Below are 57,891 nucleotides of genomic sequence, written 5' to 3' on the forward strand. Positions count from 1 at the left end.
CAGACGTCAGCGCTGCGTGCGCGCTCACCGCCGCGTTCCCCCTCTGACGTCACCGCCCCCTGATCGTCCGAAATCCCTGATAACGCGACGCGCGCTCCCGCTCCGCTCTTGAATGGGGGGTTCAGTCCAGCTGGTGACAGCGAGTCGAGTCCAGTAGTAGAACCGCTCGTCTTAGTCCAGTCCGGTCCGGTCCGGTCCGCTGCTTTCACACACACACACACAGGCACGGATAGACAGAAACACACACACACACACCGGTAGTTAACGGCTCCGCTCCTCCTCCGGTGCTCCACGTTCATTCAGGTAGTCTGACAGCGGCAGCGGCGCTCTGACAGTCAGTATAGTTCGGTTAGTGTACTGACTCTTCTCTTCTTAGCCCGGCAAGTTAGTGTCCTTCTGACGGGCGGAGCTGTCTCTGTCTGTCCAGGAATGAGAAATGATGGCCGGCTCTGCAGCAGAGGAGAAAACCTTCCGACGGTTCCTGGAGCTCTTTCTTCGGGAGATGAGAATGCCTCTGCAGGAGAGCGACCCGGTGCCGATGCGCCCGCTGTCGGACCTGGTGACTGAGGACGAGGTGGAGGGGGAATGTCTCGACCTGTGTCTCCAGCACCTCTACAAATAGTTAAGTGTCCACTTTCTGCTGGTTTATGTCTCTCAGTTTTAACGTGAAATGATGCATTTAATTTAATTTAGGGTGTGTTTTTGGTGGGGGGTCTTTGTGTGTGTGTGTGTGTGTGTGTGTGGAGGTTGCGACCCCGGCTGGGTCCACATCTGATAACTACCTGCTTCATGGGTGTGTCCAACATCAAGTTTAGACAAGTGTCCTCACTGAAGCGTTATAAGCGGGAATTAAAGCAGAAGTTATGAGCGGACACTTGCCTGCAAGGGCACGCGCTCGTGTCGTGTTTGTACCGCATCGCATTTCTGTTATTGCGCCTCAAATGTGCGCCAGCGGTGACAGAGCTGGAGGTCTACAAAAGGTGAACCCCTGGATTTGCGTAACAGCACGACGTCATCGTGGTGTAGGAGGGGGAGGAAGCCATCGCCATCACTGCTGAGCGCATCTTCGCGCGGGCTAAAAATAACCTCACCGGTTACGTTATTAGCCTCAATCGTTAGACTGGTCGTTACACTTTAAAATCCCAGACACACACTTAAAAGCTGCTTTCTGGGTCATAATTGCGGTTCATGGAAACACGCAAACCTGCTCAACATGATATTTTGCACATCAGTGATGTTTTTCTTCCTAAATCTCAGTGTTTTCTGCTGCCAAGGAATGAGGACATTTGACTCCAGATGCATGTGAACAAGAAAAAGAGATGATTCTCTGCTTTAGATCAGTGAAACTGGAGGAGCCAGTGACGATATAAAGGAATAAAACAATTCAAATGATGATATATCAACTGATATTCTTTATTTTTTCTTGCAGAATACAAAACATACACATAAACGCTTTTTGTTGCAGTGATTCCTCAGATGAGGTTAACACACACGTGACAAAAAAATGTAATAACCATAAATTCTTGTGATATTTGGCACATAAGTGATGTTTTTCTCCTAAATCTCAGTGTGTTTTGCTGCAAGGTAAAGAGGACATTTAACTCTAATTTAATTTTTGGGGCAAATGCTGATATAAGAGAATTTTAAAAATTCCAACAGTGATATATAAGACAATATTCTTCATACAGACAACAAAATATACACATGAACACACTTTGTTTTGTTGCAGTGATCCATCAAATGTTAACAAACGTCTGACAAAAATAAGACAAACAATGTCACGATGACATTTGGCACATAAGTGATGTTTTTTTCTGATAAATCTCTGTTTTCTGCTGCCAAGGAAAAAGGACGTTTCTCTCCAGATGCATGTTAACAACAAAAAGAAATGATACTCTGCTTTAGAACCCAACTGATGCTGGATTTTTCGGGCTGACGCTGATATATAAAGGAATAAAAAATTTACAATATTGATATATCAACTGATATTCTAGTCTTTTTTGTTGCAAAAATCCCTCAAATATGTTTGTTAAACACTTGAGGCAAAGACAGACTGATGGAGATAAGATATTTTACAGTTCAATAATTAACTTTATTGTGTAAAGTGACACCAGGACACTGAACTGTCAGCCACATTTTAATAATTATAAATAAGTATAAACCTAGCTATAAAACTAAACACACAAATAGAACAATGTTTGATTTTTAAGGGTCAATTTAAATGTTTTCTTTTAGCACTGATGCCATCATTAGTATTATGTTTTGATTTGTAAAGATGAACACATCAGTGGTTTTATTCCATTACAACTTAGAATTTCACATTTTCAAATTCTTCTTTAAAAGGAGTGTCGTCCCTGAAGTGTCTTTTTTTGTTCGGACACGTGCCGCAAGTAGGTGAAAGACTAAGAAATACCAGAAAAACTTCAGATTCTGCCTTTATATCGTTGATGTATGTAGATTATTTTTGTTTTTTAGCTTTATAGGCAGCATTTATGTATATTTGATCACTTTTTAATTCAAGTTTAATATACTGTACTGTGTGTTTTTTGTTTTTTTTTTTGTTTTTTTAATAAAAGATTATTAAGAATATCAGTGAAGTTTATTGTGTCAACGCCCTGATGTCATTTTGGATAATAAAGTTTATTGTAAAACTGTAAAATGTGTGTTTGATAACCACATTTTAGGGATCACTGCAAAAAATGTTGCATGTATGTATATATTCTATATTATTTCTTAAAAAAATAAATCAATCAATCAGCAAATATCAGACTTTTTTACTCCTGCATGTTATTGGCATTGGTTCCAGAAATCTACTATTGATCGAAAACTTTATTGTCCAAAATGACATCAGGGCGCCGAAACAGTGAACTTCTCTTCTTTCATATCAGCACATGTTGGACAACAGATATTCAATACATTTTTAGACAGTTATTAATTGATTAATCGTCACAAATCTTAAAGGGATAGTCCACCCAAAAATGAAGATTCAATCATTATCTACTCACGCTCGCGCTGATTGAAGGTCAGGTTTAGGAGACGTGGATTAGACCAGACGAGCAGTATGAAGGCATTTTATGTTTTATTTCTGTTGTTTTTTTTTACGTTTGAAAACTGGTCACCATTCACTTCCACTGTTTGGGAAATCCTGTGAAACTCCAGCAGTGAGGGTGAGTAAATAATGATTGAATTTTCATTTTTGGGTGAACTAACCCTTTAATAATGATACAGACCAGTACAGATGTGACTGGCTGATAATATCTGTCGGGCTCCACTCTGTTTTGCAGTCTAAACACTTTTAATTTGACAGTCGCTGAATTAGACTCTTCAGAATCGAGTGTTTGTGAGACGTGGACAGACTCGATGATGAAAAATGAGGGAGCTCTGCCCTGAGCTCCGCTGCCTGGCCTGGTTTTGAATCCAAAATAGGTGCAGAAACTGTGCTGGGTGGAAGGACTCATCTAGGGCACTGAGTGGCAAGGGGACTGCTGCTGCTGCTGCTCGCATGTATGTCTCGAAAAAAAAAAAAAAGACTTTTACCAGCGGCCAGTTTGCACACAGACCCTATAGACTCATTATGCTCGTGTCTCAGAAGGTGAGGTGCACGCCAGCGGCGATGGCGAGCATATGTTGGTGGCAGGATGGATCACATGCAGCCAGCAGTGCTGTCAGGTGTTTTCACTTAGCAGCACACATTCAGACCTGTTGGAGCAGGTCAGTAAGCTGGAAGTAACTAATTACAAATACTCCAATTACTGTAATTAAGTAGTTTTTTTGGGGGTAATTTTATGAGTAGATTTTCAAGTATTTATTACACCACGTAATCTACTTGGTTACTTTCACATCATAATTGAGTACTGTGTCCAAACCTTTCATTTGCATGGTTGTTGTCGAGTTTTCATGTATGAATTTACTCCAAAGTTTCAGAAATTAACTACAAATTTAATATGTTAAATGGATAATACCACCCACTACATGAAAAGTTTGCTAATTATCAAATAATTCGCCATGAAATTTGGGGGTAATCTGGGAGTATTTTCTAAGAAATTTCAAATATATTACTTGGTAAATACCTCATATGTACCATGAAGTTGTGGGGCCAAAGTAACTAATACTCTGCAAATATTTTTCTATCAGCAGTAATTTTACTTGTAATTGAGTAATATTTAAGTAATGTAACAGTAGATTTTCAGTACTCTTTCCACCACTGACCACACGTTCATACTGTCCGTGTCGTGATGTTCAGGCTTTGGTTGTTGAGCTTCCAACACTCAACATCTTGCACAGTTTTCTCCCCCCCCCCCCCCCCCCCCCAGCTCACATCCACTTGACAGCATACACACACAAAACATGCCTTCTTCCTGTTGACTGATGTTCTGATACCTCATTTTCCTTCCTGATACTGAATCCGATACCCGAACTTTGCTTATCAGCCGATACAGAGCACCAATCTGACACCAGTGCATTAAAAAATATATTATTTATTTACAGCTGTATGCAGCTAACCCTGTGTGGACGTGACACGACTGCCGTCATTGTTGAATTACGGCTGAATAATGAATCAAAATTTTAGCATGGTTGCAATATGGTCCACTGCAATTTTCAAATCACAGGAGGTGAAAAATTCGATAAAACCCAGCTGACCCTTCACTAAGCCCCGCCTCCAAACAGCAACTGTCCAATCATAGGTTAGCAGCCATAACCAGAGCTGTGCAAGCTTTGCATTTCCATGTTCCTGTTCTCCACGTTGTCTCGTCTGGCTCGTCAGTCAGACTGCAGTTGTGGAAAATAGGCGGGATAAGAGCTAAGCTAACCCGGCTCAGACCTGAGACAGCGAACCAGAGAGAGATGCATCATCGTCAGCCCACTTTGAGCCTTCATCAGCCCTCATCCTCCTCCTCAAACCCCCACAGAACAAACACAGATGCAGTGGGATCTAACAAGTTTATCTGGAGGTAAAGTTAAAGCTAGCATTAGTTAGCCAGACATGCTAACGTTTGCAGCTTCTGTTAGAGCAGACGAAGACAGAGTTTAATCCATTCACCACACGTGTGCTCTTGTGTTTCACGTCTCTGAGAGACGTACCGTCCAGACTCATGAAACTCTGAGTATCTCTGCATTTAGGGCTGCACATTTTGTGCATTTTCCTTAAAGGATCTATCAGTTAATCCTTCATATTATAAGATACAAACACGTTTTCTGATTTATATTTGTTCCCATTTTTTTCTTATTTTACGTCAACCATTCAACAAATGGTTCTACAAGACAAAACAGCGTCTGACTTTCAATTAATTATCATTTACTACATTTGTAATCAGCAATTAATCAAGTACTGATGAATCACTAACATCCCTCATTGTTTTTTATAACTCCAAATCAAATCAGGAAACGCTGTCATGTGCCATAAATATCCTGTTTTATGGGGTAGAAATCAGGCTATGAATGATAAATGAACAAACCCTCAGTAAAAAAACTTCAGAATATAAATAATAAAACTGGAAAGTTTAGTGTTTGTACTGAATATGAAATAATAATAATAATAATAATGATAATAATAATGATTCCATACTTACTGTAAGACTCTACAGGTGAGTAGGATTAAAACAAACAAATAAAAAAAATAATAATGACCATGAAACTTCCCCAGATGATTACTTATATTAAGACAATTATTTTTTGTAGTACAAGTTTTCTGAAATTTTATGTTAAAATATGCAAATGAGGCACAATCTAACGCTAACTTTTGGTGAATTTATGATAAATCTACAGACGTATAAAGATGAAAATTTAAAAATAAATAATGTTTTCTCTCCACTAGTCAGAAAGGAGACATGTTATGGAAAAGAATTAAATCAAAATATTAAAACTGACCACAAATAAAAAATGTAAAAACGTCATTCAGTGGAGTTATGTCTCGAAGAACGCTACTTCATAAATCAGCTCAGAGCTTCTGTGCAGAGTCTCCAGCTGGAGTGCGGGTTGCCAGATACAGTGGGACATGTCTCTGTGCTGTCACGCTGGTACCAAACCTGGCAACCTCACTGTAACCACAACACCCCAGAAAGCTGTCACACAGTCTCTGCACCCGGCTGACAGATCGGTTCTGCTTCCCCTTAAAGACCCTCGACGTCCAGCCTCCACCTGAACTCCAGCTCCATGTTTAAAGCACAGACTGGATCCCGTCTTCCTCCCACTCTGAGTGAACTAAGTGCGACTTCGCTCTGACTTAGAAATTTGTGTAAGCTGTCAGCTGGCGAGTGCCCCCCCCCCCCACCCCCCGCCTGCTGTCTGTTGCTGTGGATCAATCCAGGCAAGCAGAAAGTCGAGCAGGACTTTGAATCCTGAGCCTCATGGTGACACACAGTAGAGTTTCTTTATCATTTGTTTTTTTTTTAAGTTCAGTCAGGCAGGTTTCATCTGTAATATTTTCTTTCTATTTCCAGAAAATGTCAATGTGATATAAAATTTCTCGCCATCATAGAAAATCATACTACTTCTACTGCATAGAAGTCACAGAAGCTCTAGAGCTGGACATTATAAATCAGGAATACAGTGGTGTAAAGTCATTTGTTGTCTAAAATATAATTAAAAATAGAATGCAATGATTTGCAAAAACCTTTGGACCAAATGCAGTGAATGAATCTGTTGATTATGAATTATGATGTGTACAAATGTAGGAATATTAATTAGATTTTTTTTTCTTTCTTTTTGTTTTGTTTGCTTTTTGGATGTTTTTTAAAATTTAATTTCATATATTGGAGTCATTTGATGTGATGACCAAAATGTTTCTAGTTCAATAAATTACTAACACCAAAAAAACTGAATACAGTACAAAGACAAGATATTTAATGTTCAAACTAATAAACTTTGTTTTTTTGCAAATGTGCACTAATTATGAATTTGATGCCTGCAACATGTTCCTAAAGATGTTGTGACAAATCAAGTTTACCTCTGCTTTTCTTTTAACACAGTGTTGGTTTTCAGTCTTACTCCTTTACGTACTGAGATTTCTCTGGATTCTCTGAATATTTTAATGATATTATAGATTGCAGGTTTTGAAGTCCTTAAATGCCTGAAGTTTTGTGTTTAGAAACGTTGTTGAACGTCACCTTGTCCATGCTTGTGAACGTTCGAGGACACACCTTTAATATCCAGTCATGATACTGTCACCTGTTACCATTGAACCTGTTTACCTGTTGAGTGTCCCAAACAGGTGCTTTTTTTAGCGTTAGGTGTCTTTTTCAGTTTTTTGTTGCCCCTGTCCTGAACTTTTTTTGGAATGTGTTGCGGGCATCAGAATGAGTGTATATTTTTAAAAAAAACAATAAAGTTTATCAGTTTTAACAGTGCATATCTTGTTTTTTTACTGTATTCAATTGAATTTAGGTCAAAAAGTATTATTTCTGTTTTTATTTACATTTTACCCAACATACCACCTCTTTTGGAATGGCGTTTGCACTTGTAATCGAGTATATATTACACTGTGGCATCTCTAGTTTTACTTAATTAAAGGAGCTGGGTTCTTGTTTCACCACTAGGAAAAAAATAAATTCAGAAATAGTTTTTTTTAACAACTCTCTGGGCTGCCTGACAACTACAAGCCTTTTGATGTCGAACAAAGCAGAAAACAAAGCAGAAGCATGTGATTACATGATGATTGGGGGTTGTAATTTTTTTTAGTGGACAGCTCTCCAAAGCACACGAGTTAGATCGGTGTGTGATTCCTAATGTCAGTGTTTGGCTGAAAGCTGCAGTTTGCACACTCACGTAAATGGAGTCCGTCCAATCTGGCTTTGTGAGACGGTTATTAGCCAAAATAACTGCAGCTCACCGCCTAACTGACTCTGTTAAATATCCCTCTGTCTCTGCAGCATCTTATACAGTATATTTGGCATGTTGGAGTGTATGAATCACCCTCTGGCCGCGCTCCATCGAGCAGTTTATCTTAAGAGACCATATAGGAGCTCAGCTCTTCCAGCTGCTCACAAGGTCAAGAGAGGCACTTGTTTTTTAACTGTTTTATGTACACAGCTGACAGAGTTTTTGAGCTGAGAGGGACTGATGCCACAGAACTGATCACCAGAATCATGAGGAATCATCTTCTGAGGAACACGAATATCCCACACTGTCCCAGAAACCCAGAAAAAGCATCCGTCATTTCAGCAAGTGGCCAGAATCGACATAGCCGTAGTAATTATGACTCTTGTCCGTCGGGAGCAAAGGAGGAAGTCATGACATTATTATAAAGTCTGCAGAGGGATGGATGTGTGGAGAGGTCGGGGTGGAGGTGGGTCAATAAAATGTCTGACTTTTAACACGAGGGCTGTGAATCTGGTGATACGATACGTATCATGATACCGGGCTCACAAGTTAATGTATACATACTGTAAGCAAGGAGACATAATGCTTATTTTTAAATCTAATTTTAAGAAAGCTGTCATGTATGAAGATCACACCACCATATGCATCATCTCACATAGCCAGACGTCTCTCCACAGCGCTCAGGACTGGAGGAAGGTCCGGCTCTACACGTGCAAATTCTGCCATAGAGGAAAACGCGCCCCGCCTTTTTTGCATTTCTTTAAACCAATCACGAACGTCTTGGGCGGAGCTAAGCCCAGGATGTAGCGACGGTGCTGCTGCAAAATTCAGTAGTGTTAAGGGAGAACTTGTTTTGGTGGAACATTTGCATGTCAGGAGGCGGGCTCTGGCATTAAAATGGTCGCCATTTCCAACACTGTTTTCCTGTGAAACTCCAGCAGTGTTTTGTGAACTAAAAAACTAAACCTGACCTTCAGTCAGCACGAGGGTGAGCAGATAATGACTGAATTTTCATTTTTGGGTGAATGGACCCTTTAACATAGAAGAATCTGTAGGACTTGGGGCGCCCCTATGGCTCAGCTGGTAGGGCGAGCACACCAGGTGTTGAGACTATCAGTCCTCTGCAGCGGCTGCTGGTTCGATTCCCGCCTGCAGCACATTTGCTGTGTGTCATCCCCTCTCTCTCCCCCTTTCCTGTCATATCTTCAGCTGTCCTATTTGAATAAAGGCAAAAATCTCAAAAAATAATCTTTACAAGAATCTCTAGGATTTGTTTCCGTCACTGTAGCGCCTGACCTGACAGGTTTCACTTCTGTCTGGTTTAAAGTGCTTTAATGAGTAAAATGAGCTGCTTCAGTGTTTGATCGGAGTCAAACCTGCAGACTCCTTCCCTGGTTCAGGAGTTACAGGAACACAGATCATGTATCAGCTCTCATTCAGAGCTGACACTCGATCTAATGTATCACTTATGCTCCCATTAACATCGGCCGCTGCCAGTTAAAGCTGTGTGCATTTGTGCTCGCAGTCTACAGAGAAAATGTAAGGTCTGATCTGACATTTCTTTGCATCATATACATCAGTTGTCATAGTAACTACACCCAGGCGTCCTTGCACAGAGTAATAATGGTGTTTTGTAGTCGGTGTGAATGCAGTGAGCAGCAGGCTAGCAGTGTTTCAGTCAGACTGGCAGTTTGATAACAGTGCTTTAGAGAACACCAGAGCCAATGCAAGCAGGACAACAGGTTCTTTAGATTTTCTTTGTTATTTCGCTGCTTAGGCTACTTCTGCTCAACAGAGTTAGGAAACATGGCAATAAATGCTGTGAGATTATTTAAATTTGTTGACCATCCTGTTTATACTGTTGTAACTATAGATTTAATGTCTCTAGTTGTCTTATCAAAGGAAAAATATGTGTGTGCACATCCAAAAATGATGGTATATTAAATAGGTAGGAAATCCTGTTTCATATACAATCTTACCTTCTCAAAGGAGGCAAGATTTAATTGATGTTTAACACTGTTCAAAAAATACTGCATGTATTAAGAGCCGTCTGAAAATGTTAATCTCATTCTACAATCACCAAATCGTATTTTAAATGTGTGACACTTTGCGCCGTGCAATACAAACACTGCACATTAACCTACAAAACATGACAACGACTCACTAAATGCTTCACCTTTTCAGACCAAAGAGGATCAGAGTGTCCGCAGGTAAACAACATCGTTGACCCGGAGCTGACGTTAGCTAACGTTAGCAGTGCTAACAGCAGCAGCTGCTCTGTTTGTAGGTTAACGTCCGTGTCTGTGCTGAATGTGGTCACACGTTGCTCCAGTCGAGTGTTTATATATCAGTTTATCCTGACAGTCTACATTCAACGTTTCCATTTTCTAGATTAAAATACTTCCAAACTGTGCTGGTTTTATGAGCTGCCATCTGACTGACTTTGCAGATAAAAACATTTGGGGTTGTGCAGGCCATCGGTGCGTACGCGCTGGGCAAGAGAGGCTGGCGTCTGACGAGGCCACAGCCCCAACTAGTGGCGGACGGCTGCATAACACCTGAGAGGCAACGGTTAACTGGCATCGTGCATGAATAGAATATTTTCACTGACTAGTATTTCTGGTGCTGACTAGCAATGGTAGCGACGTTTAATCATGTAGTTCATTGCGTACATCCTTAGTTGTGTGTAAAATAAGACACTTGAGGACGCTTTGGGAAACCATGATTGACATTTTTCACCCTTTTCTGACATTTTAAAACAAAAAACTATTAATCAATTAATTGAGAAAATAATCAACCAATCAATCGACTAAAGAAATAATCATAAATTGCAGCTGTAGTATCAAGTGCGATATAAAGGCTGGTAAGCCACACTGTATTGTCTTTTACGTGTTGTTTTTTTCATCAGACACAGGTCGGATGCGGTAAGCAGGTGGAGGTGGAGAGAAATAAAAACTACTGGAGAGCCACTGATGCTAACTTACAGCTCGATTATTGAAAATGAAAGCTCATTTTTTGATTTAATAATGGAACTGTTATACCCAAAATAAACCAGGTAAGTGTCAGGTAGTTGCATTCCTGTTTGAAATGTGGGTGATGAGAGCGGTGAGACAGAACCAAAACAGTGGAGTCAGTAAAATCAAAACAATCAGCGCTGGTGAAGTACTGTGTGTTTATTACTGTCAGTGATTTCTTTCACCATTTGATTTTAAATGTAATGATCTGTGCAGCTTTAACAAAGGTTAAATAAAACACGGCACTGATGTTTGTAGAGTTGGTGAGTTCTGGACGTCAGATAAAGGGGCTGTCAGCTGAATCAGGTGTTGGAATGAAAACCTGCAGACACGTGGGCCTCGCCGCTTCATGGATGGGAACTTTCGCTGCGGTTCTCGAAGCAGACTGATGGTATGATGAGTGTGTGTGTGTGTGTGTGTGTGTGTGTGTGTCTGTTTGCGTGGTGGCCGCCCGGCATCCTACATGGCTGTCTACTGTAGCTGTGCCGTGAGTGTAATGATAGTTGGAGGCAACAGCTCTGGTGATTCATCCCAACGTGTCATTAGTTTGTCTCTGGGTTGAACAGCTAATAATAGACTTCTGCAAGAAGAGAGATCCCCTCTGTGTGAGTGTGTGTGCGTTAATAAAGGGTGGGTGAAGCACTTGGTGTGCTAAGAACGAGTTTGGGGGGTGTGGAAAGAGCTTGTGTGTGTGTGTGTGTGTGTGTGTGTGTGTGTGTGTGTGTGTGTGTGTGTGTGTGTTAAAATGACGCTGGTTAGGTTTTAATCCATTTTGCTCCAGGCAGCTGGGAGTCACATTTGAAAAGAGGAGGACTCCCTCAGAACGCTGTGATCTGGAGTGTGTGTGTGTGTGTGTGTGTGTGTGTGTGTGTGTGTGTGTGTGTGTGCGTGCGTGTGTGTGTGTGTGTGTGTGTGCACATCCAAGTGCGACTGAAATCAAACTGCTGTGTTAATAAAACAAGTATAGACGTTTGAACGAGTCCAGGCTGTGTCAAGCTGCCGTTACTGCGGTGGCATCTCAGCGGAAACAAATCCTGTCAAACCGGTTACATGATGAAAATGCAGACATCAGATGGCATTAAAATAACAGCAGGGTGCAACTAACAGTTATTTTCATTATTGATTAATTGATGATCGATCCTGTGGGCTAAGATGTCAAAAAAGTTGTGAAAAATTCTCATCACAACTTCCAAAGTGTCCAAAACATTTACTGTATTAAATGACAGAGAAAACCAGCAAAGCCTCATATTTAAGAAGCTGAAACCAATTCATGTCTGACTCTTTTTTTTTTTTTTTTGATCGACTAATCGAACTTCTAAATTATGTTTAGTCCAGTTTTAAAAAGATGGCGAGTGCTCGTGCCAGTCGTCTGTTGGGCTTTGCTGTTATCAACTGTTCAAAAAATGTTGACCGAGTCCAAGATGACGTCCTCAAACGTCTCATTTCATCCACAACTCAAAGATATTCAGTTAACTGTCAGAGACGAGTAAAGAAACCAGAAAATATTCAGAAGCTGAAATCAGAAGAATTTAGACTTTTTTTTTTTGCTCAACTGTTGTTGGAGCTCAGAGTGAAAATGGACAGGACTTTGTTTGACTCAATTCCTGTTGGGATAGTGGACATTAGACAGAGACAGTCTGTTAACCTCCATGTTCACACCTTCAGACCGTCATTATTAACCCAAACATCTCTGCTTCTGCTCCAGAATCAATGTGTTCAGCTGAGTGAAACTGGCTTTGCTTTCAACTCATTTTAGATTTTCTTAACGCCTCTAAAAGGCCCAGAGGACAATTAGAAGTAATTGTTCTTTTTTAGCTGGCAAACCCATTGTGTGCAAAAGGCCTTGTGGGTTTTTATTGTTTAAGGCTGAATTTCTTCCTGCCATGAGCTTTTAGCTGTGATAAATTAACACAACAATGGTTTAGGCTCTGTTGGATGTTACTACGGAAAGAATAACTTTTTTTAAAGATATTTTTTGGGTCTTTTATGTCTTGATTTAGACAGGACAGCTGAAGGTACAGAGAGGACTGCTAACCTCTGTACACGTGCTTCATCCTCTACCAACTGAGCCCAGTGCCCCGAACTTGGGTTACTTTTAACTCTTTCCCTGCCAGCGTTTTTTTTTTTTTTTTTTAAGTTACCAGCCGGCGCCAACATTTTTGACAAAATTCACTGATTTGTCAACACTCACAGAATATTCAGTTCTATGAACATGTTAACACGGAATAAATTGAAAGAAATAACAGATTCTCTAGTTTCAGGCACAAAGAAATGTTTTGTTGTCATTCATTCATTCATTTTTTTTTTATAAGCACTTGAATGTCCAACTGCAGCTGCAGCGTGAACAGCCTCTCTGTGTCCCGGCTGCTGTGGGGGTCTGGGGTCTACAGCAGCCCCGCTCTCTGCCAGAGTCACAGCGCTCCCTGACCCACGGATCTGCTGCCGAGCACCGATGTTTTCACGGTTCTCTTCTTCTTAGAGAGACAGCTTTTTGTCAGAGGATGATTCACCTGGCAGTGAAACCAGCGATTGACAGGATATCTCGTAAATAAAAGAATTGAAAGATAATTTGCATGGTTATTTCCATCAGTGCACCTTAGCTTCAGTTACCAGAAATACTGCATTACTCTGACCTCTGACCAGTTACACTACAGTTTAGCTCTGCTTTTCCGTCACCTATCTAACTGACAAAACTCAGTTTCTGAGAGTTTACAGCCTGCCTTGCTGTTGTTCTGTGTTGCTTTGTGTACAATAGATGGTTTCCTGTTTTCCTGGGTGCAAAACATCTTTTGTAACAGTTATCAACGTATGTTTTGCATGGTTTTGTAAAATCTTGTTGACTCAATAATAAAAATGCCATTTCAGAGTTTAATCTGTTTGTTTGTTTTTCATATCATATTTATATGATATGTAAAACATTAACACTAACATCAGTTGACTTTCAGTACAGACATCAGGTCTCTGAATGAAATCGAAGCACTAAGTTTGCTATTCAAATAAAAGTTTAGCTAAAAGGAGCCCAATCATAAAAACGTTATGGGTCGCGGACACGTCCTGTTTTAGCTGTTTATTAACCCTGTCAGAAGCATGGTCGTAGCATTAAGCTAATTAACTCAAAGGAAGAAGTCTTTACAGTAAAGTTAGTTAACATCTCGCCACATTTGACAGCTACTGAAAACAAAAACATGAGGCACGCGTGACCACTAACAAGGTGTGTGTTTTTTTGTTTAGAAACAGTGAATGTCAAAATAAATTTAGTTTACACTCTACCTTTAAGTTTAATTAACAATCCTGATGGTTTAGAGGATTAAGATCGTGTAACTGCAACGTCCGTGTTTTGAGTCCAGGGACTCTTTGTTGTGCGCCATCACCTCATTATCTGTCAACTCTGACGTCAAAAGACGAATTTCCATCCAGAACTTTCAAACAAACTGCTTTGCATCTGCAGATTTTTTTTTTTTTTTTTTTTTTTTTACAAATGATGGCTGGAATAAGAAATAAGAGAAGGAATTATAAAGAAAACTGCAAGCACCACCCCCAAAAAGTGCCCACTAACAAGTCAAAATAAAAATAAAAATGAAATAATATCATTAGATAAGAATAATGAATAAAGAATAATGATTCGTTTGTTCCGTGGAAATGGCTCATTTCTTCATAGAGTCATGTTCTCAGGAAGATTTCCCTCTCATTTTTTAAAGAGTAAATGCATTGTTCCATTTTTTGTTCAAGACATTAAATGTTGGGGCTCTTTGTTGGTTCCAGTTGAGCAAAACGCGCTGCATCTTACTTTAGACCCTGGTCCCTGCAGTGGAAACGACTGGAGTTCCTCCAAAGGTTCCTTTTCCCTGAGGAAAATTCCTGCCATGGAAACGCAGCTTAATAACGGAAAAAAAATCAATTTGTTTTAGGTGCCCTATGACTTTACATTTGTGGTCAATATCAGCCACTAAGAGACCGATTGCATCGTTCTTTGTTCTATCAAATTAAAATTTGAATTTACAGTAAATCTGGTGCAAAGTGTTGCTCCAACTTCGCATTAGTCTGACATGACTGTTTGTACTGACTGCTGATGAAGTGATGATGACTTGAAGAGGAGTGAGAGGGGGAGTTAAATGACCCTCCACACACACACACACACACACACACACACACACACACACTGAGAGCTGATAGATAGTAATTGAAGGGAGAGCCTTTCTAGACCTCATTAAACAGAAACGTCTCCCACAGCTGTAAAGAACTGGGTGGGGGTGGGGGGGGTAGATCCGGCTTCCTCCAGTACACATGACACACTCAAGTATGCACACACACACACACACATAATTAGAAGAGTAGGTGGTGTTAGACGAGCTGCTGGTGATGGATTTATTAAAGGATAAACCACAGTCTGTAATGACCGTGTTGTTGTTGATGGAGCTGCTGTTGACATGTTCAGTTTGACATCATGACAAACGTCTCAGCAGTAAAAAAAAAAACAACACTTGTTACAGGTAGTTCTGTTTGTTTTCCTCATCGATAACTGTTGATATTGTTGATATCAACATGAAAAAACAGCTTCTCCTGATTTGATGCTGTAAATTAAATGGAGGATAACGTCAAAGCCGCAGCAGAACCCACATGTGATTAAGATGACTTTTAATGATGACTGTAGAGCTGAAACATTTAGTTGTTTTTTTCAGTTATTTAGACAGAAGCCAAACTCGTTTCTCGGCTGCTGGTTACTGGACCAACTTCAAAACGAGTTGTCCCCATCACACACACACACACACACACACACCAAAGTTCTCCTTTAATCTGCGATTATTTTGATAAGTAATTAATTATCAGAACCGGCGATGGATTCAGCCCATCGTCAATATGCAACATATTCACGGTGGTAGGGGGAGGGTGTAGGGGTTGATTGAGATCGGGCCTCAGAGACTAAATTATTCTTCCCGAGGAGGACAGAGGACTGATAGTGAGTCTGTGTGTGAAGATGACCTTTGACCTTTTGGATATAAAATGTCACCTCATTATTTTATCCTATTAGATATTTGTGGGTAATTTTGTCATAATTAGTGTAGAAATTCTTGAGTCATGGCCAGAAATAATGAATACATCCTCGAGTCCAAGTGGTCGTTTGTGCCAAGTTTGATGAAAAACCCTCACAGAGTTCTTAAAGGGATAGTTCACCCAAAAATTTAAATTTAGTCATTATCTACTCACCCTCATACCAATTGAGGGTCGGGTTTATTTTGTTATCTCCCAAACAATGGAAGTGAATGGTTTTCAAACGCAAAAACACAACAGAATAAAACCATAAAATGCCTCCATACTGCTTGTCTGGTGTAATCCAAGTCTCCTAAAGTCCCAGCATGCCAAGCTGACTAAAATATGTTTTTATCCTGAATCTTCACTGTAGATCTTTAGCTTGGAACCACGTTCACGTGCACACTGTCTGAACTGGGTGTGTGTTGTGTGACGGTGTACAAACAGCATGTCGAGGCTGTAGGAGAGTTGGATTACAGCAGATGAGAAGTAATTTTTTGGTCTAAAATGGCTCTTTTGAAAGTAAAGGTTGCTGTATTGAGTTTTGAGAGGGAGTTGGTGTTGTGTTTTTAATGGATCGCTATAGAACTTCTTTGCATCCTGCATTTTGTGCTTTTGCACCATTTGCATTGAGAGACAAACTGGTGAGCCTGTTTCCACACTTCCTGCATGCAGAATTCGAGGTTCTCGGAGGTGTTAAGTGGTAAAAAATGAGTCTGTTGTGCTGCACTGGTTGGAAACAGCAGGTCCACTCATTCTACTGTCACTACATTACTGTATACAGGTGGAGCCCAGGTGTGAAGTGTAGCTCTGCAGCAACAACTTGACACAGATGTTTGACTTCAAAAAAAAAAAAAAAAAGATGATGTGATTTCTAGTCGGACTTTGAGCACCAGTATGGCCGTGTAGCTGGTCAGTTGCACTGTATTTTATTAAGACGTTCGACCACATGAACGTTCAGCGAACCATTATTAGTCATGTCCTCTAGTTCAAGGTCGAGCTCGCTTTTGTTTGGAACAAGCAAACCCCTCAAGGGCTTTATTAATGAGGACTTCCCTCAGGCCATCCAGCAGAAGTAGGATGCTGCACAGGAGAGAGGAAATACTGCCAATGCAGGAGCGTGTAGCAGCGCTAATGTCCACCTGCCCACACACTCTTATCACTCCTACACTCCAGAGGCTGTATTCACACAGAGCTGGTGCTTTTAAAAATTAGTGACCATTTCATCTGTAGTACCACAGAGCAATCTGCACAGAATAAAGAGCGTTTAATTAATGAGTGATAAATACATTTGGAGCACTAAAATAGCATTAAATCTGGTGACAAACAAAAACATTCTGCACAAGACTGATACTGATTAATGATGAAACACATAATAATGACTGGAAATGAATAAAATAGGGATAAGAGATTTTTTTTTTCCCTATGGAAGATACGGTGGTTTTAATATTATGTTTGCTATCTAGTGATTTTAATCCTCCACTTGTCCTTCTGCCCCAAATACTTGCTGTTTTTTTTAGCATGTTTGTTGTAGTTGTTTGCAATAATTAAGGTTACGTCTAGACAGGCAGCTTGTGTAATGAAAGAATACACATACAGGCCTACATTTGGTTTCACGAGTAGCAGGCTGGGGACTGCGCTGTCTCTTATGAACCATCTCTTGTCATTTGGAGCTGGCTAACGTGCTTTAGTTACAGAGGAACAGGTTTCATCACTCACATCCCCTCCGGATTATTAATCCTGTCAGATGTCTCTCTTGTGCACCAGTTTGTCATTATTTATGATTCTGTTGTGAGTCGATAAATGGTCCTGTATGTGGGAGAACGCTGATGTAAAGTTATTCACAAATCATCTTGTCCCTCACGGCAGTTTTGAAAAGGAAGACTGCTCAGGGTGGGAGGTAGGTGACTTTTAGACAGAGAAAATGGCTGCATTGAAGAAAATTTAATCAAATTCTGAATAAATGCTAAATTGCACTTTTTGTAGCCATAGCTGTGAGGTTCTTCAAGGGTAAATGTGACATAAATTCTATCTGTGGAAAACCTACCTGTACCCCAAGTGTATAAATACATTTTTAAGAAAGAGAGGCTTGCTCTGAATAGACGAAATGAAAAGTGCACTACAGGGGAAAACAATTTATTGCTCTCCATTGTAACTATATTGTGTGAAGGTGCCTCCCTGTCATATCAGTCTGCTAGCAAACAACATAAAAATGCGTGACAGTGGCTGTGTGACAGGGCCAAGAACCCAGAACTAAGTTTTTCAAAGCTGTCGAATCGAAAAAACTGAGCCTTCAAGAAGACAAAATTCAACGCAGGCCAGATGCATCAGCAGGAAGAACAGGAAAACTGGATCCTGGCTGCCTAAACAACCATTTTTTACAAAAAAAAGAAATATGAACATGCACTAGCATCTGGCTTTTGTCTGCAGTGGGAAAGGGTACAACTACAATTTGCTCCTGGGTCAAATGAAGTCCCCCACTATTTTGTTATCTAAAAGCAAGCAAGCAGCAAAATCAGGAAATGTTGGGTTTTCCTCTGCAGCACTGAACCACAAAGAAATCACAGACCTGCGGACCAACCAGACGTGAGGTCAGTTGTTTTTTTTAAACTTTTGGGATTAAAAAGCAAATTTATTTTTACTCCCGTTTGTCAGCCTCTGTACCAGCGGAGGACACGAATCAAAACAGCTCGTGTTTGCAGCGCCCATTGACAAGCTGTTGTGGTTCGCAATGCTTCCACTGCCAAACTGTGCGTGCAGCTCGCTCATTGAACTCAGCGACGGCACAGGTACCCGCACAGCGAATCTCTCAAATGTGACCGTCAAAGCTCGACCAGGCTGCCTGTCTGTCCGGTAGAGACTCGGTGAGTCTGATAGCAGCTCTGCACGGCTACTTATGGCTTGGACCATGTCCCCAACAGTCTGTGAGGGCCAATCAGCAGAATTTGAGGATGCAGTTATGCTGTAAGGATTAAAAAACTGCAGATTAGATTGTGCATGGATGATAGTTGATCTTGTTGAGCTTTATATAACCATTCTTACTCAAATGAAAAATGTCAACAATTGGCGATCTCTTCTTTTTCTTCTGCACAGAGAGGGGTGGGAATCTGAGGGAGGGATGGTGTGAAAGTTAAAGTATTTAAGGTGTGAAAGTTTTTTTTGTTTTCGGGACTTTTTTGCCTTTTTTTTTTTACAGGAGAGTCGACAGCAGGAACAGGACAGAACGAGGAGAGAACGAGGTGCATGAATGAGGTGTTGTGGTTAATCGCAGGTCGCCCTGAGCTTTTCATTTATTAAACGAGGTCCATTAGCCTTCAAGCAGCAGAGTGAAGCTGTATTCATGGAACAGACTCTGGAGCATATCTGACAATATGTTCTCCTCTCTGCTTTAATTAGAACATCAAAGGTCACGACTAGACTAGACCCAGCAGATGCTTCAATGGCGTCAAGTCCTGCAGCACCAGAAGAATGTAATGTGTCTGCTACACAAAGAAATAAAAGAGCCAACAAGAACCATTAAGTGTTCCTCAGCTTGGTTCCTTTTTAGTTCCTGGTAGAACACAACATAAAGGGTTATACCCAGTCATATCTGTGGAAGGTTTCACCCAGAACCTCCTATGAGAGGTTCTACAAAGAACCCTTCCATGGTGTTATGGTTTCACCCAGAACCCTCCCTGAGGGTTCCATCCAGAACTGTTCCACCTTCGAAGGGCAAGAAGGAACCACCCAGGAGGTCCTACCAAGAATCTTTTTTTGGGGTATCAAGGGTTTTATCTAGAACACACAGTGGGTTTTTTTTTTTTTTTTTTTTTTATTTACCAGAGACCTGTTTATTCATTGAAACCACTGAGGGGGTTCTACTTGGAGCTTTTTATGTTCCAAGTGTTTTATCTAGAACCCACCATGATGGTTCTACCAAGAACATTTTTTTAGAGTCCAAGGGTTTTATGTTGAACATGGTGAGAGGGTTCTACCAGGTACTGTTTTTATATTCCAAGCATCTTCTCTAGAACCCACCAAGAGGGTTTTATATACCAAGAACCCTTTTTATATTCCAAGTGTTTTCTCTAGAACCCACCAGGGGGATCTAATGGGAACCTTTTTAGATTCCAAGAGTTTTATCTGGAACACACTCAGGGGGGTTCTACCAAGACCTACCTTTTTATTGTACAAAGAACCGTTGACAAAAGAGTCCTTCAAGGATTGCAAGAATCCTTGAACTCTTTAAGGGTTCTCTGAATGAAAATGGTTCTTAATGGAACAAAGAACCTTTGACAAACCCTTTCATCAAAAAAAATGGTTCTGGATAGAACCTCAGCCCTTCAGGAAGAACCCTTGCGTCTCACAGTGAATGACAGCAGTGAGCAGTCCAGAGCTCAGGATGGATTTTATCTGCACCGAGCGAACGCTGGACGATTTTTGTCACTTCACAGCAGACGAATCAGACCATCGACTGAAGTCCCACATGTCCTGTCTCAGAATGAAGTGACCTCCTTTTTGAGCTGAACTAGTTTCAGAGACAATGGATACGGTTCTCGTCACATTCAGCGTGTATAAAACAACATCAGACACGACCGCCACTCTTGCGGTAGCCGCCTCTCCTGGTGAAAAAGTCTTACTGTGAGATTTAAATGGAAGTCAACGTACGCCGCGGCACAGAAAGCGTGTTTGCATGGAATTTTTGAAAGTCCTACTTTTTCACGCTACCATCTGTCTGTCCACTGGCTTTTCACTGTTTAATCAGAGCAATATGAAGCCAGGAGATTTGGTCTCCCTGGAGATGTACATCCTCTGAGGCTTCTGGGAAGTGACTGTACAGCTTTCTAGAGCACCTCTGAAAATTGAGGCCTCCGTTTCTCCATTAAAGGGGTTTTTCTGTGACTTTGAGGCATCCTGTCTTAGAAAAACATCCGTCTCATCATGCATATTAAACAAAATAAGTGTTTGAAGCGCTGTGAGAGTGACCAGCGCTCATATTCAACATGTTTTGGGTGCTTTAACTTCATCCGTCCTCCATCTGTCTGGTTGTGGCAGTCCTTTTTTTCCCTCAGTGCAGTCAGCTTCCTCCCCTCTTTTGCCTCCTGGCTCTGGTCTGGGCTATCCCAGCCTTTGAAATTAGTTGCAGCAGTAATCCCTTAATCAGAGCGTCTCGCTGGGATTACCACAGAGGGCAGCCTCAGTTACTGCCCTCCACCACCACTGGCAATTGTTGAGCCTGCAGTATTTGATCTACACGCCATCCTGCAGCCAGAACAACCGTGGTAAACAACAAAATGTACTGATGTGACCATGTCCGCTGCAATGAAGGCATTGTTTACTGCCATGAAGCCGTCAGAAAACTAGTTTTTATTTATAAAAAATGCTTCTTAATGTGAAGATTGTGATGATTTTATTCATTAAAGACACAACATGTAAGTTCTACCACTAGAGGTCTCTTGGAAGATGTGAGTAGAGCTGCAACAATTAATCGATTATTAAATTAATCACCAACTATTTTGACAGTCCATTAACTGGAATTACAAATTACAAAAAATAAATAAATTACAAAACACAGGGGATTGACACAAAAGAGCAAACTTGAACTGACAAAGAAACAGAGAAGCACAGGAACTAAACAGGTGAGGAACTAATCAGACACAGGAGAGACAAATGCTAATGGAAAAGGACAAAGACAGGAAGTAAAGATAAGACACACAAGGGGGACCAGAATGAAAAAGAGTCCAATTTCAGCCTCTTAAATGTGAATATTTTTTAGTTTCTTTATTCCTCTATGACAGTAAACTCAATACTATTATATATATATACTATCATACTTTAGGGTGTGGATAAAACAAGACGTTTGAGGACATAATCTTAGACATTTTTCACCTTTTTTGACATTTTAAAACAACTATTAATTGATTAATCAAGAAACTACTCGACCGATTAATCGACTATGAAAACAATCAGTAGTAGTTGTAAGGCAGCGTGGGATCATGGGAGTTGTTGTCTCCATTATTATTCAACATCTGACATGCCTCACTGACATTCCTCACTCTCTGACGTATCCGTTGTTTACCATGTTTTCCCAGAAGTTATGGCAACTAGCAGCTAGTATGAAAGACAGTTAATCCTTTTATCTTCCATTTCTTACTAGACTCTTATCTTGTTAATTAACATATTAATATAAGAGTTAATAAGTTTGCTCACACCACTTTAATATTAGTCATGTAGCTCTAAAAGAATCACAGAGTTGTACTGTATGGATGTAAAGTAAGGTGTAGTCATACCCTCCTTTAAATGGAGAGTTAATGCTTTCCCAGCATGCACTGGGGAGAGTGCAGGGAAACACTCCATCAGTCCATCACAGGGTTGAGAGACACTCTTCCCAGTCATGAACATTTTATTTAGAGTCTCCTGTTCACCGCAGCTGTGGGAGGAAGGCAGAGCACCCAGAAGCAAACCATGCAAATATGAAGAGAACATGCAAACTCCCTCACAGGACAGACACGACCAGGACCTACAGCCGGAGCGCTCTTATTCTCCTGCTTCGAAGTTTCATCTCACAAATCTTATTGCCTGAAAGGATTTTACATCAAGTGCTGGCTGTTGAAACATTTGTATAATGTGTTCTGTGGCTCTGAATAAGCTCCGTCGAGTCTGAGAGAACAAATGTCATCAGGGTTGTCTCAGCTCGGGCTTCAAGCCTGGAGATTTTTAACAGAAAATCTGCATCTCTGTTCTGCTGGCTTCTGTAGCGCAGTCTCAGTCTTTCTTTAAAAAAAAAAAAAAAAAAATCAAGCGGGTTTTCTCTCTGTAGTTTTCAGCGTGTCGAGCGTGTTGTTGGTTCACGGTTTGCAGCTGTGACACCTGACCGTACAGAATGGAGAATCACCAGTCTTTCCAGCAGTAGCTCACAGTGATGTCTCTAAAACAGGCGCCTTAATTAATGTCAGCTCTGGAGAGGCCCCATTTTTGGAAGTGCAATGACCTTCAAAAGTGTGCAGTGTCCTCCTTTCCCTCCTACGGCATTACAGATAGACACTTTAGCTGAAGCTTTTCCTGCCTGCTGCTGCTGCTCTGAAGTGCCGGGGCTTCGTTTTTCACTCAGGGTGCCCATAATTCAAATGATGAGTCATATGTTTGTGGCAGATGAACTGAATGCAAAGCAGTTCAGCTCACATTATAGTCCACAATCCTACCCCACCTGTCTGACCTTGAAAAATGTATCTGAAAGCTGCTGAGCGGGGGAGAGAGGGGCAAGTTGAGCCTGCGGGTCGCATGACCCCCTAAAGCAGCTGCACACAGAATAATTAATTTATCTGAATCTAAATGAGCACCTGGAGAAAAGGACAACACACCAAGGTCAAAAAGAGCGATTACTGTGGGATTTCATCACGGTTAAATCTTTGTGATTATCTAACCGGAATTAAGCTTTACTGTATATTAATGTAAATGTCATAAATGTCTCTGAATCATCATGTCAGCCCACCACTTTATCAAAATAATGGCTGTGCACCTTTTAGAGTGAGTTATGCAAATACCAACATCACATTTTTTATTTTATTTTATAAGCATTTTAGGTAACAAATTGACAACATAAAAGCTGCAACAAAACATTATTATTGATTAACCTGGCAAAAATGTTTGTGATTAATCTTTTAGTGATCATTTAATCTGATAAAATGTCACAATCGTGGTCCTGCATCACCCTGTCAGGGTTTATTTTGCAATAATGTCCCGCTCACTGCACATTATCCCTGTTTCTGCACGGTTATTTAACAAAGGAAATCAATAATTTAATGCAAAATATTCATTTTGAAATGATTGCATTGATTCTTCAGAGTCTGTGACCAGAGCTGCGTCCATAGCAACGGTCTGTTCATCATAGCAACAGTCTGTTCATCATAGCAACAGTCTGCTATACAGAAATAAGACTTTCAAATGCTGTAAATGACCAATCAGAATAGGGTATTTAAAAGGCCCATCACAAGTCCTTAAAGCCAAATTTGCTTCTTTTGTCAGTTCAAACAAAAAGATGTTCAATGTATAATCATATGAAACTGTAAAACGGTAAATATTGACATTTTAGATTATTAAAAAATGAGAAGATGGCCTAATAAATTACTTAAATGATTTTCAAAAATCTGTCAACTAGCTGATAAATTGTTTCAGCATCTCTTGTGATATGAATGTGACATTAAAATTCCATTACAAGCATTAGAATACAGCTAACGAACATATCACCAAATACATGAGGACTGAGAACAACTACAGCTAATTTTATGGATTATGGTGTTCAACACTGACTTAAATCTACAATAACTTCTGCAATAACTCACCGTTCAATATATACAAAACTGTTAGCTTGATGCACATTTTTGTACCTAGTTTTTACATCCATTATTATATTTCTGTTCATCTTATATTTGCTACATATTGCAGGTTAATATCTTTATATTGCTGTTACTGTTGTAGATAAGGCACATGCACCTTTACACACTTCTTATCGTAGATATTTGTCATATTATCTCTTTTATATATTGTAGCAGAACGTAGATATTTTTACCGACTTGTTTTCTGTTCTAATTCTTTATGCTTATATACACCGCCTGGCCAAAAAAACAGTCACACACTCTAATATTTCATTGGACCGCCTTAAGCTTTGATTACAGCACACATTCTCCGTGGAATCATGTCGATAAGGTTATGCAACGTCATGACATTTATATCCAGAGTCGTATTAATTTTCCACCAAGATCTTGTATTGATGATGGGAGAGTCGGACCGCTGTGTAAAGTCTTCTGCAGCTCATCCTAAAGATTCTCAGTGGGGTTCAGGTCTGGACTCTGTGGTGGACGATCCATGTGTGAAAATGATGTCTCATGCTTCCTGAACCTCTTTTACTATCTGAGCCCAATGAATCCTGACACTGTCATCTTGGAATATGTCCGTGTCATCAGGGGAAAAAAAATCCACTGGTATAAAAACCTGATCGTTCAGTTTATTCAGGTAGTGAACTGAACTCAGGTTGCTGAACCTCGATCTGAGCAACTGAAGCAACCACAGATCATAACACTGCCCCCCCCCTTGTACTGTAGACACGAGGCATGATGGGAGCATCACTTCACCCGTCTCTCTTCTTACCCTGATGCCCCCATCACTCTGGAACAGGGTAAATCTGGACTCATCAGACCACATGACCTTTTTCCATTGATCCAGAGTTCAATCTTTATGCTCTCTAGCAAACTGAAGCCTTTTTTTCTGATCAGTCTCACTGATAAGTGGTTTTCTTAAGGCTTCACAGCTGTTTAGTCCCGATCCCTTCAGTTCTCTTCACATTGTGTCTGGAAATGTTCTTACTTTCACTATTAAACACAGCAGTGAGTTCTACTGTTGATTTTTTTATTATTTGATTTCACCAAACATTGAAGTGATCTCTGATCACCATCATTCAGGATGTTTTTTTCGACCACACTTCTTGGTTCATCACTCTCCTTCCAGGTTTTAATAACGTGTTGGACAGTTCTTAACACAGTTTTAGTTTTTTCATCAATCTCCTTAGTTGTTTTCTTTGCTTGATGCAGGTCAATAATTTGACTCTTCTGAAACAGAGGAACATCTTTTCCTCGACCACAGGATTTGTCTTCTGACATGTTTGTTTAAGAAATGAGAAGCTGCTCGCTGCGTCAGTTAGAGTTCAATAACTTGGAAGGATCTGACCTGTTTGATCAGTTAAATTCAGGCGGTGACTTGTTTTTTTGGACAGGCAGTGTATGTTTTCTATAATTGAACGGGAGCACCTGTAGTGTCAACAGTATCCCTGCAGGGATCAATAAAGTATTTCTGATTCTGAGAAAGAAAGCATAGATGAGATAAAAAAAAAAATCACTAACTTCACTAACTGGACTTAAACTAAAGATAATCAAATAACCTAAATTACCAAAACTAAATCCAGACTATTGTGAATCTGGTTCAGTTATGAGCATAAAAGCCTTAAACGTCTCTAAAACGTTTCTCTAAATTAGAGATTAATTAGAAGACGTTTCACAACAGCTGTTTCCTGAGCCGAGAGCGTCGTCACGCCTGTACGAAGGGAGCGGTTCACAATCAACATTTCATCCTCAAAGCAGTTTCAATGCTCTGTTTAAACAGATGGCGAGGACGGGATCAAGACAGCGTGTTGAGGCTTGAAGTGACATTTCTCCTCGTGATAAACATTTCCCTTTTGACAGCCCTGAAGGACGTTATTGTCACTGGTATCAAGGTATGATAAATGATAAATGAGTCTACGACAGAGAAAATGAAGCACTATTTTTTCTCAACATGGCTGCAGGGTGGACATGGACAGAGGGTAATCTTTAAATACGATAACCCTGGGAATATTCTATATTTATATATGTTTTATTACTGTCAATAAATCCCAAGAAAAGACCAGAACCAACAATGAATTCATCCTACTGACACGTATGTCATGTTTGCTAAAAACTACAGTGATCAGCTCTTTTAGGGAAACTAATGCATCTTTCTTTGAAAATTAAATAATATATTTATGGACTGTTTTTTAAAGCAGCTGTAATTCTAATTTTGACAACATCTAACATCAGATAAACATCTTTCAGCTCATAGATTTGCAAAGTGACTTTAGATGTGTTGCCTGACGAGGGCTGCAGCTAACAATTATTTTCATCATCGATTAATCTGTCAATTATTTTCTTGATTAATCAATTGTTAATCAGATGGATTGAGCCCTGCTGGTTACTCCCAGGCTTGTCCCCCTCACAACAGAACTCTCTCCATTAGAGCTGCCATGATTAATCGATTAAATAAATAAATTAACTGGATATCTTTGAGTTGTGAGTAAAACAGGACAGTTGGGACGTCATTTGGGACTTTCGGAAACAATGATCAACATTTTCCACCATTTTCTGACATTTTAAAACGAACAACTAATCAAGAAAGTAATTAATACCGATTAATAAACTCTGACAATAGATAGATACACAGATAGATATATTTTATTTTGAACAAACCAATTAATTAATGCTCAGTAATTTTACTCATACTGAAGTATGCATTACACTATGTAATCTACTTAGTTATTTTTAAAATCATTATTGAGTACTGAGTACAATTTGAATCTATTCAGACCTTTCATTTGCAGTTTTGTTGCCAATACGTCTCAACAGGCCGATGAACCCTGACGAAAGGAAGAATACTTTGTATTTTTTGTAATACCAGTACTTTTACTTGTAATTGATTACTTGTAATATTTCAGTAATGAAACAGTACTCGTACTTGAGTACAAATTTTGAGAACTCTTTCCACCACAAGTTATTAGAACTTGTAAACAAATTGTGAGTTTTGACAACTCATTATAATGAATTAATTTGAGGATTTGCTTTCAAGTGAAAATAAACAATGAAATCATCAAAAGGATGGTAAGAATAACAGAAACAACAGAAAACCTGTACAAGTTTGCTGAAGAAATTCTCAAAAAACAAAGAAACAAAGAAACAAACAAAAAAAACAAGAAAGAAAAGAAAGAAAGTAAATCAGTTGCGGCGCTGTTCACCATACCAAGTCTTTATCTTCTTTTAAATCGCTTTCTAAAAAACTTTTTTGTGAAACCTTTTGAAAATATTTGATGTGTGTCCTTTTTTATTATTAATTGAACATCCCTCCTCAGCTTTTATTTCTATTTCTATTATCCTGTTTGTCTTATTCTCTTTTGTGAAGCACTTTGTTACATTGTTACATTGTATTATTTTTACACTCTCAACAAATATGTTTCTAAAAAAATGTTGAACTATTCCTTTAAATTGCAGACACTAGGTATTGCAGATGGATTGGAGACTGAGTGAGAAGAAGATGTTTGTAAAGAACAGGGTTTTTAGAGTTGAGTATTTGTAGATAAACAGTTAATTTGACTGTATTTTGTGTTAAAGGGATAGTTCACCCAAAAATGAAAATTTAATCATTACCTACTCACCCTCATGCCGATTGAAGGTCAGGTTTATTTTGTTGGTTTTAGTCTGAGAAACCCTGCAGGAGTTTCACAGGAAAACAGTGTTGCAGAATCCAGCAGTGTTTTGTGGACTAAAAAACTAAACCTGACCTTCAGTCAGCATGAGGGTGAGGAGATAATGACAGAATTTTCATTTTTGGGTGAACTGTCCCTTTAGTTTTAGTGCGAATCAGTAAATCAGTGCAGACGTTTAAACTGCTGCAGATGTAACACGGCTCAGACAGACAACACTATTGTTTATGTGAAATTGGCTCAATTAAAGGAGCCTCCAGAGACGGTTCAGGTCAGGACATGATGTGGCTCCCCTACAGGCTCTCACCAATCCACCAATGATCCAGCTGGTGGATTACATAATGCCGCCTTAAGGCTTTGTGAGCAGAGCGGCACTGGGCCTGCTCAAAAACCTCACAGGGAATTACATGCAAGTTCCTCCGTCTATCTGTGGAGCCTGAGCTCAGGCTGGAGGCTTATCTGGAAACTGACTGGCTACAAACAGATACACACTTCAAATACTCGACACATGCGGAGCTTTACGCCTCATTCTCTCCGCCGCGTGTCACCTCTCCACTTACTGTCATGTCTGGTTGAAGTAGTGCACTCGCTGCCTACACGACGGTCCCAGATGCACTGTAGGTTGTTGTTATCGGTTGCTTCGCAGGCCGTGGAGGGTTTTTTTTTTTCTAATTTTATGACACGTTAGACACGCTTCTCTGCAGCCGACATTGTGCACTTCATCGTAAGTGGAACGCGGCGTTGCAAATGCACAGAGCGGCACTCTGTGACGTCTGCAGTCACAGTCGCTCCATCATTTCCACCCTGTTTGAAATGCACAGTGTTACATCAGCAGAGCGCCGAAAACATCCAGAGGTGGACTTTAGGTTAGGAGGTAGAACCGCTGAGAGGGCAGAACACAGAACTCGCTTTCTGTTGACTTCTGCTGTTGTCTTCAGCTGTCGCCTCCCCACACTGCACGCTGAGAAATAAAGGTGATAACTAGAACCAAAAACAGTTCTTAGGCCTGCCCCCGTGGGAGAACCCTTTTTGGTTCTAGATACAACCTTTTAGAAAGGTTCCACTCAGAAAACTTTAGTTTTTAGTTTTAGTTATATGTAGAACCAAGATAAAGGGTTACACCTAGAATAATCTGTGAGAGGTTTCACCCAGAACCCTTTTTTAGAGGTCCTATCCAGAACCTTTCCCTTCTCTAAGGGTGTTAACAAGAACCCACACAGGGGGTTCTACCAAGAACCATTTTAGGTTCCAAGGGCGTTATCTAGAACATACTCAGGGGGCTCTATCCAGAACCTTTCCCTCCCTTAAGGGTGCTATCTAGAACCCATACAAGAGGTTGTACCTTTTTATGTTCCAATTTGTTTATCTAGAACCCACACAGGGGGTTCTACCGGAAACCTCTTAAGATTCCAAAGATTTTCTCTTGAACATACTCAGGGGGCTCTATCCAGAACCTTTCCCTCTTCTAAGGGTGCTAACAAGAACCCACACAGAGGGTTCTACTGTAAACCTTTTTATATTCCAAGGGTTTTATCTAGAACCGACACAGGGGGTTCTACCAAGAATCCTTTTGTATGCTAAGGGTTCTATCTAGTACACACTCAGGGGGTTACACTGGGAACCTTTTTGTATTCCAAGGGTTTTGGCTGGAACCCACCCAGAAGGTTCTATTTATTGTACAAAGAACAACATTCCTTAAAGAACTCTTTTTTTCCAAGAAGGTTCTCTGGATGAAAAGGGTTCTTAAGTGAATTAAGAGGCCTTACAAAGTACCTTTGACAAACCCTTTGCTTAAAAAGGGGTTCTTCAGAAGCAAATGGTTCTGGGTCGAACCTCAGTCCTTCAGACAGAACCCTTGCTTCTCAGAGTGCGTGCAGATTTTTCCTGTTTACTGTGGATGAACTCGTCTTACAATATGGTCGGTGAGAAAACACATCTGTGCAGAACCGTATTTGTTCCACGATCATGCAATAAAAGTCAAGCCTTATTCATATCGAAGAACAGTGTTTTTGTGTTGATAGAATATTAACAGCAGCTCTACTGAGTCTACAGTAGAATCTGTATGAAAACATCTCTGGAGGTGTTGTTATTAAAGAAGTCGTCTCATGATATTTTTCTTATTGACGACAAATCCAGTGAAAAGAATAAAACCAACAATGAGTTGATGCAACTAACAAGAATCATCTGTGCAGCCAAAGCCTGGTTCCTCTGAGCCTCCATTGTTGTCCAAAAAGCACATCAGTGAGCCACGCTGTTGCACTGGGTGACTTGTTCCTTCATTACCATGAACACACACACTGTAGTTTATTGTGAGTCAGTCCCACATACACCGTCCTGCTGCTGCCAGATGCACAAAACTCTGTGAACGCACAAACACAGAAAAATGGACGGACTCGAGCTTGAGATGGGTCACCCAGTGATCACGGAAGAGAGCTGGGATAAGAGCTAAGCTAACTCAGCTTAGACCTGAGACAGCGAGCCAGAGAGAGATGCACCGTCATCGACCCACTTTGATTCTTCATCAGCCCTCATCCTCCTCCTCAAACCCCCACAGAACAAATGCAGATGCGGTGGGATCTAACAAGTTTGTCTGGAGGTAAAGTTAAAGCTAGCATTAGTTAGCCATACATGCTAACATTCACAGTTTATATTAAAGCAGATGAAGACAGAGTTTAATCCATTCATCACACGTGTGCTCTTGAGTTGTGAAACAACAACAGCAACCTCACAGTGTATCCAAGGATCAATTATTGCCCTCACCTCTTCTCTCTGGCAGCGACCCTGCCTCCCTAGGCCTGAAAACCTCCTCCTCCTCCCGGTGGGGACCAACGCTCCCACATCACTCTGAGCTCAAAGTCAGAGCAACGCGGCTAAGCTAACAAACCAATAGCCGCTACATTTAGCAGCTGTTTACTTCACTTATTATCAGCAAACTGTAAATTGGAGAGAGTTGACATCAGAGGGAAAAACCAGAGAGCATTTTCTCCATCAAGTATGATCCAGTTTCACTTAAGCCACTGACAGAGTTGGTGTTGTGTGACTTAAAGTGTTACACACTTGTCACAACGCGGCCGCCAGCGTTACATAGTGAGAGAAAAAGCATGCAGCGTGCAAAGTGGGAAAGACAGAGGCACTATTCACCCTATTAGAAGTCAGTGTAGCCTCAAAATAAAGAAGCTGCTATTTTAAGGTACTATAGTTGTAACCTTTACCAAATCTTTATTATTGTAACCACAATGGCAAAGCTCCCCTCCCCTAATATGTCACATTTTCCTAAAAGAAAAAAATCAATGCATAGACTCATATAATGATCCCTTTCAGTCATCACTTATGACCCACTAGAAGTGTGTGGTGGTGGGTTTAACAGCAGAGACCCTGCCCTCAAACAAAAGTATCTGACAACCTGGGAATGAGACACAAAAACAAACCATCTTTCTGGTGCGTTTACGAACAGCTTGGACAAATCTTACTCATTGTACCTTTAACAAAGTAATAATTTCAATCCAAATTGCGATATTTCCATGACTTTAACCGAGTTCTTTTGTGTCAAAACCTGACCAGACGACTTCCTGATCTTTACCCCGACCATTACCATCCTCTCAGATTATTTTAATCAGCCACAAGATAAATACACTGTATGTCTCTACCACAGTCAGTTGTATATCTCCATCAGACCTTTTAGTATCGAACATCTCAGATTAATTCCTTTTAGCCGCTCTATATGAACACATTTGAACTTACCTTGCCTCTCTTTTGGAATATGTTGAGCTTGTTCCCTCTGGCCGCCTCAAACGAGTCGTTGTCCTGCAAATAAAACACAAATTTTGATTAGTATTATTCCAAACTTAAATTTTTTTTCAAACTGCACCCCTCCTCCCTCTTCTAGCAGGTTTCATTAATATCTTTTTAAGTGAAGCCGTGACATTTTTAAATGAAAAATGACTTGTGGCCCGGAGCTAGTCTCCTTACCTGAGAGTGTTGTGAGTTCATGAAGATGATTTATTTCTCTACTGTGATTTGTAGCTTGTGGTTTTTGTGAAAGACACTGACAAATGATGTTGTTCTGCTAATCCTGGTGTCAGAATTATTTAGACTCGCATCACCCTCAGATTGCTCTATAAAAACATAAATATTGGTCTGAAGTATGCATGAGGTGCACACAGAGTCATTACACTTAAATAAATACCAATTTATTTGGGGGAAATTATGTATATGTTGTTGTGCAGCTGTAAATACTCACTAGATCATTAAATGTTACTTAAAGGGATAACTGTGATTATTTGAAATGGGGCTGTATGAAGTACTTGCAACCAGCAACCAGACTCCATTAACAAAAACAATGATTTTACCTCACAGAATACAGGAGTCGCTAGCCTACTGCTGCCTCGATCGATTAGTTTGTTTGTGTTATTGTGCGACTCAGGTGAATCTGAAGTAAACTTTGAAAACACCAAAGTCACATAATGACACAAACAAACTAACCAATCAAGGCAGCAGTAGATCAACGACTCCCATGTTCTGCGAGGTAAAATGATTGGTTTCACCAATGGAGTCTGGTTGGTTTACAGAGAGAGAAAATGTCAGGCTTATAAAACTGCCGTTTCCTATTCGAAAAGGCTGTGTGACAGCAAGGTAAGGCAGTGAAAATATTCTAAATAGTTTGTACACTTAAACTGGAAAACCGCTGTTGTATAAACCAAATTTTGCTCGCACTCACTTAACCAGACTCCTTTGGCAAAAACAGTCATTTTACCTTGCACAACATGGGATTTGTTCTTCTACCGCTGCCTCAATCTGTTATTTTGCTTATGTTGTTGTGTGACATTGGAAAATTGAATATAAATAACACAAACAAAAGGACATATTGAGGCAGCAGTAGACCAACGACTGTGTGTTCTGGGAGGTAAAATTACCGTTTTTGCCAAAGGAGTCTGGTTGGTGTAGAGAGAGTGATATTTGGCTTATATAACAGCTATTTTGCATCAGAAAAGTCCATCTAACAGCAAGGTAAAGTGGTACCTCATACAAAACTAGCCCCTAAACTGTGCAACATTGTTTAACTTGTTTTAGCCCTGTTGTTTCAGGAAATTATAGGATCTTGTAACAATTAAAAAAAAATATTCAGTAGGAACCAAAGGGGTTTGGGTATGGAAGTCAGAGGGCCGCGGGCCCCTATTTGAGAACCACTGATAGCTGTTTCATATAGAAGTTTGAAAATCCTACTGAGGGACAATAGTTGAATAATTCACTACATTTTTATCACAGTTATTTTTTTATTCTATTGCATGAAAAATTCTGAATGGAAAAGGAAGAACAAATGTTTTTTTTTTCCCTAAAGATGCAATAAAGACTCATTTTTTGATCTCCAGCCGTTCAGACGCAGCATCAGTGGATTCCTGCCACTCACCATTAGATGCCAGAGAGCCGAGCAACAGACTAAAGCGCCACATGGTGTGTGTGGACTGAGGAGACAAATTAATTCATCAAAGTCACTTGAAAGCCATCTTAAGGGAGAAGCGGCAGTAAAACGCTATGATTTAAGGGTTACTGCCTGGCTGGCGCTCTTTGTGTTATGTAATCCTGCTATGCCCTCTTGAGAATACTGTGTTCAGTAACAGTAGTTGTCAGAAACTCGCTGAATTCAGATGTTCTCATGACCACATTTTTGGAAAACTGGATTAAATAAACAACATGTGAGGCTGAAAATAGCCGGAGGATTTTCTCCTGCGCGTTCCTAGAAGAGGCTGCGCCGTCTTCCTGGTTTTAGTACGAGGAATGCCCGCCTGGTGCTGCAGAAGGGACCGGTGCCCAAAACGTATCAATAGAGCGGCGTGCGTTCCAGTGGAGCTTCACTCTCACCTCCACTTGGCACAGAAAAGGTTCAATATTTAGAATAATGAAGTGCGAGCTCATTCTGTGGGTTTGGCAACAGGACGACTGACACCATTGACTGTCAGTCACTTGCTTCTGTGTTGCTATGGAGACAACCTTGTTGCTCCACTCCGGGGCTAATTCTGTAGAAAAGAGAGAGCTTGTAGAAAGCAATGGTAAAAAAAAAAAACAAAAAAAAAAAAAAACAACAAACAAAAAAAAAAAAAACATGGCTGCATGTATGAGTCATCTGCTAACACATACACTCAGAGCTCTCCAGTTTTATCACAGCGAGCAGCCTGTCAGAGCTCCCTGCACGACTGTAGCTAAACACAGCCGCAGCAGAGACCACACGAGAGAACAAAAGCAACACCAGACTGTGGTAAAGACCACGGGAGAAGACAGTAATCACCTCTGACTCAAGCATACCGCTATATCCAACTCCCAGCAATGCTGTATCGACAGTCAGAGCTGTGGCCAAGGAAAATATAAACCAGGCAGGAGGGGAAAATGTTACAGGTAGTCCATTTATAAAGAGAAATAATCAGCAGCTGTTCTGATAATCGACTTAAGTTAAATAAACCAACTACGCTCTGGTGTCATGTGTGATGTTTGGCTGTTTTCTATTTTAATTCAGTGTAAATTTAAAAAGGTAGTCAAATAGGGCTGAACAATTTTTAAAAAAATATCTCATTGTGATCATTATTATTACATTATTAGTTTATTTGTACTTTTTGAAGATTTAACATACATAGAGAATTAAAGAGAGTAAAGAAGGAAAGAAAATAAAAAAGAATTTATAAATAAAACAAAAATAAACCCAAAAACCAGGGGTGGAAGTAACTAATTACAAATACTCAAATTACTGTAATTAAGTAGTTCTCTGGGTACTTATACTTTTATGAGTGGATTTCCAAGTCTCCTACTTTTGCTTGTACTCATTATAAGATGTAATCTACTTAGTTACTTTTAAAATCGAGTACTGAGTACAATTTGAACAACCTTTCATCTGCATTTTAGGAGCCAATCAGGTGATCTGATCACGAACGGACCAATGAAAACCAGGACACACAAACAAAAAACAAAACCAAATGCTGCATAAGCACAAGTTTAGAGTAAGGATGTTAGTGATTAATTATTAATTGATTAACTGCCATTAAGAATTTAACCAATTAAAAATGTATCCATGGATATTTAATCAATGGCAGCAACTGCAGCTCATTTGACTTTATTTTGTCTGAAAATTAAACTTTGACTTGAAAAAAAAGACCAAAAAAAAAAAAATTGAAAATGATCTTAATTATTATTGATTAATCGATTGTTAGCGGTTTCAACTATTGTTTCCAGAAAATGCACAAAATTTGTAACCTTAGTTTGAAGAGGTGACTGTAGCATCAATGGTTAAGAAGAAACTAATACTCTGAGTAGTTTTTGCAACAAACACTTTGTACTTTTACTGAAGTATATTTCTAACACTAATACTTTTACTTGTAATGGAGTAAGATTTTACTAATGCTACAGTACCTGTACTTGGGTACAGATTGTCAGTACTCTGTCACCGCTGTTGAAAATGACAGCAACATCAGGAAATAAGTGATAATATAATAAGAATCATGTGAATAATGAAGAAGAACAGAACAACACTTCTGTACCGTCAGTCTCATGACTTCAGCCGTCATCTGGTTGAAGGCGGAATTAAAAACATCGTAAATCTCAACCATTTTTCTCGTCTTCCTTCAAAAACACACACTTTATTTCTAACTCTCATGGTGATTTTTTTCAGTTTCATATATCTCAATACAACCAAAAGTTAGCAGTTATTTTAATTTGGGTAAACAAGCCTCTCCATATTGACTAAGCTCAGTTTAATTTCAGTTCACATCACTAAACTTGAATTTACTAAAGAGAGATTAGTTTTAAATTGTCAAACAGAGTTTTGCTTAATTTAAAATCTGGGTTTAGTCATTTTAAATCTAGTTTTTCTAAACTCTGATGAGAACTGATTTTCAGGTTAAATTAATCTTGGTTGGTGCAACCCGGTCTTAAAGGTTTGTTGTGTACGATTTATTTTAAGATCTGTTGGCAGCATATGGCAGAAACTGAATAAAATATTCATCAGAATGTTTAGTGTTTAGTATATAATGACCTGAAAATAAGAACTGATGTGTTTTTCTAACCTCACAGTGAGCCGTTTATGTCTAAAGAGTGTGTAGATCTCTTCAGAGGCCGCCATGTTTCTACAGTAGCCCAGAACGGACAAACTAAACACTGCGTGGGGCTCCTTTCTGGCCTTAATACAGTAAATGTCTGACTAAATTTGTACTGCCACCTGGTACAATGAACTGGTAGTTTCAGATGTAACTGGTATTATTTTGTATTATTTTGTGTTTTTTTTCTGTAATGGAGTGCTATTCTGTCCATGTGTACGTCTCATGTTGGGACTATATTATTGTGTGCAGCCTGGGAGAGAAATATCTGTGTTTATGGCTTTAGGTCTGGTACACTCCCTTTACTTTGATATAATATTGTTTGTTTCAGTTTTCTTCTTCTTTCTTAAAACAAACAAAAAATGTAATTTCGTGTATCATAACATCTGGTTTGTCTGATTGTCCTGTTAAAATATCAATAAAAAAATAAATAAATTGGCTCTACAGGTAACCTTTGAAGGGGAGTGTGGGACGAGGTGTTTGCAATCTGAAAGCTCACTTGGTCCTTTAATGACTGCAGGTGATGTAACTGTCCAAAGTGCAAAGATGTTACCTCTTTAGCATGTAGATGTTCCTATAATATACATAAATAAATATAGAATATAAACCAGTTTGTCCTTTACAAAATGTCAAGGTCACCAGTCGTGAGCAGCGTACAGGTGATGGACAAAATAACAGGAACATCTGTACCATCAGCAGAACATTTATTGCTCAGATTTTGTTGAGACTGTCAGAGACGAGTCTCTTCTTGTAGTTTTGGGTGATTTGAGCTGTGTGTGGGTGTGCATGTGCACATATTCACAGTGAAACATGGCTCACATCTCATTACAACGAAGAGATAAACAGGGAAAAACCTCAGAACACAAAACAGGACTATGGACGTATGATTTTGATGACCAGTTGAACCAGATAAACCAGTGGCAGTGTCTTTTATATCCAGTCAGTTGTGTTGTTGCAGTGTGATGGTGTGAACTGAGATTAAGCTCCCCTTTAATCCTCCTCCGCTCCACATGACCTCACTGTGATGCACGAGCCACGGGGAGCTGTCATTGGTGCGCCGTGTGTTCTCCTGTGTGACCTGCAGCCAATCAGAGCTCCCCGGCTCAGCATCCACCCCCACAGGGCAGCCAGTGGTGGAGGGAGAGAGAGAGGAAAATGTTTCTATGAATGGAAACATGGAGGAGAGGACACTCGTGATGAACAAACCCAAATACTGACAGTTAGACCCTCCCCACCCCGCATCTCCTCGTCTCTATCTGCTTTCCTCGCTGTCTTTACTTCCTCTTTTATCTATTGCACACTCACTTTTTAGATATCTCTGTTCATTTCTGACAGTATAATGTAACAAACTGAGACGACTGGCCTTTCCTGTGTGTCTATGATTAAAAAAATCCTTACATACAGATACCTTAAAGGAAAAGTAAATAAATTAATCAAAACTATTTAAGGTGCATGCTATATTATAGCGTTCTCTCCAAACCAACCAGGAGTCTCTGGTCTACTGCTGCCAGAATTGGTTCCTTTCTGTTGTTCTGTTCGATTTCTGTGTTTTAAAGGGTTAGTTTGGATTCACCGAAGTCACACACTAACACAAACAAGCCAATCGATCAATGCAGCAGTAGACCAGCAACTCCCTTCTCTGCGAGGTAAAATTATCGATTTCACCAATGGAGTTTGGTTGGTTTGGAGAGAGCAATATTTGGCTGAAATAACAGTGGTTTCCCACTACTACAACTATAAAAACTACACCACAGTTGCGTGACTCACTGTTGTTTCACTGCCATGGTTAATCCAAATCCCACACTTCCTTTTCTAATGACTATGTGTGTATTTCTGTCAGATGTGGTGCGTGTTTCAGCAATGAAGCAGAGAAAATAACAAATTAGAGGGGAAAAGCAGAAAAGTTTGCCATGGTCATAGCAAATTATCCTTTGTAGTTTTGAATGTCATAAATCAACAAGCGTACAACTAGTCTTTTGTGACAGTTTTATTGTGAAACTGGAGTTTTCAGTGTCCAACACTGGATCAAAATAATTATATTAAGTTTGGGTAAATAACCCACAATAAAATATATATGTATATTATCCTATTTTGATGCAAACTGGGTATATTTTTAACTCTGTGGTCTCCCTTTCAAGGAGTCTTTTGACCTGATGGTGAGACCAGACTAAGAGTCTTGTCACACCTGAAAGTCCAAACCAAGATTGAGGTTTTTCTCACATTGTAAATATTTGATCTGGTTGCTTTTGGGTTCGCATTGCAATTACGCAAATGCATTAAAGAACTACACATGGCATACATCCTGTCATCATCACTCGTGAGCTGCATCTCTCTATGCTTATAATTAGCTGTTTTGTAGACGGGCGTATGTCTGACGTCACTGTTATTCTCTCTCATCCACTTGTGAAAAAATTAAAAAGTGTCAGAATCTTTGATTTTTTTCCCCAGCTAATTCTTTATAAACTCATCCGACCAAATGTCAATCAAACATTTGGTCTCCTCCTCTTCCCATCTACAGCTGCAGCTCATTTTGTTGCGTTGTACCTTTGTCCTGTAGGACATCCTGCCAGAACTTCCTGCAATAAGTCCAATTAGTTTAAACCATCCCAAAAAAAATGGTCTTACACTTGCAACAAACTGAACAGTGATTCAGCTTGATTGGAAATAAGAACTAACCTGAAACACCAGATGGTTTGTAACACAGAACCATCTGTGAAGCCGTCCATAGAAACTGTTTAGAAAAGGGTAGGCACTTTCAAGAAATCCCCTGGCAGATGATTGGATGAACCATTTGTCACGTCTAACACAGGCTAACTTCTGCCAATCAGATCAATTCACCGAACTGAAACCAAAGCCTTCATTTTTTTTTCCATTGATAAATTGTCGTTCTTTGCTCTTCTCTCCAGTTCTGATATAACTGATGCCATCACAGTATCTACGCTAACCTCTTCAGGAGCCGCAATTGTTTGTTTGAGATGAGTCGTTTCCTTGGATGCTTCTTGCTGTCGGGAGCATCTAAAACCACACCTGTAGCTGCCAGTCGTCCCTCTGAGGGCAATTGCGCCATCTGTGGTACAGACACAAACGCACAGCTTGGAGCCTGGCAAGATGGCTTCTTGCGTGATCCAGCTGCCTCCCAAGATAAACTAAGAACAGAGCTTTTGGTCAGACCAGGGTTTGGCTGTTTGGGTTTCACACCTGTAATTTTGGTTCCAATCAAACTGAGAAGTCCAAAACTCCAGGGCTCTAAAGATATTTAGATATTAGATTTACCCAGAATTCATTGTGCTGCAGTCCCACTAAAGACAGTCAAGAACTAAACTGTTTTCTGCAGCGAATGAATTTAGACATCTACCTGGAGTCTGACTATCTGTAAGCCAAAATCAAAGTCTATCTTTGTGAGACCGTCTCCTCCAAACGAGGTAGGTGTGAAAGATGTCTGTCAGAGATTCAGATATGTTACATAATTTGTCTTGGCGGAGTTGTTCCGCTCTTTGAGAACCGGCACAACATATTTCACTCATACAGCTGCCACACTTTCAAGGAGAAGTTTACCCAGGAGGTTACCGTGGTTACTGCTTTACAGGGGCACGCTTTAACTACCGTGTTCCCGATGTTTCCAGCCCTTGACCCAGTTTGAGAACAAAATCAAAGACCTGACGAGAACGAAGTTTCTAAAAGGAGGAGAGGAATTACCAGACTGGATATATACACATTCACCTCCGGTCCAGATAACCTTCTTCCTGATGCCGTCAGTCACTGCAGCTTTAACAAGAATAACCTCAGTCTGTTGCTACAAGCCATCTGCATCCATCCCTCTTTTTCTAACCAGAGATTTTTCACCTTTAAAGTCACCCGACAGCCGCCGTGCAGCAAACTCCAGCAGCCACACGGCGCAGAATGAGTCAGAGAAAAGTGAGCAGCTCCACCACCTATGGTCAGATCTGAACATCAGACTGGAGAGCATCTTTCTGCAACACTTGTATTTGAATGTACCTTTCCATAAGACTTTATTGACACACCTGATGAGAGCCATTGGCTGGAGCACCTGTGGTGAGATCAATCTCTGTTGGTGTTGAAGGTGAAGTGGTGCCAGATCCTCACCTTTGTGGAGGCTCTCAGTGGTACCACACATCTTTTTATCCTCCTGCTCACACATGCAGACGACACGACTGCAGGAGTGACAGGATGCCAGTTGTTGTGAATTGAAGCGGCACGCAAGCGCTGCCAACCGAGACCGTGTCAGTCTGTCAGCTGACCGTCACCTTGCACGTCAGTGAGATGTTCCTGCATCACTACCCTTAACCTTCTGTGTTTTCTGACACGTCTGCCAGCTTTGCATATTGAGATAAGATCAGAATTTTGGCCGAATCAAGGCGACAGGAGGGCTAATAAAGACCAGGTGTGGATGATATTAAACCTGTGATTAAATGTCGTCATTGATTAACCTAATTGTCAGAATCAATATTATACGATTCTGAAAAAAACAAAACAAATTATGAACGAAAAAGGTCTGGTGACAACTACAGGATGTTGAATAATACTGAGATGCTGGAAATCATCCAGCCCATGATCTGTTAAGGGGATAGTTCACCCAAAAATGAAAATTCAGTCATTATCTACTCACCCTCATGCCGATTGAAGGTCGGGTTTATTTTGTTCGTCCGCAAAACGCTGCTGGAGTTTCACAGGAAAACAGAGTTGCAGAATCTCCCAAACAATGGAAGTGAACGGTGACCAGTTTTCAGTTCAGTGTCAGTTCAGTTTTCGTGGTTCCAAGCTAAGGATCTGCAGTGAAGATTCAGGCTAAAAACATGGTGTTAATAACACCTGAAACACCATTTTCCTGTGAAACTCCAGCAGCGTTTTGTGGACTTCAATCAGCATAAGGGTGAGTAGATAATAACTACATTTATATTTTTGTTTTTATCGTACCTTGATCTTTCGGTATCATTACATCTCTACATATGTATGCAAAATGTTGGTATAACAAACTCTACTGGCAAAATCAGTAATTTTACCTTGCAGAACACAGAAGCTGCAGGTCTACCGTTGTCTTGATCTGTTCTTTGATTAATCTCTAATTAACTTTTAAAATACTGAAGTTACTCAATAACACAAACAAATGACCAGACTGAGGCAGCAGTAGATCAGCAACTCCTGTGTTCTGTGAGGTAAAGTTACTGTGATTGGTTTGGAGTGAGCTATATTTGTCTCATATAAATGCAGTCGTCTGTTGGAAAAGGCTGCCTGACAGCAAGCTAAAGTGGTGAAAATATTATAAATATATGGTACACATACAATGATACTGATTTTCGCTGTGGACCTTTAATTAGGAGGCTAAAACACGTTTTGCTGCCTGTCCACAGCAGTACAGTCCTTAACTTCCCTTGTGGTAAACCTGTCGCTTCTCTGAACTCTGTGACCGCCATTTACTGTAGGTAATAAACTAACAATGGATAAGTACCTCATACAGCCACACTTCTAAAAATCCAAACTATTCCTTTAAAACTTTAGATCAAAGTCTCTGAGTATATAGACGGGTCCTTCTGTTGCCTGGACATTATTTTAGACTTAAGTATTGTTACAAATCCCCTGGAGAGGACAGAGCTTGTCTATAAGAGCGTGGATTAGAAGCTCATCAGCATTTTAAAAATCCTAATTTTCTACAATGATGTGAAGAAAATGCGTCACAAAGTGTCTGGATATATTCAGTGACAACGTCAGGATGTAAATGAGTAATTGTCTTTGTAATACTTTTACCTATTTCTGTAACATGATCATCAGTGAAGTTATTTGTAGTTTCGGTGGTTGCCATGGAGAGAGGAATATTCCCTGTTGTGTTGGTGTTTCTACTTTTTTCTCTTTCTAACTTTTTCTAACACCACAAGCATATTGAGAGAGAGCAGAGAAAAAAAGAAAGGAGAGGCAAATTATGACTACAGATATGAAAAGTGAACTACAGGTTGTTGATGAGAGTAAATGCAAAGTAAGACTATTTATGTGGCACGTTTCATTCTCAGGGAAATACAGCACGCTTTATAGAAAAGCAAAGATCATATGCAGTACGTACACGTGCTGACATGGTGTACTAATGAAAATATTAACACATCAAATGCAATAAAAGGCAACACAAAAGAGGAAATCATATGGGCAGGAAAATTATGTTTTAACTCTGCTTTTGAACTGTTAAGTAGTTTGGTGCATGTTAATTTAAATCATAAAAATCATAAGTAGATTCAGCTGGTATTTGTATTTTGAAGGGTGCAGATTAAAACTTAATTTTCCTACACTTTTTAAAGTGTTGCTCATGGGGGGTACACATGTTTCCATGTAGAATTTAAACCTCTTTCTAACAAGAGGAATGTTCTGATTCGACGGGACGTTTAGTTATTTGACAAACTTTACAGAGTGGGCTGCAACAACAAAGTAAATTCAAGCCAAAATATTACATGGTTTTCTAGCTAGCTAGCTGAAAGGTTAACAAGGCTAGCTAGATTTGTTTTCTAGCTTGCTAAAAAGTTAATTAACTTTATATTATTTGCTACATTGCTGAAACGTTAATAAAACATTACAGCATTTGCTCACTTGCTAAAAAGTAAAAGTGTTATATTGTTTTCTAGCTAGCTCAGCTAGTTTGCTAGCTAGCAGAAAAGATAGCAAAACATTACATCGCTTGCTAGTTAGCTAAAAAGTTAACAAAATTGCATTGTTTTCTAGCTACCTAAAAGGTTAACAAAACTTAAGGTTGTTTGTTAACTAGTTGAAAATCTAAAAGGTCACATGGTTTTCTAGCTAGCTAAAAGGTTACCAAAATGTTATATTGTTTGCTAGCTAGCTGAAAAGATAACAAAACCTTACACGGTTTTCTAGCTCACCACAACGAACAAAACCTTGTATTATTTGCTAAGTGAGCAAAAAAATTTACAAAACATTATTATTTTCTAGCTAGCTTTTTTAAAGCTAGTTCACAAAACATTACAAATTGTTAATGCTAGCCTAATTAGCCTGCTCCTGCGGAATTAATGGCGCTACATGGCTACAAAAAACAAAACATCTTCCAAAACATCACCAAAATATCTTTTATTTTTAAAAGGAACTTGATACTGAATCAATTAAATTTAAATTTAAATGTAGTCTTTGTTGATTTGATTTTAACCTACTTTTGAAGTTTGGTGTAACATAATTTAAAGTGAAACCATGATTTAAAAGAGGTAAAACAGGTAGAAAAATGAATCCATGTTGGTGCAACCCAGCCTGTGTGTAGTTTTACTTCCTCTTTTTACTCTGGACTTCTGTGGGAAAGCACAGAGAGCATTCATGCAACAAGGAGAAGTCTATGAAGGCTTTGTTTCTCTACCCACCACATGTGGACCATAAGTTTTTCATGTTTAATCCTTCTAACAGATGACCTGAGACCTGACAGTGACATACAGTCTATGAACTGTCAGAGAGGCGCTTTCAAACAAAGCGGAGGAATCCAAAATCAAATTAACCAGAAGATGGTGCAGAGACGTGATGTGATGTGACCACATGTTTGCTAAAATACTCATATTTGTGAAAAGCCTACACATCCGTCCACATCTCAGAGATTAACGAGAAAACGACCTGTTGTAGATAACAGGAGTAGAACTGAATTCATTAAAGCTGCTGCTGGCTCTGGGTTTCATTGATTAAACCCAGGCCAGTGCACATAAGAGCCACAGAGGCCCTTTCACACTTTAATTCACAGCACTTAACTGTAGAGAATATGTCCCTGTGTTGCACTCAGCCAAACCCAGTTCATCTATTTGTGGCAAATTAAATGCAGTGCAGTGACTACTCCCAGTGCAGTTGAGATAAGTATATCTTTGAGGATCAGCAGCCACTCTGCTACATTTTAAATTAATATAAATCAACATGAGTTACTTAATATTAGATTTAAAAAAGTCAAAAAAGTCAGTGTCGTGCTCAGTGGGCAAATGGACTCAACAACAACAAAAGTATTGAAATCTTTGAAAGTGTAAAAGCAGAATTTGGACCATGCAGTGCCAAAACATTTTAAAGGGATAGTTCACCCCAAAAAATGAAAATTCAGTCATTACCTACCAGTTAATCTGCAAAACACTTCTGGAGTTTCACAGGAAAACAGTGTTGCAGAATCTCCCAAACAATGGAAGTGAATGGTGACCAGTTTTTAGTCAACTTGGCATGTCGGGACTTTAGGAGACATTTTCAACTAATGGTTCAGGAAAACGCATAACATTTGCAACTCTACTTTGGAGAAGTGACATGACATCAACAGTTTGTGACAAATACTTTGTACTTTTATTTGTAATTAAGTAATATTTTAGACATTTACTTTCCACCACTGGATGTTAAACTTTAGCTCAAAGCTTCGCAGAGCAGCTAGCATGGCTGTAAACTTGAGTTAATAACCATGTTTACCTTTATTTTCCATGTTTTTGTTTTTAGAAAATGACTCCCAACTGTCGTCCTAATCAACCAATCAAGACACACCTGCAAATTAATTCGTAAAAAAGTCAAACTCAGGTCCTGGACCTCGATTCTGACCTGCTCAGTTTTCTGATTGTTCTGATGTCAGACCAGGTTTACTTTCAAATTAAATTTGGTTGTGAGGGACAGCATCCAGAAGTTGGGTTACCATGGTTACCCGCATCTGGAGGTGACCTAGTTATCATGGTGACTCATGTTCAGCAAGCTTTCAGTCCTTCAAACGACCCCCCTCTTCATCCTCCTCCTCCTCCTCCTCATCCTCCCCATATCTCGTTAACCTTAAGCAGAGACTCCTCCTCCTCCTCCTCCTCCTCCTCCTCCTCCCACACAGAGCTCTGGCCAGATGTGGTGATGTGCCGCTGCTCTCAGACTGAGCTGTTATATCATTTTAACAATTTTTCAAGACAAATTACTGGCACCGGCTCGCTCCAGCTGACAGCATATCTGTCAGTGCCAAGATTAATGCAGTTAAATCAGTGAAAATGTGATATTTATTCAGTGATTAAAGGGCTTATTTTGATTGTTCCATCATTCAGTGAAAATGTACCGTATTTGTTACCCAGGGATCAGGGTGCATATTATACAGAATCAATCCTGAATGTTACTTGCAGTTAAATAATCAAAATGTCAACTTTTCATGCCTGTTTTTAGCTTTCTGACAATTAATTTTTCAGATAATTTAATGGATTTTTAATTTGGGGTTTTATTTTTCAGTGGCCAGTCTTATGCTTCAGGTATTGTGTAATAAATCTGCAGATATTCCAGTGAAGCCACCACTTTGATCCAGACTGAAAGAGATTTGTGAAATTGTGTCCAGATGTTCCTGGTCCTCACCAGAGCCTTCAGATAACTGCTGTTGATATTTGGCACCACAGCTGCAACGATTAGGCGATTAATCGATTAGTATTTATGTTCAGTTTAATATGACAATAAAAGGAAAACAGTGGGAACTCTCCTGAAAACAATATTCTGCCATTTTGCATGAATATTACTTTAATGATTAATCAATATTCAAAACAGTTTAATAGTTTAATCAGTTTATCAGATGTATATGCCAATATCTATCTATCAGTGGTGAGCTGGAATCGACTGATAATATCTGTCATGTCAGTGTCTCAGTCTGCTCTGTACTGGAAAGGAAAAACTTCATCCGTTACAACTCTAAGAATAGAAAAACCATCAGTGTGCTGTTTCCTCCATGCAGCCTGATGATATGTGGACCTGCATACACACATTTTGCATTAAACCTGCTGTCAGGCTGAAAAGACAGAGGACATTGTTTATCTCTACAGAGGATTATTGTGATGTGATGTTTTTTTTTTTATCCTCGACTCGTTCATATAACCATGTTGTGCCCCCCCCCCCACCCCCACAGTAACTGCCCGTGCTCCCTGGCTGCGGCCCTGGCCAGAGCCACCGCAGACAGCCTCCTGCAGACTGACCTCTCCATCCACCACCTCAACAAGACTGTAGAAGATGGAGCTGACCCATTACCACGTGAGTCCCCCTGGGGAGCCCACGAGACTGCGCTCTCTCTCTCTCTCTCTCTCTCTCTCTCTCTCTCTCTCTCTCACTCCCCCCATCCCTCTCTCTCTCTCCCTCCCTCTCTCCCTCTCTCCCTCTCTCTTACACACACACACACAGACAAATTAGGTCTCTCTCTCACTTCATCCCACACACACAGGCATGTTAACCACCAGGGCTTTGTCCCAGTTCTCCCCCGCAAAGTTGCATTAAGTGGTATTTGACCACTAGAGGGCAGGAAGTCGACTCCAAAACACACAAACAAGTGACCATTTTACACGGACCAAAAGATTCTCACCAAAATGATCATTTAGTCTCATGGAGGTAGACTTAAAGGGACAGTCCACCTCATAAATACACATTTTAATGCGTACAGGTTGTAATGAGTGAGATACAGTTCATCACACTGAATCCTTTCAAAATAAAGGTCTGATAACGGTTTAATGGTAAGCAAAATGCTACTGACTGTCTTTGATAGATTTTTGGTATTTCCATGACGGCCTTGCAGGGCCACATGAAACCTTTCAGTGGGCCCCATCTGGCCCCCGGGCCACATTTTGCCTAGGTCTGATCTAAGACAGACAAAAATAAAGATACAATGACAACAGAGATCCATACAAGAGGGGGCACAGCATGTGTCTCCTGCCATAACAGCTTCTGATCTGTCTCCCCATAACCACAGTCTCAGAGACACTGGAAAAGTCTTACTAAGCCAGTAATAATAATAATCTTTATTTATAGAGCACGTTTCAAAATTCACATGACAACGTGCTTCACAAAAGGAAGCAAATAAAACAGACAGGTTGGAAAGTCATCAGGTTTTAAAAGAAAACAGATAAAATGAGTCATTGTTGTGTGTAATGGGACTCACTCGGCTTGTGAGGCTACAAAAAAAAATACATTTCAAGCAGAAAGAAAGTAGCTCTACTGCAGAAAAATGGCTCTAAGAAACAGGGTCACGATTTTCTAGAAAGAGACGTTTCTGTTGAGTTTTCTTTTTTTTGGCCCTTTGAGCTCCTGAGTGCCACCTACTTTCATTATATCTGAGAGAAGGCAGACATGGCAAGTATCTCCAAAACTCAGCAACTTAAACCAAAACTATCTAGATCCAAGAACAGCAACTACAGGTAAGAAGAAAAACACGTATTTTTGGTTTTAGGGTGAACTGTCCCTTTAAAGCTGCACTATTCAGCATTTTTATACCAACAATTGATCAAATAATTATGTATATTCTGTAAGAGATCACTGATATTGATGATTTTATTATGAGTCAGTCACACACACACACACACACACACACACACACACACACACACACACACACACACACACTCACACTCTCTCACACACACACACACACAAACATTCTGCTGCTGGAAATACACACAGGAAATGTGTATTTTAACTTTGAGTGATCATTAACTTTATTAAGCCGACTATGTTGAACAGTGACGCACGGTGGGAACCGTCTGCTGCGCTCAGCAGCCTCTGAACGCAAACAGAATGTGGAATCTGTTTCAGCTCAATATCATGACTTTAAAAACACCTAATGACTTGTTTAACAAATTTCACTGGTTTAAAATATGAAGAATTGTAAAATCTAACCTCCATGAGGCTGTTCAGTCAGACAGCGACAGATCACAGGCTGAACTTGGGATTTAATCCTCACATGCGTGTTATATTATTTATTATAATGTTGATTAATGTTGAAATGACGTTCTTCTGCCTCAATAATAATTGCCTACAGATAAAACACACGAGTCATCAGGTTTGAAACCCACATATATCGGGATAGTGAGTCTCTGTTCCCAGGATAGAAAATGTGGCATTTTCAAGAAAATATTAATCCCTACTCCTCATCACACCTTAACATCATATAGGCCGACATTTTTAGTTTCAGTGTTGAGCTTAAGTCAGCGCCTATGCAAATAGACTTTTCTGTCTTTAAAATTACACTTGCTGTGGTGGAAAATCTTCACTATACCTCAAATCAGAGAAAACAGAATTGTCAGTCATCGCCTTCCAGATCAGAGTAAAGCTTGTTACTCACATCTAACAATATTTTAATATGTACTGCTGCTATTATGCTTTATTCAAACATTTTTCTTGCCTTGATCAGGGTGCTGACAGACAAAAACACACGATGAATAAAGCTCAAACTGTTTGTGTGTGTGTGTGTGTCTGCTCTCTCAAACTAAGAGCTTCTTGTGTTGTATAACAGCCGATCACATCCTGTTTGATGTTGCTTCGCTGCACTCTACTGTGCTTTTCTTTTTTTTCTTCAGCTATTTGCAAGGTGTTATGGGTAGCTCTTTGATGCCAGACACAGTGCTGAGGCATCTTCATTTGGAGCAAGAGAGAGAGAGAGGTGGGGGGGGGGGGGGGGGGGGGGGGGTTGAACAGTCAGTCCACAAAGTGAAGTTTAGTATTGGGGCACCGTTTGACGTACTTTGAGAAAGTGGAGGGGTTGAGGGTGAAGGGAGGAAGTGGGACACAGTGTAGGCTGGTCTCTCTCTCTGTCTCTCTCCCTCTCTCTCTCTCTCTCTCTCTCTCTCTCTCTCTCTCTCTGTCTCTCACTGGTAACACATTTAGGAGAGCGGAGTGAGACAGAGGACGATGGCAAAGACAGGATAGACTGTTATATACCTGCAGCGAACATTAGTAGGTCAAGCCCATGCACACACACACACACACACACACACACACACACACACACACACACACACACACACACACACACACAGCCTGTGTTCTGGTTATTACAGAGAGCTGAAGCCATGATGCCACCTCGGGGCGAGCCTCTGCTCCACTAATGTCTGCAACTCAGTGCAATCTCTCAATGACATCTGCCTAGATTCTGAAAAATTACATCAGATCCCTCGGGCGCCTGATTTTCACTGGGGACGGGGACTTCTCAAAATTCATTTTTTGACACAGCGGAAGACTTGCAGCTTAACTAACCCCCCTTAAAATCTCTCTAAACATCATCATCCAACTCTGCTGAGCTGCTGAAAGCCAGTTGAGAGAAGATAGGAGCCACGGGTTTCGTCTCTCACACAGGCTGCTGTTAACTCATCAGTCCCTCCAGGAAGTTAAACAGTAAATGCAAATTAAACCAATCCTTGTGAATTCTGCACAACTTTGCAACTTTGTCCAGTCATGCAAATTTGACCAGATCATCATAGCCTCAACCAATCACAGCAGTCCCCTGCACAAATGTCACAACGTACGTCTCAATAAAACAACTCAAAGTTTGACTTTCTATTATTTCTTTTGAATTTTTATTAACACGAGGCTTGTCTTTGTTATGGACATTTATCAACGCTCTGTGCACTTTCATCCGCACTTGCCGTTTTTGGGGTTTGAGCTCCAAAAAGATTTTGCTTCTTTGTGTTTTCCTGTGAAACTCCAGCAGTGTTTTGCAGAATAACAAAATAAACCCGACCCTCAATCAGCTTGAGGGTGATTAATGACCAAATTTTAATTTTTGGGTGGACTATCCCTTCAATATATAACAAGAACATTCAGACTTCTTTCCTGTGATGATTCTGGGTTGTTTTTGGAATCTTTTGTAACTGATGTGAATCCAAACAAGCCATAAACTTTATTCCCTTGTATATAATAAAGCAGCTGTTTTTATGTGTGTGTGTGTCAGAGCTGGAGTCTGTGAAGCTCGCCCGGCTGGTGTTTAATAGACTGTTTGAGATGTGCTGCCTTTGGATGAAGGAGTTGCCCTTCCGCCGCCGTCCGCAGCCGTACTACGAGACTTCCATCCACGCCATCAAGAACATGAGGCGCAAGATGGAGGACAAGCACGTCATCATCCCCGACTTCAACACACTCTTCAATGTTCAGGTAGATACAACTTCTCCGGGATGTTACAGCGCCACCACCTGGCCAGTTGCTTTAATGTCTTTAACAGTTTTATCATTGACGATCAAAGACTTTCAGGTTTGGTACTTGGATTTCTGACGGTTTCTCAGATCTAAGGTTGCCAGGTCTGCATTTTTCCTGCAGAAATGGGCTACTTTTGAACTATTGGTGCTGGTTCGGTGGACCTATTTTGTATGCAAATCACAGGTTGAGCGCACAGACATATATTTGGACCTATTTTTCAACTAGTGATCAATTGGGCAATAATTTTGCTTCTTGATTAGTTGTTCGGTCCATAAAATGTCAGAAAATATTGTGTTTCTTGTTTTGTCCACAGCTCAAAGATATTCGTCTTCAGAAAGAAAAACGGAAAATATTCACATTTAAGAAGCCGAAATTTTATAGAAATTTAAATGGCAGCAGACCCGTCGTGTTAACAGTGTTATGTGACTGGTGTTGTCTCTTAGGATCAAGAAGAACAGGCTTACTTTGCTGTGTTTGATGGTCACGGTGGCGTGGACGCCGCCATATATGCTGCCAACCACCTCCACGTCAACTTAGTTCACCAGGAATCCTTCAGCCAGGACCCGAGCGAGGCGCTCTGCAGAGCCTTCAAACTCACTGACGAAGGCTTCGTGAAGAAGGCGTCACGAGAGGTAAACATCTGCAAAACATGACCAAACCATTCAGAAATATTTACAGGGAGCAACACTGATGTGTGTTTGATATATATTACTACTACACATTCCTCTAATGCTGCTTCTACTACCACTACTACTTCTGTTAATATCGCTTCCAGTACTACTACTACTGTTACTACTACTCCTCTTGTTCATCTTGTTCCTCGTCCTGTTCTCCTATAATATATTGCCATATATTTTTATGTTATATTGCTACCAGTACTACTATTACTGTTACTTCTACTACTCCTGTTCATCGTGTTCCTCCTCCTGTTCCTCCTCCTGTTCATCTTCCTTTTCATCCAGTTCTTCCTCCTGTTCATGTGCCGTTTCATGTTAGTCAGACCCACTACTACTACTACTACCTCCACCATTGCTACTGCTTCAGTACCACACAGTCATACTAATGCTGGTACTTCTTCCACTACTGCCACTACTCCTGCTTCTGCTAATGTTCCCACTCCCACTCATACTACTGCTGCTACCCCTCCTACAACAAACACTGCTAGTTCTACTACAAAAAGGCAGTTTTAACTGCTTTCATGACTACAGACATAATATCACAACAACTTCTTCATAGTTCATTCTATGTGCATCCTTTTTTTTTTTGCATATTCACACATTTGCAGCCAACAGCTGATAGTTTGTTTGGTTTAAATAACATGCTATAGGTCAGTCTCACACCAATTCATAAATAATTATATAATGTTTATTTTCCTCCAAAACAAATATATGGATTTTCCCTCTTTTTTTTGACTAGTAATGACTCATTCATTGTTTTTTTAGTAATTTCCTGACCCTGATGCTGTAAATACTGTAACACGTGTCTGTGTTTGGCAGCACCTGCGTTGTGGCACAACAGGCGTGGTGACGTTCCTGCGGGGTCGGACGTTGTACGTGGCCTGGCTGGGAGACTCGCAGGTCATTCTGGTCAGGAGAGGGCAGGTTGTGGAGCTGATGAAACCACACAAACCAGACAGAGAGGTAAAACACTTACACACCATCAGGCACACAAAGAAATCATCTCAGTGAAGAAACACAGCTGAAAATGGTTCATTTGAGATTCTAAAACATTATATATCCTCACTGACTTACATATTTATAAAATGTACTACATGCATTTGCAGAAGTTTGTATTGCACTTTACAGTTTGTTCACGAGGTTTAGACATTGTTAAGTTTTCCATAAGCAACTATTTCTGCCTGCTCTTATGGTGCTTCTTTATGTACTTTTTTCTATTATGTGAATTTCATATTCAACTTTAATCAATAATTGGTCACCAACATGAATGTTTTGTGTTTTTGTTATCTTACATTACTAGAATCAGATGATCAGTCAGAAAAAAAATATTTAGTAAACTTGCCTGGTTTTCTATAGAGACCACATTTATCAAGATACTGCATTAGCCATATACTTGACATTACTAAATCCAGTGTTTTTATACTGACGTGCATAAAGTTGGCTGTTAAGTTTGCTAATGTTAGCAAAAAAATAGCAGAAAAATAATCAAAACCAAACTTTTGATAGCAATTGTTTGCAAAATGCTGTGCTAACTAGCTAGATGATCTACATCAATTGTTATCTGGCTGGTTACATTGCTAGTCTACACCAAGTGTTAGTTTGCTGGATAGCTAGTGTTTTACTCACATTAGCTAACTTAACATCTGGCTATGAATGTTGTTTTCACTGGTCCCCAGCAACAGCTTCTAGTCTTCAAAATTTGGACAATCCTCATGCATAGCATATTTACATACAGGAAACAGGAAAGTTGACCAGCTAGCATTTTGCAAACATTATCCAGAATAACATGTCACATTGTCACTTTTACAGGTTCCCCAGCAACATCTTTTAACATCTTCAATTTTGTCATGAGATGTTACTAGGGAACCTGTAAAAGTTATTAGCTAATGTGAATAAAATCTGACAAATCAAAACCAAACATTTTATGGCCAAATCTTTGGAAAATGCTATGTTAATAAGCTAACTAATCAATATCAGTAGTTACCTGGCTAGGTTCATCCTATAACTTATGTTAGCAAAACACTACCTAACACAGCTAGCTAATCTTCATCAACAGTTAGCTCACTATGTAGCTAGTGTATTGCTGACAGTAGCTAGCATAACATGTGATAATGTTAAGATTTTGCAGGGGACCTGTAGAAGTGATTGTCTAAAACATTAGATTAAAAAAAGATGCCCATTAAAACCAGACATTTGATAGCTAATGTTTGGAAAACATTATGCTAACTAGCTAGCTAATCTACTTCAATCTTTAGCTTGTACAGTTGTTCCTCATTTTTTCTGGCATGCCCTCCTTAAGAAGCAGAAGGATTGGTGACACAATCACTATCAATCATTAACAGTAACATTAACTGGGAAAGCAACTGATTAAAAAAGTTGAATTTAAGTGAAAGAAAGGTTGAGCTTTTTAGTTAAATTAGCACTAAGACTGGAAACAAGAAGAAATAGCTAACCTGGCTCTATCCAGCAGCAGAAAAATCTGCCTTTACCTTTTGGTTTGATCTGTACATAGAAAATATAATTTGTCATTGAATGGTTAATATCTGTGCTGATGATATTACAATTGTTCAAGCAGGGTAAAAAGAGGCAGGACTCAAACGCAGACACTGGAGGCAGAGCTGATACAATTTATTCACAAAAAGTACCAAATGCTTACAGGATCCAGAGTAGACCGTTGAAAACAGGCAAACATATCCAACTGGGTGCAGGCAAGAATAAAAAAAAAAAAGCAAAATCAGGCAAGCAAAGGTCCAAAAACACTTGGAAATGGCTGGAAAGCTTTGGCACCCGGTGCACAGATGAACTGGCAGAGGAACACAGAGAGCAGGGAGAGAAGGCTAATGAGAGACAGGTGAAACTAATCAGCAATCACAAAGGAGGGAAACACACAGGGGCAGGAAGTAACAGAGAGCAGCAGAAATGAGAGGAGAGGTAAGAATTTCAAAATAAAACAGGAAACATGGCTGGAGAGGAAAGGAAAACCAGATTTCTTGGCTCTGACCAGTTGCCAGGCAACCAGTGAATCAACCAAGAAGTTCCTGGTCCCCGCTGTCTGACTCACAAACTCATCATCAAATGGCCCATTGTCTTTATGTACACTTTGGTTTTTGTACATATGAAATGAAAGTGATATGAATGTGTCAATTAGTGATCTTTAAAGATGCTGGTAGGTGGATTTTGTTATCGTTTGACAGAACCAGTCTAGCTGTTTGCTCCTCTTCCAGTCTTTATGCAATTTTAGTGGTATCCATCATTTTTTTCTAAGTCTCCACCAGCAAGAGAATAAGTGAGTAAGAAATCTGTTGCTGTGCTACGAAGAAAATTATATACCTTAAAAAACTGTTTATAACTGGTTGACCTAGTCCCGCCCCTTTTTGCTTTCCTTTTTGATTTCATCACATGACTCTCCTAGACTTTCCAAATGTTATTGGACCAGATGGACTGAATTGTGATACCAAAACAAAGCCTTTTACAGGGATTATGACATTCAAAAAAGTTTATCTGCCGTTTTCCACTTCTGTCACAGTGTAAGTCTATGGGGAAAAAAGTCTTTTTGGGCTGCAGAGCATCACATGACATTATCATGACACAGTTTGTCTTCAAAGCCCAGCACTCTTCCTGAGGGATTGGGCAGAACCTTGATCAACTTTCTCCTTTCCTGTTTCACGTACTCAGCAATGCTATGTGCTAGGCTAGTCTCCAGTAAAAGTGGCATATTGTCACATAAGTTAGCTAATGTTAGCAAAATGTCTGATTAAAAAAAACATCAAAACCAAACATTTGATTGTAATCTAGCTATATCTGATAGCTAATGACTACCTAACTAGCTAGATAATTTACATCAACAGTTGGCCTGCTAGATAATTAGTGTTTTGCTAACATTAGCCAACTTAAAGCTACTACAGGGAGTTTTTAATTGGTTATGAAACAGTTCCAATTTAATACCATCGCCTCTTTATGACCTACATAACTTAATGATGGGAAAATCATCTATTTCTGTATAGTTGTTTTTAATGACTGCCACCTGTTTTGGTAATGGAAAGACAGCTGCTTTTGTCAACATGGGCTTCCAAAATCAACGTAACTGCCACAGTAGCAGCTTTAACATCCTGACAATGTCACTTTTTCAAAACATTATGCTAACTAGTTAGCTAATCTACATCAGTTGTTAACTAGCTAGTTACATCTGATAGTTTAGCAAAATGTTACCTCACTAGCTAGCTAATCTACATCAAAATGCTAGATAGCTAGCATTTTTATGTTATGTTATGTTATATGTGTTGCTTTTAAAGGTCCCCCAGCAACACGTTGTAATCTTTAAAATTTGTTTTTCTTTTCAACAAAGCGAAACCTCACACATATCTACGTACAGGAAACAGGAAGGGAAAGTTGACCGACGTTGAAGCACAGAGGAAAAAGGGGCTGGACTAGGAACAGTTGATTCTTTATTGTTACAGTGTTCTTGTAAAGTCTGCAGTACAACAAATATCTTCAGTTATTTCTAGAAACATTTATCATCAAATTTCTGTTTGATAACATTATTTTCGTCTGCTTTTCCAACTGCAAACAAGGAACGACCTGGTGTGTCGTCCTTTATCTTTTTGTCTTTGCGTTCACTGTATATTTTTAGCCAGAAATGTGTAGTGTTCCCTGTGTCAGAGCGGGGTCGGGTGGACTATCGATGTAAGTGCACAACAGAGGCAGGTGATGCACTGCACTGAGTCATTTGCCGCAGGGAATGATGGCAGGATGAGATTGCTTTGTAGCATAAGACAGCCATCACAGTTATGACCACCACTGAAACCGACTGTACCTCATGTGTGTCTGCAGGATGAGAAGCAGAGGATCGAGGCTCTGGGAGGCTGCGTGATCTGGTTTGGCACATGGAGGGTTAATGGCAGTCTGTCTGTATCCAGAGCAATAGGTACTGTCAACTCAGTCACATACTCAGTACATGCAGTATATTAATTTTCTGGATTATGTTGTTTCTTTTTTTGTGCGTTTTGACTTTAAAGGGACGCCCAAAATCAAAAATACATGTACCTGTAGTAGTGCTATTTATCCATCTAGATTGTTTTGGTGAGATATCAGCTGTAGAGATGTCTGTCTGCCTGTAACTAAGTACAAATACTTGGTTACTGTGCTCAAGTAGATTTTCCAGCTGTACGTACTTTATACTTGAGTATTTTTCGATATTTTAACACAAATATCTGTACTTTCTACTCATATTTTCCAGACAGGTTCTTTAGTTTTAATGCATTTGACGGGAATAACTGATTATTTTTTCCCAATATCAAGACGGAGCTCAACCCAAATGTATGGGACAATAACTGAAAAGACAATTCTTCAGTATCCGTCAGTACACGTCTCAAACAACAGATGTAACAAGACGAAAATGACATAACAAGATGAAAAAGATGTTGCAAGACAAAAAAACGATGAAAAAACAGAAGACAAAAAAAGACGCAATGAGACGAAAAACAACATAAAAAACAGCATGACTAAAAACAAGGTAACGACAAAAAAAAAACGATGTAAGAGACATAACAAGACAAAAAAATAGAACTACAAATATGTACTTTTGATTTTGGGGTAAAATGTCACTCAGACTAGTTCAATATGGAGGCAACTCTGCTGGTGTGATCAGGCTCTAACAGAACAACCTGTTACTGTGTTGACAGGTGACTCGGAGCACAAGCCCTACATCTGTGGTGATGCGGACCATAGTATCTTCCCACTGGACGGTTCAGAAGACTACCTGATCCTGGCCTGTGATGGCTTCTGGGACACAGTGAGTCCAGATGAGGCGGTGCGGGTAGTCAGCGACCACCTCCAGGAGAACGCCGGAGACACCACCATGGTAGCCCACAAGCTGGTGGCCTCGGCCCGTGACGCGGGCTCTAGTGATAATATCACTGTCATAGTGGTCTTCTTGCGGGACCCGCGGTCCCCGCCACCGACTAGCACAGAGGAGGACGAGGAGGGCGTGGTGGAGGGAGAGGTCGAGGAGGAGGAGGTAGCAGAGGTGGAGGAGGAGGAACAGGAAGAGGAGGAAGAGGAGGAAGACGAGGCAGTCAGGGTAGAGCGCGATGGTGGTGAGGGAGGCAGCACTGCGGACATCGGGGGGAAGGGCCGCGGAGGCTGGCCCCTGCAGCAGTGCTCGGCCCCCGCTGACCTCGCCTACGAAGACCGGACGGACTCGTTCACGGACAGAACTAGCCTCAGCCTGCTGGGGCCGTCGCTGGAGGGTCGCATCTCCCTGACCCCGGGCTCACAGCAGCCCTGCTCCGACTTTAGCCCTGACGTCTTCACAACCCCCCACATCTATCGAGAGGAACGCCGACTGAGGCGCAGGTCCTGTATCCCTTTTCAGGAGCCCAGCATCTCTAGCTTCACGGACCCACTGTGGCCCCAGACAGCCATGCTGTTAGGCCAGGCAGTGAGGCGAAGCCACAGGCTCGGCTACGGTAGTCGCCGGTGGGCCCGGAGGTGGCCAGGCACATCCAAGGAGCTGCTAGGCCTGTTGCCATCTCGCCACATGCTGCCGCACATGGAGCGCCACTCCAACCGGAGGCCTGGAGTGGCAGTGCCTCATCTGCCCCACGATACCACCATCTGAAGAGGTGACCCCAACCAAACCATCTCCTTCATTTATTCAGTCCTGCTCCCTGCCCCTCAGCCCACCCACCCACCTACCCGTCCACCTCTGCCTTCAGCAACACGTCTTTCTTTGATAGTAGGTAGTCGTGGCTCCTGCAGTCGTTCCGTGATTATTGAATCTCTGTTGGAGGAGTGGTGCTCTCTGTCCTAAGCCGAAATGTTTCCAAATGTAAGCTGGCCCACTAAACACAAGCCCTGCTCCTTTAATGCTGTAGGTAAAGCGCAAAACTGTTTCCTCTCCATCGTGACCATTGATCAGGCAACACGAAACCAGAGCTGGAAAGGCAGGTTAATAAGATGTGTTCAGACTGAACGTGAAATGAAGCGACGCTCTGTTACTCTACTGACACGCTAGCTGTGGCAAAAATTCAGTTTGCATTCAGTCTGAACACACGGTTAATTTATATGCTTGGTCGCTCCACACTCTCGGCAGTGTCTTCAGATGGAAATGATCTATTTTGGACAGGAAGAAAAAGCGTTGCTCTCAGGTAGAAAGAAAAATTTGATTTCAGCATTTATTTTGATTGCTGAAGAAGTAAGAATATACACCAGAACCACGTGACGGAGATCTTGCTACCGATTGTCTGAAGATTTCTAAATGCAAGGTAGTTGCTTAATGACCCCAACAAACCTATGTGCCCCTTACATTTTCTCAAGGACTCGCCTTACCAGAAACGATA

General features: G+C 40.3%; 1 protein-coding gene and 1 long non-coding RNA gene across 2 annotated transcripts; one reads left to right on the top strand and one right to left on the bottom strand.

The window, feature by feature from the left end:
* Positions 1-230: 230 nt before the first annotated feature.
* Positions 231-57,563, top strand: ppm1e (protein phosphatase, Mg2+/Mn2+ dependent, 1E). Its single transcript, XM_084730086.1, has 7 exons — positions 231-621; positions 45,829-45,950; positions 49,633-49,832; positions 50,318-50,506; positions 51,371-51,514; positions 55,382-55,475; positions 56,233-57,563. Exons 1-7 carry the CDS (start codon positions 437-439, stop codon positions 57,168-57,170), a joined length of 1,872 nt encoding a protein of 623 aa, XP_084586212.1. The 5' UTR covers positions 231-436; the 3' UTR covers positions 57,171-57,563.
* On the bottom strand, positions 18,220-50,477 carry LOC146319511 (uncharacterized). The gene is made up of 3 exons (XR_014771549.1): positions 50,339-50,477; positions 31,621-31,683; positions 18,220-18,822 (listed from the first exon to the last, which is right to left on the bottom strand). It is a non-coding gene; the product is annotated as an uncharacterized LOC146319511 (long non-coding RNA).
* Positions 57,564-57,891: the final 328 nt, after the last annotated feature.

Source organism: Lutjanus erythropterus, chromosome 11, assembly GCF_056507025.1.
Source record: "Lutjanus erythropterus isolate fLutEry1 chromosome 11, fLutEry1.hap2, whole genome shotgun sequence".
Taxonomy (NCBI): Eukaryota; Metazoa; Chordata; class Actinopteri; order Lutjaniformes; family Lutjanidae; genus Lutjanus; species Lutjanus erythropterus.

Excerpts from the sequence above, each read along its gene's own strand:
- ppm1e (XM_084730086.1), top strand. The coding sequence starts at position 437 with ATGATGGCCGGCTCTGCAGCAGAGGAGAAAACCTTCCGACGGTTCCTG. Across the intron at positions 49,833-50,317 it reads ACACACTCTTCAATGTTCAG|GATCAAGAAGAACAGGCTTA; the intron begins GTAGATACAACT and ends GTTGTCTCTTAG. Across the intron at positions 51,515-55,381 it reads CACACAAACCAGACAGAGAG|GATGAGAAGCAGAGGATCGA; the intron begins GTAAAACACTTA and ends GTGTGTCTGCAG.